Source organism: Cinclus cinclus, chromosome 4 (assembly GCF_963662255.1).
Source record: "Cinclus cinclus chromosome 4, bCinCin1.1, whole genome shotgun sequence".
Taxonomy (NCBI): Eukaryota; Metazoa; Chordata; class Aves; order Passeriformes; family Cinclidae; genus Cinclus; species Cinclus cinclus.
Genome location: NC_085049.1, coordinates 52856903 through 52917696, shown reverse-complemented (window position 1 = coordinate 52917696; position 60794 = coordinate 52856903). Strand labels below are relative to the sequence as shown.

The 60794-nt window shown below is 37.2% G+C and overlaps 2 protein-coding genes across 2 annotated transcripts; both read left to right on the top strand.

Moving 5' to 3' along the window:
• Nucleotides 1-11994: 11994 nt before the first annotated feature.
• On the top strand, nucleotides 11995-55220 carry POC1B (POC1 centriolar protein B). Its single transcript, XM_062492516.1, has 12 exons — nucleotides 11995-12097; nucleotides 12314-12409; nucleotides 20156-20327; nucleotides 21056-21235; nucleotides 22500-22607; nucleotides 23483-23598; nucleotides 23977-24110; nucleotides 24674-24742; nucleotides 28748-28900; nucleotides 33462-33548; nucleotides 53748-53927; nucleotides 55113-55220. The coding sequence occupies exons 1-12, from the start codon at nucleotides 11995-11997 to the stop codon at nucleotides 55218-55220; spliced, it is 1506 nt and encodes a 501-aa protein (XP_062348500.1).
• GALNT4 (polypeptide N-acetylgalactosaminyltransferase 4) lies at nucleotides 12901-14698 on the top strand. The gene has a single exon (XM_062492071.1). It carries the CDS (start codon nucleotides 12901-12903, stop codon nucleotides 14650-14652), a length of 1752 nt encoding a protein of 583 aa, XP_062348055.1. The 3' UTR covers nucleotides 14653-14698.
• Nucleotides 55221-60794: the final 5574 nt, after the last annotated feature.

Here is a 60794-nt window from a genome sequence, read left to right as displayed (position 1 = left end):
ATTCTTTGAAATGATATTTTGGTAGAAACCAGGATTTTGTTTTGGACAACACTGCTTTAGCGGTGGGAAGATTTCTCTTTAATCACTTGCCATATATTGGCCATTAATGTTCTGATCAGTGCAGCAGTTTAGTTCATTGCAGACTATAAATCAAAAAACATTCTAATAAACAAGTGTTTTTAGATAAAAAGAAAAGTCTTGAAAGGTACATTTTGACATATTTTAATTTCCCCAAAAGATAAGTCATTCTTAACTTCTTTCCTTTTGCCAAATCAACTAGGCTCTGCTCTAATAAATCTAGCAATACATAGACATGAATTACAACTTGTTATCTCCTTCCTGTCTTCCCCCTTCCAGTCTACCAAGGATGATTGTAAGGAATCAATGAAGGACAAATGGTGTAAGATGAGCAGTTGTGCATTTGCCTCCTTTATCATGTCTCTGTCTTGCCTTTTGATCTTCTCTTCTGCTTTCTTCTTCAAGATCTCACCCACTCCCAGTAAATTTTGAGAGTACTTTTTATATATTAACATCTTTTGGTGCTGTAGCCCAGAGGAACTCATAGGAGAGCTCTTTCAACAAGATCTGTGGGAAGAACTGGCTTTGCAAAAATAAGGAATAAAAAAAAGACAGACAGTTTTTTTTTCCCAATTAGAAAAACAACAAAACAACAGTATGAGTTTCATTGCAAAGGTTTTAAGCCCAAAAGAATTTTCAGGCCAAATATCACCAGAATGGCTTGGCTGGTTATTTAGCCCATAAAGATTCCATAAAACACATCATGTCTTAGTTGAACATAGCTAAATTGATGCCATTATAAGAAATTAGTTTTTGATTTTCCCAGCCAGTTGAAAGTGATACCATGTGAAACTGCCTGAACCAAGAAAACACACAGAGGGGTTATAGAGAGTCCTCATCCTTGGAGACACTCAGAACTCAGCCCTGAGCAACCTGCTGTAGCTGATGCTGCTTTTAGCAGGGGTTTGGAGTAGATAACCTGCAGAGGCCCTTGCCAACCTCAGTAATTCTCTGATCCTGAAATTCTTGAGCAGTAGTTGTAATTCCAAGGGGTTTCTTCATTATCCTCATGGATATTTCTACATAGATGGAATTCAATAACCACATCAGTTACTAGAATGATCAAATCTGAGGCAAAGCAAGAAAGCAGCTATTTTCTTTCTCTTCTCTTAAACTGTCCTGACCAAAAGGCTTGCTGATATGTACCTGCTGTAATGCTTACTGTGATAGCAGAGCTTGGATCACTTCTGCTCTAGTAAACCTTTTTGAAAGATGACTGGCTGTCTGCAGTTCACAGGAAAGCCCACAGGTTCTAACATGGTCTCTAGAAAGCTGCAGACTTGTGGAAATCAGCTTATCCTCAAGGAGAGGATTTCTCGTTCTATTATTTGCCTATTTCAGGTGTAGAAAGAAAAAAATTGTAGCTGATTCTAAGGAAAATTAAACTCTAGCTTATTTGAAGATTTGTGTGGTTTCATTGCTCTGCTCTCTACTTAGGACCTACCTGAAAGAACATGATCCTTTTTCTCAAAGTTACTATTTCTTTTTTTGTCTAAAAAAACACTTTCTCTTGCAGCATATAAAGTTATTGAAATTTATATTATTCTAATGGATCAAGACAAAGAGCACTGAAAAGTATGGTTTTAGTCATAGAAGACTATAATTTACATGGAATTGAGAAGCTTACTTTTCTTCTCTCCTTAGTTCATGGAGTGGTGGTGTTAGAGGCTTTTATCTAATTGAGCAAAGTATTGGTGAAATTAAATGTAATGCCATATCAGTTCTGATGCTGCATACAAATACTCCCGTCTTCTGCCTTGAGTTGCAGAAATATCTTGCTACAATTAAAGAACTTAGTGTTATATTAGAGTTGGATTCTCTTTTTATTGGTTCTCACATAATTGCCTACAAAACTTTAATGCTAATGTAGGAAGACATTACAAAACTGCCATTCTGATCTTAAAAATATTGTAATAGGAAAAAGTTTCAAAGAGTCCACGCATAACCTGCATAGTAAAACTAGCTGCCTGGCTGATCAAATGTTATAGTAATGAAATAATTCAACCCAAAATTTGACTTTCTAACTATTGAAAAAAATAGCTGAGTTTCTGCAAACAAGAAATACAGTCTTTTTTGTTAGAAATAACACATTCCTTTTGAAACTAAAATACATTAAAACAAGTATGTTTAGAGGATGTGGGGAAGCGCCTACAACAATAACTTACAATATGCTGTGTAATGGCTCTACCATAAAGGTGAAGAAATCTTAAGAATTTTCACCTGTAGAGTCAATATACTGAAGCATGTTTCATTTCAAATTTCTTCATGATTCAATAAAAGACAACAGGAAGTTAAAAGTATTGAGTGGACATTTTTAAAGAGGTTGGGATGTCCAGCCAATTCTGCAGGCATGTTAGTACTTGAGTACGGTTATTATAGCTTTAAATCTCACTGACTTCAGTGTCTTTCAAAAGTGCCATAAACAGTCCCAGTCTGAATATCAACTAAATGATCAAGTATCATCTTGATACCAATCAACATAATCAGCATTTTAGATATATGAATGAAGAACTGATACAGGCTTTTCAATTGCTGGATGAGGAGTGTGAGCTGATAAAATACCACTTGAATAAATGATTTTTCATTGGTTTTCTTCATTACTGTCCCCAAAGGCAATCAGCACAAACAACCCTCAGTGTTTGTTTTTCAAGGTCATACTTCATGTCTGACAATCATAGTCAAAAAGACTGAAATACTGGGACACACTCATGCATGCCTTCATATACCCAATTTGAAACATCATACTTGGAATCAACCCGAGTCCAACAGTTATGCCATAGATAGCTATTTCCAAACTGACTACATTTGGGATATTGCCAAATAAAACAGAAGTACTCCCGTGGCTTTCTTGCCTTATTTTAGTCTTGTAAGTCTGGGTGACTGTGCTGTAACTCAGAAAACATGCCTTAGTGGAAACTTCATGGAAAAATCTACTTTAGGTACTAAGCACCCTAATAAAATTTTTCAGCTCAAGCGGTTTCCTTTTGTGTTATGAAATGAAAGGGCTTAGACATTTCTAAGAAGGAAATTTGTAAATTTTCTGTTCATGCTTGTTGGTCTACCATCTCCATGCTTTTGAACAAGGAGGATCTCCTGGTGTTGGGGATCTCTTTTGCTATCCCAACAGGGAGCATAGACAAGTTCAGCTTGTAAGTATCTAGACAGTCATCCTCGTCAGCTTTCCAACAACACTTAGCTTTTATAAGCAAACTGCTCTGCCTCATTGCAGGCATGTCATTGGGTTGCAACTGAGCCTTTTACAGAGTTGGGTTGTAGTGTGTGATGCTGGCCCAGGTTACCACTCCTCTTTTCCTGCAGTGTTCCCTCCCTTGTTCCATTTCAACAGCTTCTGTGACAGTGTAGTCAACCACACCGGAATGATTTCTGGGTAAACTGCTGCTGTAGGCTGGTGGTGTGGGATGTTCTCTGCACGGCAAAATCTCCAGCAAAAACGTGCCCCTGTGCCTCCTGCTCCCCAGTCTAGAGCTCGAGGAATAACAACCAAGGCACTATAAATGAAAGAAGCACAAATTGAAAGGGGAGAGTGGAAGGAAACATATGAGCAAGGAAGGTTTTTTAAAACTTCTAGAGAAGAAAAGCAGGGTAACAGGATAAGAATAAGAAAAGCAAAATATACAAGTTGAAAAGCTCATGTTTTAAAGCAGATTTATCCAGCTTGAAGTACTAATGTCAGAAGCACTACAAACTATGCCCACTAGTTATGCTAGAGTGTTTCAGTCACCTTTCCTTCTTGTTTTTGTTGGGAGAAGAACAAGTGATGATCTGTGCTTTGAATCTGAATACCAATATTTGACAACTGCTATGGATCACTCTAGGATTTCACATAAATTATGATAGGTGTGAGGGAGCATAACAAAACTAGAACACCAACTGTTCTTGGTAAATTGACATAAGAAACTTAATCTAGTGTATTTTATTTGGATAATATAATTAAGTGGTGTGTCACAGTAAAATGTGTTTATCTGCAAGTGTTCACCATATATTTTTGGTGAAGACAAAGTTTCATTATTATATTGAATACTAGGGCAGGAAAACTTCCTTGCAGGAGTGATCTTGAAGGCAGCTCTTGTAGCAATCTTGTAAGACCCTTTTCTGGCAACAGCTGGGAAATTCAAAAAGCAGTATCTGGTTTATAGTTGCAAAAACAAGCTGCTTATACTAATGACAGGCTATGTTCCTCAAAATATAAACCTTTTTAAAGATTCACTCTCTTAAACTAGAGTGAAAGTAGGCAGCAAACAATTTCTAAGTAAGAATTAGGGGGGAAAAAAACATACAAAGAGCACACAGACTAAGTTATAACTCTAAACTCCAACAGGCTTCCTTCTGATCATTTTAGCCTGAATTTACATTTGAAAGATTGTATGGTGTGAACACACATGTTAGGTTGCAGCCTTACAGCATATTGATGGAAAACTACCTGGATTTGTTCTGAATGGGCAGAAGCCACCAGACCACTCTCCCTTGGCAGTTCCTGCTACTGCACCTGCAAAAATTGTGACATCCAGGTATTCCTTGTAACTTTGAAAGGGAATAGCAGCAATTGCTGCATATCTTGTCTGCCACAGGCCCTGCAGCTAGGACTAGTCTCCATAGTACCTGTACTGCTAATTGTCACTGTAAAACACCCTGGGGAATTGCAACTGGATTGTGATGGATATTCTGTATATAGTGTGTCCACATGCTGCTCCCTTGCAATTAGTAATGTGTAAGATGATAAAAACAGGTAATGCTCTGTGATACAACAGAATGCTAGTGGAAGCCTGAGGGGCTTTTTGAAAACTTGCTTGAATGAGAAAACTGGGGGCATTCTCAGTTTCATTTTGTGATACTAAGCAGATGCCTCCTTCTGCTTCATTATACTCCACGGTACATGGCTTGTTCAGCCATTCAGCAGTTATCCTTCTCTGAACTAGAACCTGTAATTATGCTCAGATCAGCATAAAATTTCATAATATTAGAGCCACTGCAAGAAGGGGTTGGCACAAGCTGACACACATGCGGCTATGTATGTGCACAGTCTTTCTGCAAGAGAGGAGAGGGAGTTTTAAAAAATAATGTGTGGAATGGGTAAGGTATTTGCAGTTTGAACTTTCTACCCCCAAAATAACCCACTGTATGTGCATGCCTCACCAGTGGAATAGGGCCTGTTGATTAGATTTTTACCATTTTATAAACATGATTTGATAAGATGTAACACCACCACTCATTTTGGAATCAGACAAGTGTCTATTTCATCTATGGCGGCAGCTTTTGTACTTCATACTGGCACACAAGCAGAGCAACCAGTGTATTTAATAATAAAGCAAGAGAGTCTGAAAATACTATCATATCACTCCCTTCATTTTTCTCTGTGCATCAGCCACACAAGTAATATTCAAGAGAAATCTTTGCGGTAGCAGCAGGAAGCATCTGTGGCAGTCCATGTTGTGGGTTTGTCAACTGTCATGCTGGAAAGTTCTTCCTCCCCAGGCAGTCAGTGCTGCAATAGAAAAAGAAAAAAAAAAGAAAAAAGAAATAAAAATGCAAATGCAGGGCTTTCCTTGTCCAGACACAAGCCCCTGCCCTACTTTGGTAAAGTAGTGATGAATGCAGATGTAATTTGCAATGTTGTCTCTCATATCTTCTCGGCAACTATCCTGAAATGAAGCAGCTGCCACTGCTGCCTGACTCCTGTCCCACTTGACAGGTAGCTAACCTAAGAGAATCAGTGTCTCCTAGCTCTTTCAAACATACTAATAAAAGTCTGGTTCAGCCCGGGTAAAATAAACTGGTGGCTCAGTCCTTAGATAGATGCCACAAAGCAGCAGCAGAAGAGAGAGCTGTGAGACTCCTAAACTAGTGCCCAAGTCATTTCTGGACCAGTCATGAAATACAGAGTCAAGGATCCTTTTAGAGGGTGCATGGGCGGTGTGGTGCTGGGAGACTTGCACTATGACATTGCCAAACAAATGCATAGAGCACAGCCCTGTGCTAAGCACCCAGAGTCTCTGGGGGGTCAGACCTCACCCTTCAGAAAGCAATTAGCAGAAGAAATTAACATCAAGGATGTTGTAAGTGCAGTTGTTCAAGCACCATTAGGTTCCTTATTTTTCAATAATTGTGGCATATTACTTTTCCTCACTTGTTTTTGTAATTACAATTGTAATACTTACGTTGTACCTGACAGTTGTAGACATTGGTTTCAAGCACTTATTTTAGCTTTACTGCTATTGGAAGACTGCTGTTGAAAAAAAGAAATTCTAAAGAAAATAATTTTATGGAGGATTATAGAAAAATACGAAACAAGATTAATGTCTAGCTCACAATACTTATTTCAGTGTTCCAAGAAATTATCAGTGTTCTTCCAGGGAATACTTACCCCTGAAAATTATGTATAAATAAAATTCAGGGTTATAAGAGGTTTTTTGTTTGTTTTTTTTTTAAAGATCACTTGCTTAAATTACCTATAAAGATGCATAACATGGTTCCACTTGGCCAGTTACATTTTTTCCTGAAAATTTAGGTGAGCTCTGATATCAAGCATTCATTTTTCTAGTTTGATTTCGTATTCTAGATTCCTTGTTCCAGTTTGTTCTATCCACTAGATCATTCTCCTTGAGGTGAAACGTCACCTTGTAATACATACCTAAAGAGATGCTTTACCAAAATAGGCATCTCCATACAATTCACCAGTTTTCATTGATTCACCTTTGCAGCTAGCATCCACATTATAGCAGATGAATGATCCTGTTATAAGATGTACTAAGTGAAGCTGCTCTAAACCATTCTATATAGCATCTTCTGAAGCATTAATAAATGTGTACTAACCTTTGCTATGGTGTACTAAATTCTTCCAAAATTGTTCTAGCTCTCGCAAACTCAGACACAGGAATAGTTCTTGATTTTTAAGTGCACATTACTAAACAATTTGTTAAAGTAACTTGATTCCAATACAATGAATTTTGCATCACAACAGAATTTCAGGTATTGTATAGCAAAGAGACACCATATTATATATCTATTTAGGGGAAAAAAACCTGCTTTACTTATTTTTAGAAAAGCTGGATGCAAGTGCATTGAAATTAAAATATATTTACCAACATACCCATGTTGCTGGCAATACAGGAAACCTTACTTGTATTGATCATCCACTAAAACATTAGGAAAAAAAAGGAAGATGGTCTTTAAATTTGGAATTGCATATAGGTATTCATCCACACAGTGATGCTACTGATATAAAACACCATAATAGGATTATCCCAAAAAATTTCATTGTAAAATCTCTTCAATTATCCAAAAAATAATCAGTCACTGCAAACTTTCTGAGATTCAAATAATGTATATACATTATAGAGGGCAAGAGTTATAGTCTGACATTTAAGGTAGTACTAAGTGACTTACATGCAGCTCAAAGCATGCTGCATATTACTCTGCCAGTGTTTTTATTGTGCTGTTTGGGTACTAAGGGAGGAACATTAGGGATTGAATCCTCATAGTCATTATAAAGATATGTATCATTTTATGCAAAAGCATCTAATTAAAAGGAAGAAATGAAAAAGGACCTTTGTATAACACACACACTTTAATACAAATTCTAATGACTCTAGGTTCTTTGGCAGAGTAATTGTCAGTCTCAGTTTCTAATCCAGATGGTTATTTGTTTTAAAGTGCTGGTCTTGAATTATGCATTTTCTTTCACACGTGTCTCCCTTCAGGCATCAGTAATAAGAGATAAGTTTTCTTATTTATCCTTCGAATACAATCCCTACAATGAAAAAGGAAATATCTCAAACATCTGTTAGCATTAATAGACCTCATCATTTCTGTGGTCCTCCTCTGGACCTGCTCCAACAGGTCCATGTCCTCCTTATGTTGGGTGTCCTAGAGTTGGACACAGCACTCCAGGACAAGTCTCACGTGAGCAGAGCAGAGGGGGAGTCACCCTGCTCGATTCAGTGGTCATCTGACTTTTGATGCAGCACAGGGTACATTTGACTTTCTGGGATGGGAGTGCTGGGTGATGTCCAGCTTCTCATCCACGGGTAATCCCAGTACCTTCTCCATTGCTTTCAATCCATTTGTCCCTCGGTCTATATTGATACTGGGCATTGGCTCAAGCCAGATGCAGGACAATTTTAAACTTCATGGTGTTTGTACATGCCAACTCCTCAAGCCTGTCAAGGTCCTCTGGATGGCATCCCTTCCCCTATATTGATTGAACCACTAAGCTTGGTGTCACCCACAAACTTCCTGAAGGTGCACTCAATCCCACTGTCTATGCCATTAGTAAAGATACTAAATACTATAGGCCCCAAAACAGACCCCTGGGGGGATACCACTCAGCACTGGTAGCTCTTTGGTTGCAGTCATATAATTCCTTGCGATCTAATAGTCCATCCATCAAATCTACATCAGTTTGGAAGCAAAAGCATTGGAAAGGACAGGCTTTACAGAAGTTAAGTGACATCACCTACCTTTCCTTTGCCCCCTGATGCATTCACTCCATCATAGGTAGCCACAGATTAGTCGGGCATGATTTGCTCTTGGGAAAGCCATGTCAGCTGTCTCTAATCACCTTCATGCAATCACTTTTCATATGCTTTGACATAACTCCCAGCAGGAAACTGCTTCATGATCTTGCTGGGCACAAAGGTGAGGCTGACTTGCCAGCAGTTCCCAGGGTCTGGGTGTGATAATCCCTTCCCTCCAGTGCCCGAGACAGTTACAGGTAATCAGTGCTATTCCAGCTGCTGAAAGGCAGCCACAGGCTGATTATCATGACTTTTCAAATATGATGGAGACATGGCTCAGCCATTACACCTGCCAATTCCCTCAGAACCCCAGGATGTTTCTTAAACTAATACATACATACGTATTCCAAATCATCCTTGTATTTCAAATTATTACGTATCTACTTGATATTCTTCTCTTTTCCATTCTCTTGCTGCTGTTGGCAAACAGACTTCAACAGAATTTCGATAAGAAAATTTCAACAGAAGCAAAAAACCAACACTACTCCACAAGTTAATTTATAGGTTTAATATTTATTTTATTTCCATAACCATTTTGATGGGAGAGAAAAAGATGTAGGATCAGAGGTTGGAAAGATCATAAGGTATTAATGGTTCCACAACAGCAAGACAGCCTGCAATTAAATCTTTGTGCCCTTGGACTACATTCTCTTCCTGCATGTAGGTGGATGAATACCCAACACCACATTGGCAAAGCAGATCTCACACTCCCCTCTAGTGACAGAGTGTGACCTCCTGAGCCTCTCAGCAGCCTAAACAGCTCAACTGCTAACACAGCTGCTCCCAATAGAATCCCACATAGTTACAGCTGAAGCTCTTACTTTTATTTTAAAGTAGGATTAACACTAAGTTAAAATACCTCATTTTAGACATGAAAGAATTTTTGGTGGACTACAATATTGCTAGTATATTTGACCCTTGTGCTCATATATTGTTTTATATCAATTATTATTAAACAATCTGTGATTGGTGTAATTAATGTGTGCATTGCAGCATACATGCACTGAAGTTACCATGTTTGTCCATGAATTCTACATATCCTTTTACTAATTCTTTTCCTGCAGTGATCATGCAGTCAGCACAAGCCTGGAATTACCATCTTAAAGTGTTCTTTTCTAGGTACAATTTTTGTTTGGACATATACTACCCTAACACAGTGCCTGAGAAGAAAAAAAAGTCTCCATAGCTGCTGAAACAGCAGCCTGCTGACACATGATGCTTGGAACATATTTTCTGAGGCACCATTTATCATTGTCATCACAGTGTGCAGCAACATACTACAGTAAATTGCTCTTCCATATCACAACCTTAAAAAGACAATGCCAACTCATAACTGTATGACTAGGAGTTACAATAATCTTAAAATAATTCCAAAAATAAAATCTATATATACTAACAAGGGAACATAATAATCATATAAACTATTACCTGCCAGCTTTATAACTACATCACTATAGCTAATTACATGACTGCAGTACAGGAATACTTTGCTTACTAAGAGCATTTGGGAGTCCTCAAAGCACTCTCAGGTGAAGAGATACAGCAAGAAACAGACTAACTTTGTAAGCCACACAATTTGAGAAACACTCATCTATCAATTTGTAGAAAGAGGGATGCCACCCTCCTTCTCTCCAAAATCACAGCCCTTCCTTTGCTTTATGCCTATCACCTGGAAATTTATAGTCCAGGAATTTTGTGGGCAGGCAGAGATTCCAATTTATCGCTAGCATACCAAAATTAGTAAAATATACTGAGCTGCTGGAAGCACAGCAACTCTAAAGAAGGGAAAAGGATTCAGTAGACTGAGAATTGTCATTCAGCTCAGTTTGTAAAAAACGTAACATGTTTTTGACCACTGGGTTTTAAGCAGCTTCCAGAACAAATCCAAACCCAAAACCACAAGGTACAAGAACTAACGAAAATACACAGCACAGAATTAAAGCAGCAGAGATGGTACTTTCTCTCATTCAGGAGATGAGAAGATGCAGAATAAATTAATATTACACAAAGTCTGGTACTAACCCAGAGGGATAGAATCTAAATGTAGTCTCCCTGATGAGACATCATTCACAGCTGAAGAAAAACCTGACAGAAAGAAGACAGTTGGAGAAAAAAGCTGAGAAAGGCTGGAAGACTTTAATAATGATGAATAGGTCAATTGAAGTTTAACTAGATAACTTCTGTTCCTGCAGCAGGGTAGAGTGCAGAATATTTAAGTCTTACCAACACCAACTCTTTTTTTTTTAATGCTACATTTTACTTTTTTGATCTAAATCACAGGGACTAAAACAAAAGGATGGGAGGCTGAGCTGTGTAGAATGAAAAAAAACAAACCAAACCACTAAAACAAAGCTCCATCAAAAGGCCAAACCAAAACCAAATAATGGCAAAAACCTGTAGCTTTTGCTAGGTCCAAGTTAATGTGTTTTGTTCCACCACTTATATTTTTAAACGTGTTTTGTATTGTGAAGTCAAAAATGGCATATTATCAACTTACATAAGCTCAATGTGAGGAGTGCTAGTACATTTTAATGAAAATTGCCTTACATACTTGTGATAATCCTACTTTTTTCACCACTTCCAAAGTTATTACTTTAAGTGTGCATTTCATGGTTAAACACAATTTATTGTCCTATAAGTTACAATTCTTATACGTTGGCCTAATTAGTGACCTGATTCTGTAGATGTAAAAGTTTAATGTCAGAACAACCAGTAAAAGGTGGACTGGATTTTAAAAAAGAAAGAAAAGGTAATTGCAGTATGAGTTACTTCTTCAGGAGCACTCGCCTATCGAATGACAGCTTTGACATCACAGCCCTTTGTGCTAATTGCTGTCAACCCTGTTTTTACTAGCACAGCTATGGGAGCAGGACTTTTCCAGCGAGCCTGGTTCCCTCACCTAGCTTTCCACAAACATTCGCAGCGCTACCAACACTAACGTTGCAGCGTTGGGGTTTTCTTAATTTTTAAGTTAGGTGACAGCATTAAAGAGTGCCAACTTAGGAAAGTCGAAAGTCTGACCAAAAAAAAAAAACAGCTGAAGAAAAAGAAGACAAGAGGCCAAACTACCTAAGGCAGCTTAATATAAAATCAGTCTGAGGATTTTTTTAGCTGCCCTGTATGAATTTTTAAGTCACAAAAACGAGCTAACACGAGCTAGCCGGGAACCCCACCGACGGCTCGGCCGAACCCCCACTAAGTGCTGAGCCCCCCGCAGCCCCTGAGCCGCCCTGTCCCGACCACCGGACGGACCCGGAGGGTTTAATTCCCCCCTCCGGAGGGTTTAATTCCCCCCGAGCCGGGGCAGGCGGGGGCGCTGCGGCTTTAAGAGCGAAGGGCGCGGTGCGGCCCCGCCCCGCCCCGCGCGGCCGCGCATGGGCAGATGGGGAGCGGCGCTCTTGGCGCGGCGGATGAATCCGGGGCTCGGCCGGCCGCGCCTGGAGCGCGGGGCTGTCGCGGGCCGCTCCGCCCATGGCCTCCCCGCTGGTAAGGGCTCGGCCCCGGCAACCGTGGACGGCGGGCAGGCGAGCCGCGGCCGGCTGGTATCGCCCTGCGCCGAGGGCTGCCTGGCCCCGGCCGTCGCTCCCGCTGGTGGAAGCGCTCCGGTCCGGCGGCTCCCACCGCGCGCGGGGCGTTAGCGGCCCCTAAGGGGCGGGGGAGGGCAGGGCGAGCGCGGCCGCCCGCGTCCTGACGGTGCGCACCCTCTCCCCAGGAGGACCCCATCCTGATCCGGCCTTTCCACGGCCACACGGCGGCGGTGACGGGCGTCGCCTTCAACGCGAACGCGGCGGGGCTGGGTGAGTGCGGAGCCGGGCGCCGTTTGCTTTCCGGGCGGGGCAGCCCGCGGCTCCCTCCTCCCTCTTTCCCTCCCCCGGAGCCGCCGGGCGGTTCCGGGCGCAGGTCCGGGCGCGGAGGCGGGGCGGGCTCTCGCTCCTTCGGGCGGGCTGAGGAGTCTCTGCCCCTTCCTTAAGCGACAACTTTTTGAGCAAACCACAAGGCGGGAGGAGGGGTTTGTCCCGCGGAGAGAGAGAAGGAGGAGGAGGAAGTAAGTGAGGGGAGCGCCGAGGCCGGAGGGGCAGGGGGCCGCTCCGTGCCTCTGCTGCCGCCCCGCTCCCCCGCGGTCCCCCTGGAATCTGCCGGGCCCACCGCGGAGGGCTGGCCGCAAGCTCTGCCGGCGGCCAGAGCCCGAAGCTGCGAGTGCCTGCAGCCCCCTCTGCCCTGGCGGCGCGGGGAGACCCGACAGGAGTTCACGGAGCCCGCTCTGCTAAGTTGCTTTTAACTACCTAAGATGAGGATCCGTCTGGCGAGAAGATGGACGTGGGTCCGCAAAAGCTGCGTGTTCCTCGGCTTCTTAATGATCGCTTACTTTGTGGTCGAGCTGTCGGTTTCTTCCTTCGGTGCCTCCCTCGCCGGCAAGAGCATCACTAAAGGGAAATGGGAGAGGCGCTTTTCTGACAGAGCAGAAGCAGCTCTCGATTTGGCTCGTCCAGTTTATGACAAACCCCCACCCGATCCTTATGCTCCAGGAGAATGGGGTAAACCCTCTCGCCCACAGTTGAGTCCTGAGGAGAAGAAACAGGAAGAAGAGTTGATTGAGAAGTATGCAATAAATATTTATTTAAGTGATAAAATTTCTCTCCACCGGCACATTGAAGATAATCGACTGAGTGGTTGTAAAACTAAATCTTACAACTACAGAAGACTGCCCACGACATCTGTTATAATTGCTTTCTACAATGAAGCCTGGTCAACGCTGCTGCGGACGATACATAGTGTTCTTGAAACGTCACCTTCAGTGCTTCTGAAAGAAATTATACTGGTCGATGACTTGAGTGATAAAGTGTATTTGAAGGCTGAACTTGAAAAATACATAAGTAGCCTGAAAAGAGTTCGCTTGATAAGAACCAACAAACGAGAAGGATTGGTTCGTGCACGCTTGATTGGTGCCACCTTTGCTACCGGTGATGTTCTCACATTCCTGGATTGTCACTGTGAGTGTGTTTCTGGCTGGCTGGAACCACTGCTTGAGAGGATTGCTGAGAATGAGACTGTTATTGTTTGTCCTGTCATTGACACCATTGACTGGAAAACATTTGAGTACTACATGCAAACGGCAGAGCCCATGATTGGGGGGTTTGACTGGCGGCTGACGTTCCAATGGCACTCAGTGCCTAAACACGAACGTCTCAGGCGCAAATCTGAAACTGACCCAATCAGATCCCCAACTATGGCTGGTGGCTTGTTTGCTGTCAGCAAAAAGTATTTTGAGTACCTGGGAACCTATGATACAGGAATGGATGTTTGGGGAGGGGAGAACTTGGAATTATCCTTTAGGGTTTGGCAGTGTGGAGGCATGTTGGAAATTCATCCGTGCTCCCACGTGGGCCATGTGTTTCCAAAGCGTGCGCCCTATGCTAGACCAAATTTCCTTCAGAACACGGCACGTGCTGCTGAGGTGTGGATGGATGAGTTCAAAGATCACTTTTACAACAGAAATCCTTCAGCAAGGAAAGAAAACTATGGAGACATTTCTGAAAGAAAGATTCTTAGAGAGCGTTTGAAATGCAAGAGTTTTCACTGGTATTTAAAAAACATATTTGCCGAGTTGCATGTACCAGAAGATCGTCCTGGCTGGCACGGTGCTATCCGCAGCACAGGAATACCTTCAGAGTGCCTTGACTATGTCTTACAGGAACATAATCCTACTGGCTCTCACCTTTCTCTCTTTGGCTGTCATGGTCAGGGGGGTAACCAATTTTTTGAATATACATCAAATCAGGAGATTAGATTTAACTCTGTAACTGAGCTATGCGCTGAAGTCCCTGAGCGGGAGGACTTCATAGGTATGAGGAGCTGCCCAAAAGATGGATCTCCTATCCCAGAAATTATTATCTGGCACTTCAAAGAAGATGGGACTATTTATCACCCTCATTCGGGAAAGTGCCTTACTGCTTATCGTACAACTGAGGGGCATGCTGATGTGCAAATGAGAACTTGTAATGCTGGAGACAAAAATCAGATTTGGAAATTTGAGAAATAATCACTGCTGGTAGTATGAATTGAATGGACTCTGGAAACTCTCCAGGCATTTTACACATGTGAGCAAATAGCAATGTTTGAATACCTTGGAATGTTTTCAGATGTGTCTGTAGTTTTGTAGAAACTGTCTACTGTGATGAACTATATGGAAAGCAAAAGTAAATAGTGGGGCTCGGTTTCTAAAACATGGATTAGAGCATCTAATGCCTTTTATTTTTGTAAAATTTTGATCCGTTATTACTTTGCTCTTGATCCATTATTACTTGGCTCAGTCTTGGTAATGATAAAACAAAGGCTTCTGAGTGGACTGAGGAGGGATTTTTTTAATCTTAAAATTATGCAATAATCATGCAAGGTAATGCTACATGTAAACAAAAAATTTTTACTTACAGAAGTAAAAGTTAAGGTTCTTGCAGTGGCATTCGCTGACCTATGTTGCAGGTACATTATAAAATATGTATCTAACAACCCCAGTAATGCTACAGTAGCAAGTTATTGAATGTGGAAAGTTGAATCTAAGCCTTGTAGTAGTCTGCATTTTTCTGGGAATGTACATGCTGTTAAGGGTACTATATGATATAGACGAACAGGAAGCTTATTTACTAGAAGGGTTTTGGCACTGCTTTGCAGTCTCGTACCTATTACAAAAATCTTACCCCATGTGGCTTAGTCAGGAGCTCTCATGCATTTAGAGGAGAGTGTGGTAGCAGAACCAAAGACATGCTGGTGATATCACAAATGGAAGAAATAGGGATGCCTATAAGTAAGAATTTTGTTTAAAGGCAATGGGGAAGGAAAGAAACCACAAAATTGCCTTAGCTGCTGCTGTTTATTAGCTATATATTTAATGGCTCTGTGTCAGCTTTTTCCATGTTGAGCCCTACATCCTAGGGACACAAAAGTTATGTGATCTAGACCATGTTTGAATTTTTTGTTGTTTTTTTATTTTGTTTTGTTTTGGTTTTTTGTTGTTTTTTTTTTTTGTTTTTTCATTTGGTCAGCAGGATAGAAGAAGGTAACATAGAGGAACATTTGGACTGTTTTATTTTATTTTTTGTATTTTGGCTACAGCTGGCATAGGTCAGCCCTAGGAAGAGAAATAATACAGCATAAGATGCCTCTTTCTAGTCAAAACAATACCACTGGAGACCTTGTGTAAGACTGGGAAGCTGAAGCTTCTGACATGAGGGAAGTTGAAAAGACAAAGAACAGCTTGCAGGAAGATTTGTTGGTAAGGTGGTTCACAGAATTACTTGTTTAGATTTTTTTTTTTTCTGTTAAGCTGAGTTTTTGAAGAATACTGATTCTTGAATCATGTCACTAATCTGTTTTGATTGTGATTATAGATGGTAGATGTGATAGATGTACTGTGTACTTGAAAAAATCTTGTATTAGTGTCTGTATTTTAGTTTCATAAAATTGAAATTGAACACTTTTTAATGTGTTGGGCATTCCAGCTGTTTTGATTACTTTTACTGAAGTGATAAATATTTTTCAGTAGCCATAGTGTAGTAAGTCTTTTCATGGGGTGGGTAGGTAGAAACTTAAGCAGGTGAGCACTAGGAATCTGGATACTTGAGGAATGTAGTAGATGTGTATTTGCTACAGGTCTTAGTAGGTAGAAGGGTTAAAAAGGGACAAGTGAGACATAATGTAGTTTAAGTTTGGCCAAAAATAAAGTAGGAGTAAGTTAGAACATATTCTTAAATCTTAGTCATTTGAAAGCTTTGAGAGGTTTGGGTGGAAGCAGGTTAAGATAGAAGGAGAACAGAAGAAAATTTGGAGTTTGGAATGAAGCATTTAATCATGCTAAAATGCTTGCCACTGTGTGGCATGGATTCTTTTAAGACTTTAATTTATTTTTAGGCAGTTACTTGCAATTTGATTTTTTTTCCCCCCTTTTTTATCTTCCTTTTTTTTCCCCCTAAGTTGTTTTTTATTCTTGTTGTTGGGTACTTTGTTTGTTTGTTTAAAAAAAAGGGAACTTTTTACTGCATAAGGGAAACATTCCTGAAAATTTGCATTCTACTTTGCAGCAGAAATTCTTTTGTAGACCTGCAAGTTATGAACCATTTGTCAACTTTTCAAAGGCAACCAAAAGTCATTATGTACCGGGGCAATAAATTATATCAAGTATGTGCTTTTGTGAAAAGTTTGCTGTAGGCTGTTAAAGTCAATAGGAATGACAGGAAAAAGGCCTAGGTTTTCCTATGTGGCAGATCATAAATAATATGTGCAATGCATGTTCCTTCAGATGAAAGTAATTAAATGGTGTGAATATAGACTATGCAAATTTTATACAGTTAATTTTTTAGCACCTGGCAAAAACTGCTTTTTATATAAAGAAATACCTTCAAATTAAACCTGACATTCTAAGTGTTCCTTATCTCTTTAAGCAATAACTGTAAGTGAATCTGCCTCTGAGTTTGAAAAATTATTCTCTCTATGTATCTGAAGCCTTCCTTCTTCCTTTCAATGTTTGGAGTTATTTAGAAACAAACTGGGGAGAACAGAAAAAAAACACAAATTAAATGACCTGGCCCTAAAAAAAAAAAAAAAATATATATATCATCTCAGCAGGAATAAAAAACATGCAAGTAAAAGGAGGAGGGACTAGTGAAAGAGAGAGAAAGAAAGAAGGAAAAAACAAACAACACCTTATTATTGTAATGCTCCTATCGAATTATTTTTTCAGTATGTACAGATTTCTGGAAAATCTGAGTCTCCGAATGGTTTTCTATTTTGTTAGACCTTGAAGATTTGGTGAACGATTGTATATATTTTAAACTACTGATTCTAAGTCACTTAAAAGAAATTGAATGTAAACTTAACACTGAATAAATGTGGAGGGCTTTGGGATTTCATTTGAAAAAATAAAATCCAGAAAATTAAATGTTAGCTAGTGTGCTGACTCTTCTCAGTTCTTTTCCTCTTGTGTACATGCATACAGAGTGCAACAAAAACTGCCAATAACTTGAACTTATGAGAGGTATTAAAAATTCTTATGTTACCTACTGTACTTAGAATTCCAGATTGGCTTTTTTGGCAGAGATTCAATTAATAATTATTTTTCTCCAAGTAGGAAATCTTGCAATTCATTGCAAAATGTGTTTGTATTGTGATGTTGTACTGTGTCATTGAGAGCTGCAGTGGTTTACTCCCCTGTAAAGTGTGGGAGTTTATTGGCAGTGGTAGGGTTTGAATATTCACACACCCATTGTATGCACTCTGTTCCATCTGCTCTGTAATTCTTGCACTGAGTGATTAATTATATTGGAGATACTTAAGTATTTTGAGAGATGTACATCAGGCTGTTAAAGCCTGTCTGAGTTTCTCTTTTGATCCATGCACAGCTTTTAGTCAACACTTTGTTATTGTGGGAAATGAAAATAATATCTGTATACCACTTTGCTGTAGATCTCTCAGCTTGGCCTTTGCATAAGGCCAAGTCTTTATTTTTTCGTGTTCAGTTCTGTAATGACTCATCAGCAGAAAAGCAAATTATCCAGTGATGTATTTGCTATACATGGGTGTGTACAGAAGCATTGAAATTTAGAAAAAAAAAGGCACTCGGGTTATAAACTGGAGTAAGTTGTATATTGGAGTCAGCTCAGCGTGAATTTTTAGCTTTCTTCATTTTAATTATATTTTTCAGTTGATCATAGCAAGGACAAATTGTCTTTCAGCTCTAAACACCTTTTTTTTTTCCACCTTTTTGGTTATGTCACATATTCTCTGAGGAGCAACAGGCCTATTTGTGCTATGGCACATCCTAAAAAAATTCTTCTGGGCCTTCTGTGCGTTTTTTTGTTTCCAATCCAATATTTAAGTATTGCATAGGCAGCAGGGAGTCCAGAGGGAAAACAAGGAAGATGGTCATGCATGTCCTGCAGAAAGGAAAACTTCACTGCTTGTTTCTCATTGACCTTGGAACAGCCCATCTATGAGATAGCAAGCTGCAAGAAACCAGGCTCTGAATGAATGGTGCTGATATCTTTCTAAGAATATTTGTCTCTGCTTTTAGAACTGAAAGCTGACACTACACAGCCTTCATGCAGCTCATAAGATACCACAGGTATTTGGTAGTTCATCAATGATTTATGTTAGAAGCCATCAGTCTTGTCTGTTTGACATTTCCAGCCTGATGCCTTCAAATTCTGTTTTGGCTTATGTTTCACTTTTTCCTTTTAGTTTTACTCCACTGTAGATCACACTTTTCAGAATCAAAGAGAAAAAGTAATTCTTTTAAGTACAAGTAGAAAGACGCTGTTGTAAAACAGGGTTATGAAAAGTTGAAGTGGGGGGAAAAATATCTTGTATTTCTTTGTGAAATGGAGGCTGTTGAGATGGGCATAGAGATAGTCTGGTCTTACATCTTTTAGCAGAAGCTAGTCTTTTGGGAATAAAAAGTATCTTTGAATCAAATTCATAAATGGAATTTAATAGTTAATATTTAATATTCTAATATGCTAATACTTTGTTTGAGGCTTGCTTGACGTGATAATGAGGAAACTCAGTTTCTTTGTGCTATGTTGGTGCTTGAAAGAAACTGGGAAGAGAAAAAGCCATCTTCATGTACTCTTCCAACTTCCAGGAGATCCCTGTTCTTCCACTCCCTTCTTTTATCTACTAGGGTTAGGAATTTGACAACTCAAGGATGGGAGTGTGAATACCTTGTTTTTATTTATGTCTATATACAGCATTTAGCAGAGATGAAGATGATAGGAATAGGAAATTCATGTGTACCAATTTAATTCAACTGCTTATTGTCTTTGGTTCTTATAGGTTCCTGAAAAGGATCAAGCTCTGGTAAAAGTTAGGTTTGCCTTTCTGGCTGTAGATAGTGTAGTTCACCTGTACAATGACTGCAAAAAACCCACCCTCAAACATGTTTTCTGTTTTCAGACTGACCACTTTGTTCTTTCTTGAACTAAACAAATGTTAGTATTATAAAATTGGTACTTAAATAGGATTGTAGAATTGCCATATATTGATATCTTCACTCAAGTGTAGATATCCGAAGTGTTAGCAGTCGTGTCTTGAGTTAAAGTTGGCATGGTATTTTTTTGGGTTAAACACTTGATGCGTGAAACAAATTCCATCTCAGAGATCAAAATGAGATTACTGAAGAATTTGTCTGTTGTTCTTAAGATTAGGTGAAACCAAATCTGGATTCGTACTTAGTGATATGCATGGTAGCTGGCTTTGAACATGTTGCTCTGTATCTTCAAAGTACTTGTAAGACAGTTGCAGCTTAGTATGTGGGAAAGCTACCTGTTAAGGATTATCTTTTACTTCTCCCAGTCGTGTGGCATCCTTCTGAAAGCCTGGTGTTGGCATTACTCCCTACCAGGCTTCTGCTCAGGCTGAGTATCCATTAAAACATAACTCCTCCCTCCCTGTAATACCTGTTAAGTTCTCTGGTGAATCCAAATCCCTAGTTGTTAGCTCTGACTTTTATAAGAACAGTGAGCAGACTCCTAATATCTTCTACTTCTTGCCAGTTACCTGCTCTGTGGATAGGCTTCTTATATTGTGGAAGCTGACGACGCAGTGCAGAGCCTACAGGTTTGAAGGCCATGCAGAAGCAGTGACAAGTGTAGATTTCTCACCAGATGGGCAGGTGCTGGCTTCAGCTTCTCATGACCACACTGTCAGGCTGTGGATTCCTTGCATGTGAGTATAACTGAGCAATGCTGGATATGTGTTTCATTATTGTGCAGTGTGAATATTGGAGGCTTTACTCAAGTTTCTTTTTTCTTCGCACATGCCTGGGCTTTGACTGAAACTGAGATTGGGGACCACAAGCAACACAGTTCTTTACTGTATTACTTTGTTCTTTTCTGAGTATTCTGTAGTTTCAAACGAAAAATATAACAACTCAGACGTCACAATTTCATGTGTGTAGAACTATGCTTCCTAATATTTCTCTGGCTTACAGATTATATTTTAATTAGGATTGCATGGCTGCACTTCATTTTGGGGTGACAAGTAATAAAGACAACAAAAAAAATAACTTATCTGACTGTTCTTGAGTAGTAGTGATTATGAGTTATTCATTTTCTCTTAGACTGATGTTACGAACTTTCAAGTGCTTTATAAATTACTATGTAAAATAATTCTCTTTCACATGCTAATGAGACTAAAGGCCAATATTTAATTGCACTGTTCTGTAAAATTGGTCATTGGTAAATGGAACTTAATGAATGTCATTCTAATAATACTTAAGCAAGTAAAAATGTAATAGTGACATTAAGATTTTGCCTCTGTATGCTGCTTTTTCACTTGGGTCAGATTCTAAATATGCTAGCATTGAGTTTATGGGGATTTAAACTCTTTACTATAATTGTGATTTGTTACTTGGTATTCGGGGTTTTGTTTCATCTTCTTTGCCCTCGCCATAGTCATGGAGAGTCATCAGTACTGAAAGGTCATACAGCATCTGTTCGGACTGTGAGCTTCTCCCACGATGGCTACTCTGTAGTTTCAGCATCCAATGATAAATTAATAAAAATATGGAGCGTTTGCTATCAGCGCCTTTTGTTTACCCTATTCCAACACACTGGTTGGGTTCGCTGTGCCAAGTAAGTGTTTTTATTCTCTTGGTAAAGTAGAATTCTTAACAAAGGGGATTTTATATCCCAGGGTGGAAATAAGAGAAGAAAAGTTTGTGAATAACAAATAATGATCTCTCACCAATAATTAATTTTTAATAAGTGAATCTTATGCAGACAAGTTGTATAGCTCTCCTAGCTGAAGTACGAAAGCTTGCTCTATGCTAATACATGTACGTACTAAATCAGTTGCTGGGTTCATTCTATTACTTTAAAGAACAAATGGGGTCTTCTGTATTTATTTTCAGTCAGTATCCCATCTTTTCCCAGTTTTGTTTTGTTTGTTGTTATATTAACTTAAATCTGGAAACAAGTGCTGGGAAGTATCATGCATTGTAGGGGTTTTCTCAACTATTCTTGGAATAGTAGTGGCATTAAAGAATGGTCATGAATCCAGATGAATTAGGCTTACATAATTGGAAAAGGTACAATAAATGGTCTTTGGACTGTTAGGATTCATACTCTTTAAGGACAAGAAAATATTGTTTGCTGATTTTTTTTTTTTTAAATTTTTCCTGTCCTCTACATTAATGGAAAATCTATGGCTAAGAGAGGCCTGATATAAGCCTCTTGAGAAAGGAATTTAACATTGGTGAAGTGCAGACCAAACACAGTTTCAAAGTATCTGACTGTTGAAAAGAAAAGGGAAAGCTCTAGGAAATCACTTGTGAAAGTTCTTGAACAGTTTTTTAATGCCATTGAGCAGTTGCTCAGTAAGTGAAATACGAGTGCCCGAGGAAGTCATAGACAAGTTAGTTTTCCTGTCTGAAAACCTGGTCTGCTAGTCTAGGAATAATTGTGAATGCTTTGCCCACTATTTGTAAGTTTACAAAGAACTCAGAGAACAGAAATATAGGTTAACATTGAACACAAGATTCTACTCTGGGTGCTCTGTCTTTTTACCTGTAATTGTCTATAATAATCTCTTTGTCATCTGAAGTTGCTGAAGTTCCATCTTAGGTTGCTGATACCTCGCCCCAACCCCCTCTCTTCATCTTGTTTATGGCTCTGTGTTTAATCGTAGTTGATTGTGAAATGGGGCAGAGTGGAACAGGGGGAGAAGCTTCTCTTTTTGAGTTTTATTAGTCCATGATAAATGCTAGAAGTTCAAATGCTATGCAATCTTGTTTCAAGATTCAAGGCTTTCTTGTTTCTGATGTTTTGCTGCTTATGTCTCTAATGCTAATCTAGGCAGAATCAGTTGTTAAGTAATGTATATACTTTTGTGTTTCAGGTTTTCACCTGATGGAAGATTAATAGCATCTTGTGCTGAGGACAAATCTATTATCATTTGGGATACAAGAAATAAAATTTGTGTTAATAGCTTCTCAGATCATGAAGGGTAAGTTTTACTAGGGGAAAAAAAAGGAGAAATGTAATAGTGTAATTTTAATGGAATTAATTTAATGTTCTGTGTTATTAACATCTCTATATATTAAATCTGAAAACATAATTCTACCACTCATGTCAAGTAAAATAATTCATATGATGTTTCCTAAAGAGGTTAACTGGCTGCACTTATCCAGCTGTTTTCCAGCAATCAAGAGATAATCCAAACAGAAGTGAGATTATTCTTGGATTTTGGGATGTTTTCATGTTTCCCCTCAATTTTGATAATGCTATTAGATGTTGGATGCTTCAACAAGAAGAAAGCTTGAAGGCTTTTCCACTTGTTGATGAAAATAATATTTTTGTACATTCAGTGCTTTATTTAAGTTTAAAAAATGATTGTTTTCACTTATATGCAGTTTTCTTAAACATCTTGGATCCAGAGTTTTAGTTATCAAGTCAGTGGAATATTTATCTTGTATATGTGCTTTGCTGATTTCATGGCTGCTTTCATCCTTTTTCCAGTCCAAAATGTTGTTATAGCTAGATACTTGGTTCTCAGACAAAAATATTCTACTTGTTGCTTACAAACTATTTGCAGCACTATCTTCTAGGAACTTTGTTCTCCAGCACAAACTCTAAAGATTGAACTTGAATTAATTATGCAGTATTTTCAACAAAAGTGGGATTATGATTTATCACACACATCTTGTTTTCTTATACTTGTGTCAGTTACTTGAAATGTCTAATTTGAGTTTCCATACACGGAGGTTTCACACAAGTTTGTGGCAGCTCAGTGTTACTGTTGTGGGCTTTATATATATACACACACCCCTAAATATTTCTGTGGAAACACAATATAAATATGTTTTTATGAATTATATTTAGATTTGCAACTTTTGTGGATTTCAACCCAAGTGGAACATGTATAGCTTCTGCAGGTTCCAATAACACAGTGAAACTATGGGATATTCGAACGAACAAGCTACTGCAGCATTTCAAAGGTAAAAACAATGTAGTTTGTTTTGTTTTCTTTACAGTGGGACCCTTTGCAATTGAATGTGATTTATTAAGAGTATGTTATTTCATTCCTTACTGGGGAAAGTGGACGAACAAGTCATATTGACATGTTGTAAGTATCTTTGTAGTCTAGCAACCCTAAGAATCCAATCTGAATCCTTTTTATTTCTTTGCTTCTCTTAATATTTAGAACTGAACTCAGCAAGTACTGTGGAGAGTCCTTTGTGCCTCAGCACTGTGGTTCCCTTAATTTCCCTTAAATGAAGTAGCTTTTTGGGAAGTAGAAAAGAGCAAAGAAATAAAGTGTATATATCCTCTTAGTAGATATCTACAGCCTTTGAATATTGTCTTCTGTAAATCAGTTCACAGAGCAGGGGTTAATTGTATATCATTCCATCCTTCTGGTAACTACCTCATCACTGCTTCTACTGACGGTACCCTTAAGATTCTGGACCTCTTAGGAGAAAGACTTATTTACACTCTTCATGGACACAAGGTATACACAGTAATCCTCTTTGAACTGAGATCTTATAAGGTTGTTCAGTATCCTTACAAAGTGAAAGTAATATTTATGCCATTGTGTCTTTTATCTTGCAACTTGCAGATAAAATTTAGTGGACAGTAAGGTGTTGTATTCATGCACCTTGTCACAAGTGGTTGAGGAAATGGATCAGTTTTTACCTGTAACGGTGCTTAATATCTTGCACACTTGATGTTAAGTAAAAGCTCATGTTCTGAATTCATTAATAATTCAGTTGATATTCAAAATCATGTTATTTGGCACTTCAGTGGTTTTGTCTATTGAAGTCTAAAATCTAAGGATATTGCCACTCTTTTCCTAGTACAGATTGTTGTAACTGTAATATAGCATCTTATGAAAACGTGCAATATTAACTTTTCAATCAAGTTTTGTAGAAACTTGACTACAGTGAAATTGTTCCTTGTTTTATTAAAATTGAAAAATCTGTCATATTAGGTAATGACATAAGTTGTTTTTCTCTAAAATACCATTATTACAGTAGTAGCCTAATTTTACTGTATGCTATTTTTGTTTTCCAGGGGCCTGTACTTTGTGTGGCTTTTTCAAAAGGTGGTGAAAAATTTGCCTCGGGTGGCATGGATGCTCAGGTTTGTGGTATTGTCTCCTTAAATGAAATGTCTTAATGTTTGTTACAGTGGATGTGAGTTATAGTATGTCACAGTAACTTGCTAATTACTCAGTTGCTCACATGCATTCTGTCTATTAGTATGTTATATAGACTTTCCATTGGATAGTATGATGATAAGACTAGCCACCTCTCTTTTATATGTTAAAATAAAGGAAAGATTTTTAAAGAATAATAAGAATATTTAAAGTGTTGCAATTCAGTGTCAACAAAGTAGTTGTGTTGCAATTAATATTAAGCTTTAGCTACTTTGTTAGGTTTTTCACTGCTTTTAAAGTCCTTTCTCTGTAATTGTAGGTATTAAGTTGTGTTACTGGGAAACAATTGGCTAGCTCTGGGGGAATAAACACCTCTGATTACCTTTACTAATTTACTTTGGTTAAACAGTAAAATACTTAAAAAGGGAAGAAGAGTAATTTTTGAGCATTTAAGAAAAAGTTAAGCAATAAGTCTTATAATTAATCTCTATCTGCTATAATAAATCTCACAATTAAGAGCAAATATTATCAAGTTTCTAAAAGCTCACTGTAGATATAAAAAAACTATGCTGTTGAAATTAAGATCTTTTGAGTTTACCTTAGTTCATGGCTATATTCTGTTTAGTGGAGTTTGAAATAAATTTCAGCTAGTAACAGAGATGGTCTTGGGAAATAAAAAAGATTGCTTTCTATTACAAAGTGTTAAGTAAAAAGTACTGCCAAGACTGGAAGTTATTGAAAGGGTGGAAGTGTTATCAAATATCCCATATTAATTTTGCAAGCAGGGAAAAGCCCCACAAAAACCAGTCAAGAACAGGGGAAAAATATGTATTTCTTAACCCCATAGTATGAACTTTTATTTTCCATACTAAAGTTTTAAATAAGATTTTAAGTCCCAAAATGCAGCTTAAGTCCTACATGATTCTGAATTGTTGATCTTAACTTCCATTAGCATTTTATTTTGAGTTTTATGACTATTGGTATGTTATGCTTAACTTGAGAGGAACGAAAGTGCATGTATTCACTAGGTCACATGGCAGAAGATTAATCTGAAGTTCTGATGAAGGCAATGACCTACAGTATTAAGCCTAACACAGCCTTCCCAATGAATGCCAACACACCCTGGGAATGCCTGTTTACTACAAAGTTCCTTTGAATTTGGGCTCCCTGAATGACATGTGTTCAGAGCATTCGTGTCGTTGCCTTTTTCCTGCCCTGACTTTCTGTTGTGGAGCTGGGGCATGAGAGCATGGAGAAAGTAGGTAAAAATCTATGCCTCATGTTCCTTAGCAGTTTGATATAATGGGTTCATGCTGTATATATGAAAGGGAAGATCCAGTTTCATCAGGAAGCACTTTGTTAGTTAAATGTTGAATTTAAAAAGTTGTCATAGGAGGTCTAATAGCAGTTTAAATTACCTTAACAGTGGGCCTTCCTGTGTTTTTTGAAATTTTTCCCTTTGTTTGATCAAAGTTTTGGTGGGAGAAGAATACTTACTTAGCTGCAACTTTTACTTTTCTAAGTTTTAAAATGTGCTAACCACTGTTGGGTAACTACCAAGGTGTATATCTTTATCTCTAGTAAACATAAGAATTTCATTCCTCAGTGTCTGTTTTCTTTTGGTGTATATACACACGTACTTCTCAAACATCCTGTTTTGCTGACCTCTCCACAGCCTTCTTACAGGTGTGCCAGGAGAATGGTTGTGGAACTTCTCAACTCACTGTGATTGTTGGTTTACTGAAATTGTAGGGTGTGTTTGTTGGAAAAGTTCTGCTGGCAGATCAGCAATGTCATGCTTATGAGCAGAGGCTGGCCATAAAAGTGCCATCTTCTGCCCCTCATGCAATACCTAAAATACACTGTCTGTTCAACCCCTCATGCAGTAACCAAAATATACTGTCAGTTCACAGCATGAGTTGGAGGCAGCTGATACATTCAAAGTTTATGGAAGACTGCTTCCTTCACACATATATTATTTACGTTTTCAAACAACAGATCCTTCCATAACTTTCCATCAAAGAAGGAAAACCAGTATCTCTGCTTCTGATACAAGTTTCTGGTTGCTGCAGAACCAGCTGACAGCCTTGTTCAGAAGCAGGTTAAATATTTGAAACAAACACTGCATACATTTGTTTCTTTCTATTTGCTTCTTTCCTCAAACAAGAAGGCTCTCCAGATGTAGTGTTCTGAAGTTTGTGTTCCTCACATTTTTGCCTATATGTGCACATGGCAATGTATTTTATTAACCTGTTGCTATGGAAAACATAAGACCTTTTATGTGAAAGAGCAAAGTTGCACTTATTTGTCTGGAAAGTAGTAGCCTATGCTGTTAATTCAGTTACTATATAGAGGAGACAAATCATATCTGATGAAGGACTTGGTGTGAAGGAGAATACTTCTTTATAAAATATCCATCTTTCTGGGGTTTGCATATTTGCTTTTGCATTGTAGTTGAGCTACTCAAGGAACATGTGAATGTTTCCATGCTGGTTTTACTCTTACTGATGTTTTTTATCTGTAGTGATGAAGCTGCAGGGACATGGCCTTTCACTTTAGAACAAAATGAAACATATTTAGAGCTTGAGCTCAAAAGCTCGCCTCTGATAAAAGGTGAGCTGCCTCCTGCATGCACTCTTATTTACACTCAGTGCTGAAACACTTAAAATTACTAAGCCTGCAGAAAATTAGCCTGAAAAAAAAGAGGAGAAACTACTAAGAAAATGTAAGCGACTTTATTCTGGACTGAATGATGGAAATAGTAGAACCTACACAAATGAGGAAGGAAAGAAAGCAGGAAGCTCCTGTGAAATTACTGATCTATCATCTAACAGTCCTGCAAGTGGCAGGTTCTTAGGAGGGTTTAGTTTGACTGAGGTCTATTCATCCCTCTTTCACTGGTACTAATGTCTGAGTTAGTCTGTGTTCACCTTTATTGGTGAACTGTCTCCCCGTGCATATTCAGGATTTTTGACTCAAGGGAGTCATGAGAGATGCTGAACCTGAAATGAACTCATAGTAATGCAGCTATTCAGGAATTTATTAAAAATATGATAGAGTGTGCTTAAAATTTCAGTGAAGAAGTCTATGATTTTTGTTGCTTAATAATTATTAATATCTGAAAAATACTTCTGATGCCTGTCAAAAATATTACTGGCTGGACAGGGAAGTAATTTTAAGTTATAGTCCCCTCTTTGTTTTCTTTAGTTTAGCTAGCAGCTGTAGATATCAGCATTGGACTTTTGGTAACTTCTCAGTGCCTCAAAATCCTCTTCCCCTACCTCCTTTTCCTTTCCTCTATTAGTATGTAAAGTAAGAAGTTCACAGGTCATGTACGCTTAATTAAATTACTTAAATATGCAATTATATTGTGACATGAGAGAACAACATTGTGTGTTATAATTTCATTTCCTGGAATATTCATAAGACTGGATAGAATACCTTTGGACTACCTCTATATCCTGTGACCCTCTGCATTTGGTCATTGTATGACTTGTGTTTCTACCTAGAACATAATTAGACAAAGTTCAGAAAAGAGATTCTTTTTGCTAAAACACTGGGACCAGATGTTTTCAAATTCTGTGTAACTCTCTCATTTCTCTTATTCTTTCAAACTTTCTTGTTAGACCTGCAAGCCTTTATAGGGGGCAGAAATTTAACAGTATATGATCCCTTGATCTGGTAGAAGAGTAACTTGGAACAGTTCAGTTGGGACATGAGTTTGCTTTCTTTTGTGATTATAGACTTATTTCAGAGGTGATGTTTTTAATAGATTAAACCACATCTTTTAGATTTGATGTATAGATGGTCTGGGGAAGTTCCTGTGTTGCAGTAGAGATCAGACTAAGACATTAGTGCAGTATTGTTAAGATGCAGTGATCTAGTAATAACAGACTTTATTATTCTAGTATGCTGTAGCATGCTAGAGTAGTTACACTTTGAGCACTGAATAGCCTTCATGTAGTTACTAATATGTAGATTTCTTATAGGTATTTCTATGGAAAACCAACTTTGATACTTGGGATTATGAAGAAGTTCTCAAACACAATTTTAGGAGAACACATATTGATGATCCTCCTCATCTTCTTGATATTTACCCAAGGTCACCTCATTTCCATGGTGAAAATCTTAATTCAGTTGAGGTGAGTGCAATAAATTGTCTAATAAAGGAAACAAGAAGCTTCTGTAAACACTGTCTGACATTTATGGTTAAGTATGTTTTATGTATATCAGAGAGCTATTTTTTATTGTTATGTGTAATACTTTTTAAGCAACCATAATTTATGAATCCACATTAGGGTTCCTAGGCGAGCTGAAGTTGGCAGGTTTAACCTGAGATTACTTTCATGCTTCTTCTGTGTCTGTACTCTACATCTGATTCAAGCAAAACATATGTGATAATCTGGTTTCTGAAATAAAACTGCAAATGTTGCAGAAGGCATCTGAATCACCAATGAGGTGTAGAATGCTTACCAAAATACATCATTATAAGAAGGACAAAGTGGTGATAGTATTGAAAGTCAAATACTTGATTGTCAGTATCAAGAGGAACAAGCTGTTCCTCTTTCCAGGACCTTTAGGTATTGTGAGAAGGTCTTGATATTGATATCTATATCTATCTACAAGACTTTCTAGGCTAGCAGTTGTGTTTTACGTCACAATGTAGTCTGATTTCCTCATATTTCATTCTGAACTACTTTACTGTCAAACTATCTACTGGCATCTATTGAAAGTACTGGAAATTAGGGAACCAAAGTGCAATGTCAAATGTTCTGTCGGTATCAGGAAAAATCCTGTGTTTGTCAGGTAGTCTGAAAGTTATGCTCAATAGGTAAACAATGCTGTGCTTTCAATGAGGCCATTGTTTACACTTTGTAATAGTCTCTGATAGAGCTGGCTGGCTTCTGTGTGGTGATTGCCTGTATTTTCTTCTCTTTTTTATAGTCTCCAGGTTCCTTTAGTGTTAAAGAACTGTATCTGGAATAAATCTAGGAACTTTCTGATTGCTGTAATATGCTATCAGAAGACTACAGAAAATCACCATTGCCTGGTTGCCTTCATGGAAAATGTAGATACTGCTGCCATGGCATTTGTTTCCTGCTCAGAGTATTAAAACAGTGACATTTGGGGATATTGATTTTTTTTTTTGGGGGGGTGGATGGGTGTGTCTGCAATATGAACACATGCTAATGAGTAGTATAAAGATTGAAAACATTTGCTGGAGGAAGGGAACTCTAATAAAATCCATGATCTCTTCTGTGCCTGGTTCTGTTGTCAAGTTGGATGTGAAGCTTTCTAATGCTTAGCATTTTGGTCAGAACAGGATGACTGCCTGTATGACAAGCTTCATAACAAACTTCTGTGATGGACTTTCATATTAGTTGTAAGGTAAATGAATGCAGTTCACTGGTACCAGCCTTCAGTACAGTTGGTCAGTGCCAGAACAAACTTGGTCACAGCATTTGCCAGCAGATTCAAGCCAGTCTTGCTGGAGCAACATCTTGCTTCAAGTTTGTTTGAATTGCACCCAGTTATAACATGTACTAAACAAATGCAGTAGGTTATAGCTGCAGGGGTCCATTGTTTTCTTTTCAGGTCAATGTTTCCAGACCTCTCTGCTGCTTACATGCCTGGCAAAGATGTAAATATACTTCAAACCAATTTTTCAGATTTTATTTTTCTTGTTCCTGGTCCTGGGTAATTGAGAAGCTCTGAAAAAGCATTAAAGAGTTCAGGCTAAAGTTAAACTAAGGCTAAGAATCCTCATTATCAATACTGAAAGGGCTCATCAAGGAAATTCAGTAGTTGAATGTCAAGAAATTATTAGTTGGCTTTGACAAATTTAACTTAGCTTTATGTCTGCATTTATTAATTGCTGCAGCATTTGTGGCAGCTTATAGGCTCCTGGGCTGCTCCATAGTAATGAAAGAGCTCTGTGCCTTTGTCATAGTGAAGTTTTGGACTCTGTGTTATATTTGTCTGGGCTGATTTCAGGATTTTAACAAGATTTGCTGTATTTTCTATTTACATAATACTGTCACTAGAGTATCTTTCTCTCAAGTAAACATCAAATATGCTATATTCTTGGAGACAAAATAGTGTTGGACAGTTTGAACAAAACTCATTACTGTAATGTAATTTTTTTTTTATTTTTTTTTGTTTTTTTTGTTCCTCCTGTCTGCCTCAACAAAAATTATGGGATTTTTGTTGTGATGATGAAGAATAGACTTCACCAACTGGACAAAAACATAATTTATCTAGACAGAACTGATATCAGGTTACTACCAGCAATAACATGCTTTAGTTAGTGTGCACTCATTCTTATGTAGCACTATGCTTGAAATTTTTCATTGTTCCATCTTCTTAAACTATTTCCTCTTGTAACTGAGAAAAAGCATAATATGTAGACCTGCTGTGCTGTACTCTGGAGAAGGAAAAAAGGAAAAAAAGTATTTTTGTCCTTCTTCGCATGCCAAGCTCTTTTGAAGCGAGAGGCAATAGAGAGAGTTCTAACATTAGGCTGTTCCACTGCAATTCCACCCTCATCTTTCAATGGCTCATCATGATTCTAATATTTCAGGGAAGGGAGGAATGTAATCACAGGCATGTCAGAGGGAGCTTATGGAGATCATCTATTCTTCCTGTCACTGGTACATCAGTTCAGCTTTATCTGGTTAGGGGGCCTTGAGGAGAGTTGGAGATTCCCCCGCTCTCTCTGTATGATCTATTCCACTACAGCACAGCAGTTGTAATAACAAATTTTTCCTATTATCCTATCTATGCTTGAAATAATATGCAGAACTGCTTCCTTTCTTGTTATTTTATTCTCTTCCTATTCCTGTGTGAACAGGGTAAGATAATTGATCTTAACTAAACAGAAGTAACACTGTTCTAAGAGACTTGGTAATATATGTGAGAGTTGCAGGCAGCACAGGCCGTTGGGAGATGGGATTTTTAAAAGTATCAATGACTGGTTAAGGTTTGCTACAAGCCACTACAATGTCATCTAAATGCTTGAGATACGTTGTAATACATTCCCTTTAGTTACACTCAGCTGGTTACGTTTAGTCACCTCTACAACAGGAATGAGGGATTGCCTTAGGATAAAATTAAAGGAATTAAAGGTGTTGGAACACAAAAAGTTCAACAGATGTACAGACAGAAAGAGGAAAGTAATTATCCTATTTTAAAAAATTCCTAATGTTTCGCACATTTCCTTCCCTTGTTTTTTCTGTTTTTTTTGGTTGTTGTTTGTTTGTTTTTGTTTTGTTTTGTTTTTTTAGCTAATACTCCTCTATCTCTGCTTGTCTCAGTGTGGCAAAGTCCTTGCAATTCCAGAATTCCAGAACTTGATTCTGGGGAAATAAGGAAATGGTATACACAAAAACAGAGCTGGCTTAAAACTTACTCAGCTAGGATCAGAGGCACAGTTGCAATGTTTTCACACATCACCTGTTGGAAATGCTGATTTGAATAAAGCAGCTGGCAAAACGGCATTAGGAATTGCAGGTGCCATTTGCTATTCTTCAATCTGTAATATTTCAGATACCTTCCTGATTATTTTTCCCCTCTCCCTATCTATTTTTTGAGGCATAATTAACTTTTACAAGAAAATCATTAGTTGTGTCATCTCCTCAGCCCAGGAGTAGCCTGTATTTTAATGCAGTTTCAAATTTCATGTTTTGACTTGTGAAACTTTATAACTGTTCTCCAGCTGCGCTGGTCAATGTGATTCTTGAATATTCAAGTAAGTAAAGATTTAATGCTTATAATAATTTCAGTTTTTCAGACAATTTGGAAATGTAAGTAAGTTATTTATTCTCTAAAGGCACCTTTTTTCTGTTGCCCATAGAGGTAATCTTAGGTGATTACCAGCTCAAATACAGGTGTCAAGCAGTATGGCTAAATTTAACTGAGATAAATCCCAGTTGTTGTCTGTGTTTGACATAAGGACCTTGTGGAGTTATTTGAAAACAGTATGTTTAATCAGTTATGCAGTTTTAGTGAAATACACTAAAAGATGTATTCCACTTGGTGAGAATTGTATTTCTGAATTTGCTGTGTTTGTATGTAAATTGACCTTTCATGGGCTAAAGACTTCTTTAAAATAAATGAAAGATTAGAAAGTAGTTTCTTTCAAAACCGCTTTGAGGTTTGAACATATCAAGGTGCATAAAGTTTCTCTTGTGCACATACAGCATCTGTTGATTTAATTTAATCTAAAAATTTTCAGTGTAATTTCAGTTGTAAATATTTTCTTACATGAAGGAAATTCAAATATACACTAGGTGGCAGTAGAAAAAAGATTATATGGCTTGCTTGGTTTGAGGGCCCCAGTCTAGGGCAAAGAACAGTATTTAATCAAATTGAAAGCTAACTTTGTCTTGCTATGTTTGGAGAGACTTGTTCACAAGCAGCTAAATCACATTCCTAAGAAATACTTTGAGTAATTTAAAACTTTCCCTTTCAATTTTATTAACTCTATTTTTTCTAATTCATTAACGATTGTGTAGAGACCTTCCCTTCAAATATATTTTATTGTACTATGGAACAAAATGTGGTAATTGTATTATCATATTATAAAATTATATTGAAAATACTTATCAGTTTACCAGGCTGCTAAGTTTGTTCTCACTTTTTATTCCAGTCTTATTTCCTTTCCTCTGTTGGTGCTGAAATAATGATATAATTAATTTTCAACAGGTTGACCCTACCTTTGATGTGCCTGACAAACAAACACCTGACCCAGTTGTCATCAATATTAGACCAGCTTCATATACCAGTACTCCTGTAAGTTGCTTTAAAAAAAAAAATGAAAAGAAATCAAAAATCTTTGGGTACTGCTAGCATGTTATGGAAATATGCTTTTACTGTCCATATGAATAAAATAGATTTTTAGCAATTGTTGAGTGCTTAGAGTTCAATATCCTAAATTCTCATCTTAAACTTTGTCACAGTTCCCAAGTCTAACCAGAAGATGGTGTAATAGCAAAGCTTTCATTTTATACCTGTAACTTTACCACTATACTAAGCACAAATTCCATTTACAAGCCTATGCTAAGTACATCTAAATATTACTGTTAAAATCTGTGGTTTATTCTCAAACACTTCTTGTAACTCTGTCTTTATCTGCGAATAATGGTCACCCTAAAGAGTCATTGTCTCACTGATAAAATTCTAAAGGTGATGTTTTATTATTTCTCCTTTTAAGGCATTTAGTAGTTCCCTAGGAGGAAAAAAAAAAGTAATACATTTTAAGAAAAAGTGATAGGATTAGAGTCTTCTAGTGTTGGCTTTACATATGACTTTGGTATGGCGTGGGGGAGGAGAGGAAGTCAATGTTTTCGTGGTAGTTTTGTGGGAGGAAAAATATGCTCTTCTGGTATGAAATCTAAAAGATGTGCTGTTCTAGAATTAGGTTAAAATGAGAAATCTTCTTTTAGCTCTGAATCTGTTCCTGTGAAGGCACAAATTGTTTCTTGAGCAATTTTAATTACCATAAAGAGTTTCTGTGGTTGAAGGGTTAATACTTCTGAAAAGGCAGCAGGTGTGGTTTCTGCTGTTCTATTTTGTCATCAGTGCTTTATGAAAGCTATGTTGTATATCAAATTCTTTAAGATAATTTTTGAAGATCATGATGCACAGGTTGATGAGAAACCTTTACTTCAACTTTACTTGTGTTTGAGAGGTGATAATGTTATATATTTTAAGGTTTATCAGCTGTGTCATATTTTCACAATGGAAATATTTGTAGACTTACAGGCATCTGTTTAGGAGGCTTCATAGACAGTGGATTGTGGTAGATATAATTTATTGACTACCTATTACTTTTAAGTACTCCATGTTCATTACTTTGCTCATCACAGAGATCAAATGTATGGTTGCACTGTAATTCTTTATTACTTACCTGCAAATCACTTAGTCTCCATTAATTCTTTTGGTATGAAAGCAGCTTGTAAAACTTTATGCCCAGAACTTGGAGGAGGAGTACATTGACCCAAAAACTACAGCATTTTTTTGATAACTGTGTCCGGCTTTACAGTCTTCATTATAAAAATGTTGCTTCAGAATTTATGCTTTTTGACTGTGTCTGTAATCACTACTTTTTCCCCCCCCAGCATCTCAATCTACCAAGTTATCATTGATTCTCGCCACTGTTGCATTTCAGCATTCCCCATCTGCATCTTTTTCCATCTAGAAGCATTTCTATGACCTTGTTACTTGGACTCCAGCCTTAAGGGCAACCGTCCTGTTCAACACAGGTTAGCCTTAACCGTGCCACTGTTCACACTAGTTCTGGAATCATTTGCATGGTTTCTTTGCCACTAATCTCATTCTTCTCCCATAGAGAATAACGCTTTCTTCAACTTTGCCAACCAGTCTGGTTCTCCCTTCTTTCTAATGTCATCTCATCCTTTAGTATCATCTTCCTGTCCAGTGTCTGTCTGTTGCATTACCAGCTTCTGTCATTTGCAGAACTATCACCTGTTTCTTAATCAGTTCAGCCACCTAGACTTTGTCTTGTTTCTAGAGGGTTCTGGATCTCAGAGACTTGGACCTTTTTATCTGAAGCTCTCTCTGTTTCCCTTATATATGGAGACTGTTTAATAGAGGCTTGATGTGTTCTTCATAAGAAACAAGGAGAAAAGGGAAGATGCTGCCTTTATTTTGATCATACCTTCACTGACAGATTTCTTCTTGATACAGTTTGTCCTTAATTGAATGATACTGCTTTTGTGCATTATTTGCATTTTTTTCTTAATCCTTTTCCAGCTTGAGATTGCCATCCTCTAGTCGTAGTCTAATTCATCACCCTACCTCGTACACATCTCTGATTCCAGCCCCAATGGGTTGCTCTTTTTCTACTGATTGTCGAAGACATTATCACTGTGCATTTTTTTATTCCCTGTGAACATTTCTAAATCTGTTTATGGCTTTTTGGCACTACTTCTACTGAAAGAATGCTGTTCACATAATAAAATTTTTTTATCAGATTGTTGGGTTAATTTACACATGTCCTACTTACTCTTACTACTACTACCTACTTACTCTTTTAAGGTCTGCCTTAAGGACTTTTTCTGCTTTTCTGATATGTGCAGAGAGAAAAGTGCAGTCTGCATTCAGGTGTCTTTACATGCTCTTGTTCAATGCATTTGTCACACATGTAACACAGCAGGATCTTAAAGGTTATTTTACAAAACATATTGGCAAATCCCTAGATACTGGCGGTAGCTAATCAATATATTTACTTTAATTTTACTAGTGAATGAGAGAGATACTTGAGACAGTGATCTGACATAATGTGAGTCTTTAAATACAGCCTTTCTCTGGGGTGTGTAACAGCACTGAAGCTTTTGTAGGATCTCTGGTGAGTGTTTTAAAGCTCCCTGAAATGCCTTCAGGAAGATGGGAAATCTTGGCAAAACCTTGTAATGTTTTGTTGAATAATTACCAAAATTCATGACAGTAAGTGGTCAAAGACTTTTGTAGGTCTCAGTCTAGTCCAGGAGAAAGGACAATAGGAGAAAATGCTCTTCTTATTGAGAACCTTTTCTTCAGTTGGAATTGTGTGTTGTCCTACTCCTTTATAGGAAATAGATTATTACTGCTCCAAGACATGATTTGTGTCAGAGCAAAAAGGCTTTTCCTTTTCCTTCCTTTTGTGAAGATTTGTTGATGAAAGTGATACAGTATAGGTTGAGAGGGATGTCTGGAGTAATTCTAACCTTCTGCTTAAAGCAAGGCCAGCTTAGATTTCTTAAAAGCCTTGTCGCATTCATTTGTAAGGATAGAGATTCCACCACCTTTCTGGTCAGCTTGCTCTAGTGTTTGGTCCATGAAAATATTTTTTTTCATGATATGCAGCTAGAATATCCTATGCTCCAACATGCTTGTTACCTTCAATTCACAGTGGTCCTGTGTATGTCTGTCTTCTTTCTGTTTACCCATTAGATATCTGAGATGGCAGCAAGATTTCCCTGTATCTTTTCTTCCAGCAAACAAACCTGGTTCTCTGCCTTTTTTTGTTATCACATGTTCCAGCCCCTTTATCTTGTTCACTCTCCACTCCACTTGCTCCAGGGTGTCAGTGTCTATCTAGGACCAAGAAGCCCAAAAGAGGACACACTCCTCTAGATAATTGGGGTGCAGCAAAGTATCACCGTCATCTGTTCTTGACAACAATCTGCCTAGAGAAGATTTTTTTTAAAATAAAAATTAAAAATATAACACTCTTGATTCTTGATTGTGAATTTAAAATATGTTTAGATATTTTCTTAGCAGTTCATTTATTTTGAGCTGTAGCTGTCTAAGAAAATACTAGTATTATCTCTTCCTCCTACTCCTCCTCCTCTTTTCAAGCAATTTTAATTTCTTGCTTCATGAAAACCAACAATCCATCAGAGCTTCCACATTTAAAATGACTGCTTTTGTGTTTTGCTTTTTTAAAATTTAGTTGTATTTTCTTCCTTCAGAGGTTAAGCTAAGCTATGCAGATATGAATGTTCTTATAGGGATTTTGCTAAAAACACTTGAATTATTAAACTGCCTGAATTGTAAATGTCTTTTCAGCTTCTATTCTCACTTAGTACTAAGACCAGTTGTTTTGAATATGGTGAAAAATCTTTTTTCATCTAAGGTTCATACTGATGTAACTTCTTTTGTAAGCTCAGTAAAGGGAGTGTGATCCTTGTGTCAGTGGGAAAATTTCTCTGAAATTTTCAGTATGGAGTTGGTTTCTTTTGGACTTCAATTATAAAACCATTAAGAATTCCTATATATTATTATGGCTAGGAAATGGCTTTGGGTTTGATGATTCATTTGTTCAGTTCTCCTGTGTGCTACTGAAAGCACTGTAAAAATTAGCTGTGTATGCCTAACAAACTGATATTTGAATCCTCATATGTTGCAGTTACTAGGAATTAGTTGTGCTCTAGCCTTTTGCACTCTGAAAACGTTTACTAAATTGGGTCAAATTTGTGGGCTGGGAATGGTATTTCTTTCTCCTTTCTCTTTCATTGAAGACTCTGAAAGCATTAATGCCTCTCTCTCTCACCCTTTCTCCATGTGTCAAGCACCTTAACATTGCCTTTGTTTTCTGAGCTATTGAAAAGGAAAAATTGGAAGTTTTGTTTCTCTTTGGGATTACTTCTTTCTGTTTCGTCCTCCAATTTTAGTGTTAGTCATGGAGGAGGTTGGATCTTTTTAATTCTGTAAGGCAATACACTGGTAAACTCTGGTCCCTGATAAGCTGTTGGAAACAAGGGAAAGTTGATGGTGTCTCTGTAGTTTTTACTGACAGAACCAGGAAATCACTGTAGAGGCTCTCAAATGTTACATCCCCTGACCTTGCTCTTGTAAACAGGATTTGGAGGAAGCAAAGCAATGTAGTGTAATCTGGAAGTCAGAATGTCTGTGCCAGCTGGGCGATGTTTGCTGTTCTTTCTCTTCCAGTGCCATTTAACACTAAAAACAAGACTTTCTTATTGTTCGTTTACAGTACAACTTGTACAAAGTTAAGACTGGGTTAATTACTGAGTGAGGAAAGATAAGGATTGTTTCTGTTTGGAGCAAAAAGACCATACTATGTTTTAAAATAGAAAGTTTATCTGTACTGCAATTGTAGTAGGTGTCTTGAGGCAAAAAGTAGAAGTAGCTATACTCTCGATTTGTTCTGTACACATTGCTTTTGCAGTTTGTGCTTCAGGGTTTAGGTATTTTTGATAGACTTTTTTCTGCCTTTGTTTTGAATAAAAAATAAAAGCCCCCAAAAAACTAACCAAGCTCCACAATCAAAAAACACCCCAGGTATTTGGGAAGACAGCAGTTATGAATGAAAAATTTGTATCTATTCTTCCATTTCTGTATACACGAAGGGTTAGTCAACTATTCTTCCTCATGGAAATTTGCTTTGAAAACGTCTTGGAGTAGTGTCTCTTCCATGGCATAACATAACTCCAGAATCCAGTAGGAGAGGATGACAATAGAAATTACATATTAAAAACTAATTTTGAAAATACTTCATATTTTCCTTACCATGCAAATTCAAATTTATTCTGATTTACATCCTTTCCCAGCTTCAGCCTTACGTGCAAATAAACACCAACTGTTGTCAGTGAGGTTAAGGGGAGGATAAAAGGAAGAAATGAGGTAATGGCAATTTTATACATAGATCATCTCCTCTGGGGCCTAAGTCCAATTCAGAAGGGAACAACTGGTAGAAACTCATATGTCACTTCACTGTGCAGAGTAGTTACCTTTGCTGGTTTTTTTAGAGCATTTGAAAGCACAACAAACGGCTTTCTGTAGTACATGGTTATCAACTTTCCTAAGTGTCCTCAGACAAAAACTCTGATCATTACATGATGTGCATATATTTTTCCTCTACCAAAGAAAAGTTCCAGCAGTATTCCCTTTGAAAGAAAGACTGTAATCACTGCCTCACTTGTGTTCCTTGTCCAAAACTTGGTTGCCAATTAGACTGAGCTCTGCAGTGGGGAGTGATCCCACTGGTGAAAGGGCTTTGATAAGAATTGACAGTTCCCAGCCTCTTCCATCATCTTACTTTCTTTGCTCCCAGACAGGGAAAATAAGAAAGGCCACTCCCTGAATAGCTATGAACTTTTTTTCATTTACTGCCATTCTTCTGATTACTAGTAAATGCTTATTTGAACTGTCAGCTCCCTGAACTCCCAGTGACAAACAAAATTAAATTAGGAAATAGTGTGAAGAGATCTAATATCTCCAAAGCTTTGAGGTAAAGCCATCTGCACCTTTTTTATGGATGAGCATTCCAAACAACTCTCAAACAGGCTCTGAATGGCTCATGCTAAGTCTTATATAAATGCAGAATAAATGCTGTAGATGGAGAAGTCTCAAGTGTTCAGTGCAGCAGAGTGAAAATAAAAATTGTCCTTTTGTGTCTTTGCAATGTAACCCCCCTTTTAGGCAATTTTTAGTGTCATCTTGGCTTATAGTACACTCTAAACAGACCTTTCTACTCTTTGCACGCTAGGCAGGTACAATGTGTGGGGCTGGTGCAAGAAGATGGGCTGCCTTCTCCCCAGAACTTGGCAGCTAAACAAGTTCAGAGGCTCTCAGAAAAGGAATGTCTCCCATTTCTCCCCCCTGCCCCCCCCCCAAAGGCTACCCCTAATCCATCTGGAATAACCATGAAGCAGTAGAGACAGCATTTTCTGTTGTCCAGTAAGAGCATTCTAAAGAAGTTGTGGTGTATATGAACAAAATGAGTCATCATAAGTGACAAAAAGATGAAGTGTTTTGCATTTTGAACAGTGAATTTCTAAACTTGCATTTTGAGCTGCTGTAGATGTCTAAGCATGATAGAAGGATTTGTGTACGTTATCATAAAAGCAGTATGCTTTGACACCACTAGCATCAAATAAAACTTAAGGATCAAATGCTTGAAGGTGAACCTAGTGCATGTGATAAAAGAGGAATATGATCCAAGTGATCCTTGTGTTTTGCAATGGTGGTATTCTAACACAGCGTGTAACTGCTGGCTTACAAGGAGGGAACAGGAAGTATGTTGTGCCCCTACATAATTAAGTAATAATACATGTCCTAATGTTACTTAATGGATTATATTCTCTGAGTGAAGTGGAGCTGGAGAGAAAATCAGGTTTTTATCAGAGACTGAGTTCTGAATTTGGGCACTAGAGAGTGCAAGAATATAATATTTCCTGTACTATTTTTAGCCTGCTATCCTGAGGAAATGTACTTTGAGATTGTACTGTTTATTTGTCTGTCACTGTTCTGTCTCCTTAATAATTTTATAATCAAATAATTGGTGGATTGGTTTTTTAATGAAATTTGGAAATAAGCAGTAATAATAACTAAGGAAACATCAGTGCTGTCACTTCAGAGTAAGTCAGTGGATATGAACTGATACTGGAATAGGCATGGTGTAGCTGCTGGTGACCCACCCTGTAACAGTGTCTTAACACATATGGGAAGAGCTTGAGTTCCTATAGAACAGGAAGCTTAGGAGAGGGACCTAATAGAAAAAATTGTATGTGTGCACACATATACAAATATTTTGTAAGATAGCAGGCCTTTTAAAACTGGCAAAATTTTACTTTGTGTAAGGTCTTACTCAGGGCAGCTGTGTTTCAGGAATGCTTTTCAAGTTGATCCATGTCTGTATGTTGTTCCTTTAGCACATTAGCACATTTCTGGGAACTGGAGGGATGGACGTTCCCCGTATTATTTCTCTCAGTTTCCTGAGATACTGTACATGTACGCTCTGACCTTGTCCGCTCAAGGAACGTTTTCCTCTGCTTTGAGTGGAAATCTGAGCTGTATGCACAGTTCTCACAGCTGATTCTGCGGCACGCAGAAAATGCCCGACAGCTATCAGCCCACACATCCAATAACAACTGGTTCCTTCCTCTTCCTGGGGAAGAGTAACATCCTCTGAGAAGAAGTGTCCCCTGAGGAATGCAGGAACAGCAGCAAGCCTTTCACACAGGAAATTACTACTATAGCACTTGTAGAAAAGTGCTTCTGTCACTTGGATTGTCAGTCTGTAATGAGCTTCCTGCTGACCTAGTTGATGATTTACTACTGATCTAAATGCCATTTGTGAGTCATTCAGCTTAATGAAACTTAATGAAATTATCATTCAGTGGCTCTGCTACCCTCTAAGCACCTGCTTTAACTTTTTCATGCAGTACAAATAAAGTTTTCAGCTTCTTAGTATTCACAGGACTTCAATAATTCTGAGACTCTTTGGGACTAAGAAGCAAGGGAATGCTTAGTTTAGCTCATAATGCACGTTCTTAGAGAAAGCTGCAAGATTTTTTATTTATCTTAAGTTGCATAATAAAGCTGAGCTACAAATCAAGTATGTCAGAAAAAACAAGATTGTAAAGCTAAAATACTGCCCTTGAATTACCCTTTGTTCTTAAATATAACTGGAGTATAAGTTTAGCACAGCATGCTTGCATCTGTCTGGTGGAAACTTGAGTATAAAATGAAATTTATTTATATATAAAAGCCATATGTTAGTCAAAATTTTTAAAGAAAGTCTGTTATAAAAGGAAACACTTGAATACTGCTTCAATGTTATTTTTTTTCCTAAATCACGGTGCTTAAACAAGTGTTAACAAATTTTATTTATCACTTAGAGTGATTTCTAAACCCAGAGGATGCTTTCTGACTAAAAGCTTGTTTGAGTGTTTTCCAAATGTATTAGTTCTTCCAATACAGCACATCTCTCCTTGAAGCCATGCTGCATTACTATCGAGTTTGCAGTAAGAGATGTAGTTACTTGCTTAATGTGAGATAATGGAAATACTGAGTCACATCCAAGAATTGCATTGGTTGCTTAAAACAAGACTGAAAAATGACTTTTCAAATAAAATTCAGCAACTAAAGAAAAAAAATTTCCTCAGCAGTTAGGTGGTTGATGCAGAAAAACATCTTGGCTTGTATCTTCCACCAAAACAGAGTGAGGGTTAGAAATTAGGTAGAACGATGCTAAAGGATGATTTCACAGTCATTTCAACTTAATGACTGTTTTTATCTGGTTAATTCCATCCACATCAATTCTCTGATCTCTTCAGCTGTCCAAACACTAATACAAGCACAAAGGAAATAATGAGAAAAAATTATTTAGAGATGGAGTAGATCAGAGCTGGCTGTAACCTACCGGAATTGACTGATGCCTGGGGAGCTGTGCATCTATTGTGATTGTGCTATAATACATACAGGTGTGTTACATGCATGCAACAGCTGAATGTCTTTAAGTTGCAATGAAAAAAAATAGGAGGAAAGGAGGTGCTAGTAATGGTTTCCCTTTGTTCAGGCAGTTCATATGTTGGATTCAGGTTTTGGTTGTTTTTTTTTTTTTTTTTTTCAGCCTAAGATCTTTTGTCTGCATGGCTGTAGTGTAATGTAAACAGCAGGTAACAGAGACTGAATGGAGGCAGCTCTATCCTTTTTGCTTGAATTTGAAGCACTGTAAAGTAAAAGTTGAGGGTATATGATATCAGAGGAAAGCAAGTGAGAAACAGTCTATGGTTAGTGATTCTGGAAGAGGAATACTGGATTCTGTTGCATTTTGCAATAGAAAAATATTTGGGGAAAAAAAGGAGTAGCTCTCTGGGTGACACCATCAGTGGAGGTATGTGGCATTACTGCTCTGAAAAGTTGGTTGGTTTGGTTTGGGGTTGTTCTTTTTTTCTCTGCATCCCCTGACATATGGTGCTCCAGTTGTAGCAGTTTGGGTTGGTTGAAGGAGGGAGGTGGGGAGGGGAGAGATGCTGTCCTCTGGCATGTTCTAGCTGCATGGATATTTCCTGTACACCAAGGTGTGAGTTCCACTCTGCATGTTAGATCCTGAAGTGAAGGCATTGCAATGTAACTCTGAGTTAAATATTGCAGTATTTTTTTTGTAAAGGAAGACTCTTTACTTGCAACAAATATGTAAAATAATTGCTTTATGCTTAAACTGTTCTTAGATTAACCAGTATCAAGCATTCCTCACTGAAAAGGCTACTCTTCCAAGGTGTTTCCTCCTTCATTCCTCCTTAACGTTTCTTGGGAAAGGAATTCAGTGTCCATACTTCCAATTTTTACTAGTGTAATGAAATAGTACAATGCTTAGTTTAGCAGTTTCAGTTGGTTGCATGCAAGATACTGTAATTCTTCACTTAGTAACCTTATCATAAAGGTTTATAATTTGTCCGGTTATATGTCACTGTAGATCTTTTCAACACCGCTGCGTTCTGCAGTGTATTACCCTGTAGTCTGTGATGTCTGCCATGTGTGCATAAAGTTGCATTTTGACAGCTGAATGAAGTCAGAATGCCAAGTGACCCTGACTGTTTTAATAGTTTACGGGATGCCTTTTTTGTCACCTGTAAACTTAATTTTCCAGATCACTGGTATGTTTTTTTGTGGGTCTAAAACAAGAACAGATTTCAATGGAGTCACTAAAACCAGCATAATTCTGCAGTGTCTTTCTGATTTAACTGTTTCAGGAGAAACACTAGCTAGATAATTGAGTTCATGATGCATCACAACCTAAAATGCATTAATAAAATTGTGGCATGCATATTATGGATATTAAAAGGAAGATTTTATCAGTCACAGCTTGACTAAATATTTCATTAGAGAGGTCTTGAGTTTGAAAGACCATTTCTTTTTTGTCCCCTCAAACTGTCTTGACATTACGCATTAAATATTTGCTCTATATGTCCTAAGTCAGTGTTTTAGTTGTTTTTTTTCTTTTTTTTTTTGCTTTTTCCTGACACAGTTCACATGCTGACTGTGACCACGCAATTATACTGTTTATCCTTTGTGATTATTGATGGAATTTTGCTTCCCCACTCACCTGGTATTTTCTTCATTATTGCAGGATATAGTAAAAATCAGTATCATTATCTGACTTGTGAAGTTATTTCAAAACCAATAGTCTTTTTTGCTGTGGTTGGAGGAGGAAGTATTTTGCCAGAAATACAATTACAACATTTATTATCTACTAAAATGGAAGATGAAAATACCTCATTAAACACATTAAAAAACCCATGTATTATGCTTTAACATCTTTCTCTTTGGCAAAGTATTCAAGCAGTTGTGCCCTGTTGGGTTTAACTTTGGACTCTACTATGCTGGGTTGCTAACCTAATTTCAAATGCTTTTAACTCCTTGATATTTTCCTGTAAGTAATTTGTTTTGGAGGAGATTTGACACTTCTATGGAGTAAACAAACTCAGTGGTATTGTCGATAGCCACCTGGTCAAGTGCTATAACCACCTGTGGTTACTGCTGCTCTGAAAGGAAATCAAAGCTGCCAGATCTCAGCTAAGAAGAGACTTATCTGTGAAATCTGTGTGGACACCCTGCTCCCATAGTGTCCCCTAACAGGAGGCAATTTAGGTTTGTCTGTGTGACAAAGTTTTGTCATGACACCGAAGTTATATTATGACACATATGTTGATATGAGGTAGCAAAATAAGAGAATTCGTACCGTAGAACTGATACTTATCCTGGCAAAAACCATTGATGCAGATTCAGCTGTTCTGGCAGAAAGGAGTTTTTTTAGCTTTGCATATAACTTTGAAAGATATGCTTATAGTAGAGATATATACATGTATATATAGACATATATACTATATGCTTAATAGATAGCTTATAAGTATGTAGTTATGTAGGGGCTGGCAAACAGCTCCTAGGTGCTCCTGCAGTAGGGGCCCTGCTACAGTGGCCGTGCATGGAGGGAGGCTCTGCAGCACAGGCAGCTCTGCCTTGTGTGAGCCTCCTCCTCTTGAGGAGCACCAGACCCCTGGTCTGGGCAGGCTGGAGCCCAGGGACTGCAGCTCTTCTCAGCTTTCTGCAGGGCTGAGAACACAAATCAGAGCCTTCAGTTCTTGTGGCAGAGTCTGTCTCTTCGGGATTTTGTCTTCAGTAATTTTTTGTTCATTCTTATTGAGAGGTGGGGTTTAAGACAGAAGTGCATTCTTTTAGTTCTTCTCATTTGAATACAGTGTAAGTTGTTCAAGATTAGTTTTGCCCCAACAGGTTAAGTATGAAAGCCTTATCTAGGAGAAATCAGTTGCTTATTGTGAAGTATATTATTTTATTTTTTTCTCAGGAGTAAACATGCCTTCAAGAAAAAGAAATTCCTCTGAGTTCATTGATCAATCTCTTTTCATTGTAAACTCATGTTGAATATGGATATGCCACATGTCTTTGAATGAGATAAAGTGCTGTCCTTTATATATAATTTAAGACTCTGTACAATAAACTCACTGTTACCAGGTATTGTTCCTTTGTTACAATTTATAGCAATTGTAAACTTTTTAAGCTAGGTATTGATTTGAAGGCTTTCATTCCATTCTTAGGTAGGGGGAAAAGGACAGAAAGGAGTCATGAGCAGGCAAGCCAGAAGAATGGCTGTCATTTCTCTGATTAAATATGTTCCTGGTGAGGATGCTGTACTCTAACCCTGCCTCCTTCCTCCCATGTACTTGATGCCCTCTGTGAGGACTATTTGAAGTACAGGGAGTTTGCCCACATGCTGCCAAAGTCCTAGGGCTTTTATACTTTTGTTTTTATTCATCAACATTTGTAATATCAAAAACAGCAGAATATTCTATTCATAGTGCTAGAAAGGAGGCCTTGTCCACATTGGGTTATTAATATTCTGTCATTACTTCATTCTAGTAAGTGTTTCATTATGTGTCCAGTTTGTTACAAGTATTCCTCCTGCCTTCCTTTAGCTTATGTCTGCCCTGGAGTGGATAAGAAATTCAGGCAGAGTCAGTAATACAATTTTTATTAGAACTCTATCTAGATTAAAAGTAATTATGGAAACTTTTTTTTTTTATTTCAGCCATAAGCTGTCCTTTTGGGTATGCATTCAAGCAGTCCAAATGGATTTGCCTAAGTTAAACTTGGCTACTTTATTTTGTAATTGTAAATAGTAGGAAATGCTTCCATAGTGTCATGTTATTTCTCAGCTTTTCAAAGTTTCTTGCTGAAGATGTATTAGAGGTAATTGATTACTTTTCTTTTCCTTTGTTCTACAGGGTACGTTTTTATATTTTAGTGCTTGTGGTGCAAGTGTTTTTATAACTTATGAAAGTGTTTGAATATAGTCTTTCTGAACTGTTATTTTAGAATTGACTTCCTGACAGGGGATTCTCACCTTTGGAAATTGTCTGCCTGGTTTGTTTTGTATGTTCATGATATGCTTTGGGGTTTTTTATTTGGTTGTTTTGTTGGGGGCATTTTTTGTTTGTTTTCTAGGGTTTTTTTGTTGTTTTTTTTTTGTTTGCTTGTCTGGTTTTTAACAAACAATTCCTAACTTTTCACAAGTATTGCTTGTTTTTTGAGGGGAAATCCTTAGCTTTTTTCTAAAAATTTGAACTGTTCAAGACTCCATGCAGGGTACTGTTAATGTTAGAAATAAACATCAATGAGCAAATTAGAGAAAATTGCCTAGTTTTAAGTTATTACTGGTAATCAGAGAGTTTGGAAAGAAGTATTTCAGGAAGATTATTTATTTATAACTCAATACACTCAAATATTTGTGGACATCTAAGAAGCTTTTATTAGGGAAATACAATTCTTTTCATGTTTCTTGCAGAAAACAAGGCTTATTCTGTGTTCTTTTTCAGTGCTTTCTTGACATGGATGGAAAACAGAAAATAGTTCTGTTCTGTACTAGATTCTGTATATGTGGAATCATAAAATACTGAGTGCATTGGATGTACTCTGTTTTGCAGTTTTTTTCTCAAACCAGAAGCACTCTGGGAAAAAGATGACATAACCACATAGTCAGTTTCTCATTATGTATGTGAAAGGATGCTTGTAAAATGCAATATAATTTCTTTGCATAGAGCTTTCAGGATATCTTGAGATGTGCCTATGGATAGGGGAGTTTATTATTTCATTCCATCACAGGAATACTAAATTCAATATCATCAATATATCAATATTCGATATATCATCCTGATATGTAAGATGACATGAAAGGCTTCGATTGAAGTGTACAAGTCTGTGTTGTAAATTCTGAAAGCAGTCTGCTGAAGCTAGAAATGCTTAGTAGAACTATGTTCTGGATGCGCCACATAGTTTATCTGTATTTTAGTGCTTGGATGCAAAACTTCATTAAAGTTTGTAAGTAAACGATTCCAGAGCTACCTACTCAGATAACATGGGGCAGAAAGCCATAACTGGCACATGGCAAGTGGTTGCTGAGCTGATTCATGTGCATGCAAGAGCAGAGGAAATGAAGAGTGCTGTCATCAGCTGAAACTCCGGGGAAGTTTTCTTCAGTAGGAACTGATAAAACAGATGGTAATTTAACATACTCTGTTTTAGACTAATAGATCAGAGAGCTATTTTATGTGGATCACTCAGTGACTGAAGAAGATAATTTCAAAGCAGTAGAAGCAATCTGTGAGTAATTAATGTCCTACTGAAAAACCCAACCCCCCCAATAAAAACCACAGAAAAAACAACTCTTGAATTTAGCATTTCCACAGTGAGCCATTTTTATGAGGGTAGGTTCACAAGAGGAGGCAAAAACCAGTGATAATGGTAGTACTGTTACTCCTGAGAGCATCTCATTATTTCAAATAACTAAAAGAAACAGGAATTCTTCATCTGGTAAGGTGGGATACTACTCTGTTATGCCTTTGCTCTTTGGTCTGTTTGAGCTTAATGCCCTACTTATGACTAATTATTTGTAGTTGTTTTAATCACAGTATCAGAAATATTTTACTATTAGTAGGCAAATGTACCATGTGTTCAAAATTTAAAGGTTTATTTTTAAAAAGCAGACCATGCCAATTTTTGTGATTCATTAGGAAGCTTACCAATATGACTTTTTTTATAAGCCCATCTGAATTATGAGATCTCTAAGATAGGCTTTTAGAAACTGTATTCTGTAGTTTCCAACTTTGGAGCTTGTATGAGATGGAAGCCTGTTGATAGCCAACTGTGTGACAGAGACTTGTAATTTTTCTTCTTTTATTTTTTTCTCCCCTTGAGGGATTTTTTTTATTTCTATAGATAAAACTGCTCAGGCATCCTTATATATGGATGTATTTTACTCAGATTCTATTTTTAACAGTCGTGAAGCAAAGGGAGACTGGGATGCGGTGTTTGGGTCTATGTGCTATGTGAACGTTTCATGGGAACATTTGGGAACAGGCAGAGGTGATAAGGTCATGTGTAAAGATTTTTCAAAAGTTGATGAAGTACCACCCACAGAGTTTTGGCTATTTTGCTTGACAGAAAGCAAAGATGAGCAATTATGGTTTACTGTTTGTGACATCATTTTATAAGCTAAATTTAATTTTCTGCTGAACATCCGCTGGTAATGTCAAGGTAATAACTTCCTATTGATTAATTAAATCTGTTCCTTCTTCTCCTTATTTGTAACTTGCATGAAGTTGCCCAAATGTGGGTTTATGTTATTACTAATAGGCTGTTAATGGAAACACTGTACACATTTTAATTTTCTTCTTTGCTTTGCTCAAAAGTAACAATTTAAAATTGATTGCCTTATTAAAGTTTATTCTCTCAAAATAAGCTCTGATGACTGAGAATAGTTTGGATTTTTTTGAATTATGAGACATTTCTACTACATTGCTGGTGACATGTAGAATTGTTTATGAATTGATAGCATTTCAAGTACTTTAGAGGGGGGCTAATCTGAAGGAAAGACAACATTTAATTCTTGAAACATTTCATGTGAAATAGACTGTGAGTAGACAGACTTTCTTTAAAAAGAACTTCATTTAAAATAAAATGTTGTGCTGAATGAAAGTATTGGACATGAACTAGCTAATATCCGAAAATAAAGCAAACCTATTGAGAGTAGTGTCACTTCTTTACAACAAGATTTTGGCATTTGAGTGCTATGTTAGATTTCAGCAGTTCTGGACCCTTTGCTGAGTTGGAGGAGATTGTAATGTTAGATATTAGGAAAGGTTAAAATATAAAACTGATAACCTTAAAGTCATAGCAACATGCTTGATGTCTGACAGTGTTGGAAAAAATCTCTACAAATTTCCAGAATATGATAAAAAGAACCATTTTGGACACAAGTTAGACAAGTTCAAAATTTGAAATGATCTTGTTTCATTTCTCTTACAAATTTTGAAAGTTCAATTATTTGCTTATCTGTGTCTGAGTTTTGATGAACATCAAGGGTTTTGCCTTCAGCGAATGCTTTCATATTGTATTGTGCTTCTAAGTCTCTGAATATGTAACAGAAAAATCTCAATTTGTTGCTTAACCTGGTAAATTACAAGAAGACTATTCCACTACTCTGACTTGCAATGCTGGTGGCAGTTTACTGAGATACAAAACATTCCTTCACGGCCTATCCATCTGATTTATTGAACTTTGGATTAATTTTAATGTGGGAAAAAAGTGGTGAGACTTTTAGTACCTTAGCATTTGTTCTCTACTGAGTTGACAGCTTTCCTCCTTGCTTTAAAATAATCTGTTTAGGCTGGGTTTAAGAGCAAAATTTGTAATCACTTTGTGGGAGCTTAAACTGAAATTTCTACTTAATTTTCACTGTGAAGTGCAGTAATATTGTTTGAAACGAAACAGAAACACCAGCCTCAGAGTAGAACTGTTCTCAGAACTTAGCATTGTCTAATAACCTCAGATTGTTTTCCTCTCCTGCTCTACTCATCTAAAAAAAATTAAATAATTGTAAATCACAGACAGCAATTTTTGAGTGTCATTGAATGTTAAATCTCTTTTTTGCTAATTTTGTGTATTGAAAGATTAATAGATTATCCTTGGGACACTGAACTTGCAAAGCAGAATGACTTTAAGCAAAGTCAGAGATTATCAGAGTTTACAATCATTCTGTTCTGTCTATGCCACTTATTTGCTTTCATCATTCAAAGGCAAGAAAATGAACGTACTGCCCAGATCATTAGTACAAACAATACTAAGTTTATTTACAGTGACCTTATGGCTATTGGTGTCTGGGAAGTGTCCAGCCCAGGTCTTACACCTTATTTCCTTCAGAGTTAAGGAGTGTGAGCTTGCAGAGCTGTGTTAACCTGAGGTGAGAAGTTGTGGCAAATTTTTTCCAGGAGCGTTCAGAAACTGAATTACTTCTGAGAGCCCTATAATTCCTTAGGTTTGATGAAAATCAGAAATATGTGCTGTGACTTTCAGAGAAGACATACAGGTGTCTACAAGATACAATTGCATAAGATTTATAAATTGTCCCTGCATCAGCTGAGTGTTTTTCACTGATGCTTTTAATTTCCTGTATCAATTGCCTGTGTTTCTTAAGGCATGTGATAACTGGGCAGGTTTATTGCTGCCACACAGAATATATAATGCTTGGGCACTGCCTGGTTTTTCTGCCATGTGTTCCATCTACCAGGCCTCCAATTTTCCTAAAATTTGAGTTCTTTGTCTCTCTGTCAAATTTAACTAATCCTGATTGAGGTTTGAAATCTTCTGAGCAAAGAGTCAAGATTTACAGACAAAAGCAAGGTTTCTTTTAAGCTCTCTATCTTCCAGTTTTTCTAGAAATATCACTGAGAAGTCTATTTAACAGACTGTCCCATTGTAGTTAAATGCAAGAGTGCTCTTCATAGTGTGATTGGTTGTAAGTCAGGAATACTTTAATGCACGGCAATATTTTGTCTTTAACATTTGAATGCCAAATTGAGCTTAATCTTTCCCATGTTAATCAGCATTTGAGACTATTCATCTTGTGATTTAGTAAACATGCCAAAGCCTTCCATTAATACTGTTTCCCAAGAACCTCAGATATATCTTAGTAATTTGGAGAAAACACAGTGAATATGAGTTCTTCTAGGACTGCATTAATAGTATGTCATACCACAAAATCTTTGTAAGGGGAAACTATGGACAGTCTTAAGATACAACAGTCCTATATATACCTACATGTTCATGTAAAAGTACATGGGGTACATTGAGAGCCAAAGTATTCCAAGATATTTGAAATACTTTCTTTTGAAGACTTCTGAAACTTTAAAGCAAGGAGCTGAAGCAAAGTCAAATTAAATGAGAAATTAATTTTCTGACTGTGTTGTCCAAAAACCCATATTTGTATTCTATTTCATTTTACGCAAACAAGTTACTCTTTTACAATATACAACTTTTTGGAATAATTTGTAGCTGACATAACAGATTTTTTTTCGTGTTGAGAAGAAAATTAAATTTATGGTATTGGAGAGATGTAATTAAACCCTCTAGTTGGGAGTGGGAAAGTGCTGGGATTAGTATCCTTTCTCTTTTGGATTTTTTATTCATTTTATTCCCTTATATTTAAAATATAAAGCCTCTAATGGGAACAGAACTTATCTGCTCCTGGCTAAGCATTCTAACCACTGAACTAAAGGTTTCTCAGTGGCATAACTTGCAGAATGGCTGGAGAGAGTACCCTTTCTTCCACAGTTTTGTGCATTTAAAAGGCAACAGGCTGAGCGACAAAGCATTGCTCTATGATTCATGAGTTTAAGTAGACTTGAACTGAGAAGGCCAGTTCTCTTAGTCTAATGCAGATGTTATAATCCTTAGGTCTTTCTGTAGAGCAGCCTTGTATGTTTAAGGTTTGAAATGTCCAGTTTGTCTTGAACAGTTTTATTTTTGCCACACCCTGGTATCAATACACATTGCTGATAGATTTCAGTACTTGTTGGATCAGCCATTTATTATTTGACATGCCTGGTTCATTTGCCTAAGTCAGTCACCAAGCACAGAAAGGAGGGCTAAAAGGAAGCTGGAAGTATTTTGCAGTGATTTTATCTGTTTCTTTGTTCATAAAGAAATCAATCAAAGTGATGTCAGTGAATACCATGAGATAATACCATGGTACTTTCTAACCTCGAGATGGGTTCCCTCTGGTTTTGTAGCATTGTCAATTAAGGTCTGAAGTACATGCCTGGGTATGTCCTGCTCTGCACTTCATGGGTTCTTGCCTGGGGGCTTGAGACCTGTCCTTGCAGAATGTAACTGCACACTGGAACTTTTAACCCGGAGAGGGTTGTAAGACTTTCTTATTTGCTCTTACCTCACCGCAGTCTCTGCTTTCAGCCATTTCCCACCACACAAGACTGTGCAGGATGGCACTGAAGACACAGGAATGTTATTGTGGATAATGCAGCTGTATAAGTTCATAGTAATAGTGATATGATTTAGTATTGCTTAAATTAAAAATAGTTACATTATCACAGTGACAGTATTTAATCCATTGGTCTCTGATCCTATGTGATTCAAAGGCAAGGTCAACTATGTGTAAATCGTTCTTGACAGAAACTCATCAACATGCCTAGGTAATCTTGTAAAAGTCTGCCAATAATTTTGCCTGGCAATTTACATTCTACAGGATTATTTTAGAGATTTAAGAGATTTTTGAAATGTTTGACAATGATTTTATTACTCTCTCTTTTGAAAAACTGTTCAGCCTTACAACATAAATATTTTTGGACACATTGTAAATATTGTGTATTTTAAATACATCAGATGAGACTAAAATTTCCCCTTTGCATAGCTAATGGATATTTTCATGGGTTGACAATAAATTCCAGAGAAATAGTTTAGTTGTAATCATAATCATATAATTGTAGATATATCAAATGTAATTAGAAATAGTAAAATCTAGCTACCACAGTTTATTTTAGTGTCAAAGTAAATTGAAATTGTTTGAAGATATAAGAAGCTTTGAAAGAAATCTCAATAAGGCATTAATTAATCAGGTAAAGTTGTTGTGAAGGACTTTCTAATTAATTAGTGGTGATTTAACCTTTCATGACTCAAAAATACGTTTAAGAACTTCAAGGCACAGACAAAAACAAATTGGTGGGGAACATCATGCTCTCTCGTGTAGCCTGAAGCAATGTTTATACATCAAAGTTATTTCTCTGTGTTGCATTGTCTGGATCTTTTCTGTTATTTCCTTCTCCTGTTTTCAGAAATAATTTTTCAAAAAGTCTCATTGCTGAGCAAACAACTAAAAACTACTTTAAAATGCTGAAATAAGAGGTTAATTCATACTGAACAAAAGTTTCTCACTATGAAGGAGTGCTTGTGGTCATCCAGTCACATACGGATTTTTCATTCATATGACTACTCTGAGCAAATTTCTTTGTCAACCAAAGCTATCTTTTTGAAGAAAACACCCATCATTAATTGTATTTATTCAAGCCCTAGTGGTACAGCATGTAGCTCTTCAATCTGTACTGGAAACATGTATCTAAAGACTGCTAAGATTTCTCTTATTGCCTCATCCATCACAGCTGGAATTCTCTTAGGTAAAAACAAATTGAAGTATTATGATTTGGACCTGGTACAAAGAGCAAATCTGAGGGTCCTTGTGTGTATGCATACATGTGTAGATTTTTTAAAATTAAAGCCTGACTTTTGGCTATCCTTTCTATCTTATGGTATGGTTCCACTTAAATGAAGACAAAGGCAATTGAATCTCCAAATGATATTTCTGTATTCAAGGGTACTGGCAGAAGTGAAGAACTGAGGAGTCCCTCTGCTTCTTCCTCGGCAAGAACTTCAAAAAGGAAGGCAGAGAATGGGGCTGGATCAGCTGTGCATAATGTGGGACAGCACAGAAGCATCTCCTCTGTGGGCAGGGTTTTGGACCACATTGTGGGGCAGCTGCATATGTTAACTCTAGTAAGTATACAATAACAGGTGACACTTGCAGTGCAAAATTATAGTGCTATCAAAGGGCTGCAATACCCTGGAGTCATATTCATAAATCAGAACATTATGGGGTTATTTTGAATGGCTCTATAGCCAAGTGACTGTTTTGGTGTTTTCCTTTCAGAAAATATTGATTGCATGTATTGTGTTTGCTAAAGTGAAAGCTTCCTGGTGCATAATCCTGAAAATTGTTGCTGTGTTTTTAACTCTGGGTGAAGAGAGTTGCTGTTTTCCAGTAGTGAGATCCAGGCTCGTTTTGTCAGAAGCCAGTTGTTTAGCAGACATTCCAGCTGGAGCAATCATGCACTTGCAGGGGATAAACAAAGTAAATTGCAATGTACCATTAAATCCCTTTACAAACTTTGTGTGTGAGGTGTTGGCTTAGGTAGGAGTCCAAGCAGTGCAGTAAGTCCTAATGCCAATGAAACTGCACAGAGTCTCAGTCAGTGACTCTGAGTCACTTGTTTGCAAATGGTCAATATGTGCTTTTAATCCAGACTTCTGTTTTAAGATACTTTGTAGTCTGTAATATATTGTAAAATCACTTCAAAATGGAGTAGCTGAGGGTTTGGTTTTTTTCCTATGTTATTTTACAATCTGCATGTTAACTGGGAAGAAATAGGTTTTGGGAAGTATGGAGTCAAGTCATGAGTTGAAAGTGGTTTGTGTAGTAAGTTGGATGGAAAAGAAACTGGCAGCCTGGGTCCAAAAACATACTTCTTCTGATGAAGATAATCTCTTACAGAATGACTGTCTTTTAATAGTAAAAAAAATTTTTTTCTCAATTCCTTTTCTTGTGGATGTCTTGAAAGTTTCTTTTAGGTTTTTGAAAGACATCATTTGTGGTCACAGTGATGGCTGTTTTTCTATTGAAATATCGATGCAACTTACACATAATGTTTCAGAATACATTATGCATGTATGCATTTTCTCAGTGATAATGTTTTGTGAAAATAAAAACCTATAGACAATCTCCATGGAGATGAAGCCATAACTTATAAATACAGTTGTAAATAGAGGAATAGCTAAAGAGAAGCTGTCTTAACAGTATTTTTTCCTGTTGAGTTAAAATTACTTTTCTTATGTTGCTATGTTGTACACTTCTATAATACTGTGAGTCCTAAACCAATTGAAATTATTCTCTTTTTCATGCAGACTATTTCAATTCTGGAACAACGTCTTACTTGTACTGAAGATAGATTGAAAGAATGCATAAAAGATCAGCAAAAACTGTTAAAGGAAAACAGAACTAATAACACATGAAAATGAACTATATTGATGAATATGTTTCATAAAATCACAACGAATGCTTCTTCACTGGATTTTGCTATAAGCAGAAACATCAAATCAAAGTAATAAAAGTGTAACAAATTAAAAAAACATGTTTCAGACATTGGTAGCAAGCAGATACTCTGGTTATCCAATGAAGTGTAGCCCAATCAAAACTAGTATTTTCTAAATAATTTCCGTTGAACATTACAGGACTCTTATTTCAACCTAACAAGATCTTTGACAATCAGTAAGCCACTAACTGTATTTTTAGATGAATAGCAGTTATTGTGCGGGTTACCACTGTGCAGATTTTTAAATTCAGACAAGGATTGTGAAGATAATGTACATTGGCTAAGACAACATTACCTAAACAACTAAATAAAATGAGACATAATACCAAAATTACATAATACATAATGCCAGAGGTGTTCCTTGTCCCTTGCACATGCTCAAGTGTTTTACCAAAAAGTAGTGAGTTATTCTATAACTTCTAAACATTTTAGTAATGATTGCAAGAAGATGTAGTGTGAAAACTTTTAGTAACAAATACAAAAATTAAGTCACTTAAACTTTGAAGCTATAATTGGATCTATGTGTATTCAGCTACAAAATATGCATTTGAACACTTCTGCTTATCTCATCCCCATCAAAATTCACTTTTCATATTTACGAAAATATAAATCTGCTTTATACTTCTGAAGAATATATTTGAACCAAACATAAAACAGTGCAAAATCTAGGTCATAAATACAAAAGATTCTTATCCTAAGAGAATGTCCACACATGCTCAAGTGTTGCGTGCTGTGAGTGTACTCAATCAGGTAATGCATTGTGAATGCAGACACAAGTCAGGAAGAACTTTGCAGTGTATGATGATTTGGGTTTTATATTTATTCTTAAAAAATGCAATTATTAGATGATTTTTAGGTCTTAATTTTTAATGGAAAATATTTTTTTATGTCTCTGTTTTTGTTTTTTTTTTAAATGGCAATCGCAGAACACCTGTTGTAAATCCACAGTCAAAACTAGGTAATCATCTTTTTCTGTAACTTTACATGTATGTTGAAAAATAGGACACTTGAAATGGGGGAGCATTTAAATCCAATTCTGCAACTGACTGTATATAGATAAAGCCCATTTCCCAGGGTGAACCTCACTAACATCAGCAGAGTTCAACTCTAGTACACGAGCTCACTGTGCAAATATGACTGCAGTTCAAGCCACAGAAACCTGCAGTCAATTTTTCTTGTATAACAACCACCTTCAGATAGCCAGACATTACCTCACTTCCCTGGTTAACTCTGATTTTTACCAATAGGTACTCCATATTTGCAGCTCAGTCTTGAGCACTACTGGTTATGGAAAAGAAGCAGTCTCTTATAAAAGTTTTGGATGCAACTGTTTCTAGGCAGCATCCTAACCACAGGTTTTTTGTCAAAGGATGGTCTTATGTATTCCACCCTGACCTTTGATTATGTGTTTATACTACTATATTTAACACCAAGTTATCTAAATGCTTTCTTTTAGATCTAATGTACTTCAGTTTATGAATTTGCAAATACTCTTGTGGTCTTTGCCTTTTCTTGTCTCTATTAGAAGACACAAAACCATGTCACTATTAAAATTTTTGCTTATTTCTTGTTTCTCTCTTGATGGTCTATATATATATATATGTCTTAAATCTGCAGATGTTTAAGTTTTTTCAGGATTATTTATCAATAAGAGTTGGATATTTCTTTTACTTCCATATATTTTAGTAAAATCTCTGCTGAAATTTTCCCTTCTGCCTTGGCTTCTATCACTAATCCCTCTTCCTTTTCAGTAGCTGTTGTCTGGAACATTTACTACTTTATCCAGTTTATTCCTCTTTTTGTGAATCTGGTGAACCAACATAACATTCCCAAATTGAGACATGTTATTGTCATTCTGTTGGTTGGTCTGTTGATACTGAAACTCAGCATGATAACACTTGGAAGGATGTCTGGTCATAGTTGAAAACAGGATGGATGTATTTTCCTCAGGCTGTGATGGCTCTCCTAAAACAGAGCCACAACCATCTACCATGATGTTTCTTTTCAAAAAGCATTGATGTGGGCAAGTTCTTATTCTCTTGATCCATATAATTTCTAATGAAGTTATGGAATGGGTATGCTTCCTTTAAAAGCACCTGCCAAGTCTGTTAAACTTTCAGAAGCATTTACCCTAGGGTTTATACCCTGTCAAATAACTGGTGACTTGACTAATTTGAATTATAAAACTTGAGGAAAATGACTGCTGTTTAGTCTTAGTTACGCTTTTGCACTGTGTGAAGAAACAATTGCGTGAATATTTAAACTATGAAAATTATATCTGTACTGGAGACTGCGTTAAAGTACTGATAGCCTATGCTTGTTCTAAACAAGGTCAACAATGTATCTGATGCAGTACAGTTTCTCTCAGGCTAAATTATCCCTCTGATACTAAATATGAATAGGTCCCCCTCTTGGAGAAAGATTGCTTCGAGCTTTCAGGCCTGATGCTGCAAAAATGGCTCAATTACTTATTAAAATAATGACATGTAGTAGTTCCCCAAGGTTTGTGTGTCAAGAGAGAGAAGGTGGTGGCAGGAATAGTTGTTGCTTGGAGACTGTCTCTGGAGAAACCCAGCTTCAAATTCCTCAAGTGTCAAAGTGCTGTGCAGTAGCTCAGCAGCTCACTGCAATGTACTTCAGTAGACATTTCAAACTAAAAATGCTCTTCCAAATTGACAGAAATGCTTCCAATTGTTACTTCAGCATTCACATTATGCTATTGTTGACATATTTTTTTATAAATTTAGGGTTTCGGAAAACCAATTCCTGGAGGTGAGCATATCTGAACAATTCCCTTGTCTTTGGGGGATTGTTATTTCTTGCTTTTACACATGTAATACAATAATTAGTTTTTTTGTTATCATCTTCATGGTAAGTAATTTTAACTGTGATTTTAAATTTTGATTATTTTAATCTCCTAGCTGAAAAAAGGATGGTAGAATAGGTTCTCATTGCCATTTTAGGATTTCCTGAACAGATCCATATGGCATGAGGAATTTGAAAAATACAACTTACCATTTTTATTTATATCAATTTAAATAAATAAATATGCTGTACTGTTTTTAGGGTAAACAATCTTATTTTTTTTTCTTCCCAGAAGTTTTTTTACAGTGTTGCTGATTTATTTTCATTGCCATATCACCGCACAAAATCATTCTTGGTATTTCTACTGAGCGACAGTGGCCAGGATGTGGCTATTTCCAGGGACATAGCTTTATGTAACTTATTTACCTTGTAAGACATAAAAATCAGAAATTCTGTACTCATTGCCCCAAACAATTAATGAATATGTATGTTCACATTGGATCCAGGAACAGTATGTTTTTGTCAGAGTACCCCCTCAGGGACTTTTGCACGCTTCGGATGCATAATACAATTGAAGCTGTTTCTTTGTGAGAAAATAGGTTAATGACTTGCCAAAAGGCAGATGTTAATTGGAAAAAGTGCATGCAAGTCCTTTTCTTTACAATGTATATGGGTTGCATTTGTCATGACTTGCATCCAAGAACAGGTGCAATTTCAATTGACTCAGCTAACAGGATCTGCTGACTGCACTCCTCACCAATTTCTCCAGAAATTTTAAATCCAACAGAAAACGAGAGTTTCTAAACTAGTCAGTGAGTGATAAGCTGCTTTAATTATCTGTCATAGACCATATTTATAACTTAATATTGTACCTACAATTAAACATCTTAATAATATGAAAATAAAATCTTTGATTGTTTATTGGTATTGCCAAATTCTACTGGTGAGCACTGAGGCACCTTGCATGAGACAAAATGTGACATACTTTCCAAATTAATTCTTTTTCAGACAGTCAGCGGTTCTAGACAAGGTACCACCAGTGTAATTGTAAATAAAACTTAAAGCAGAAAAATTCTTTTTTGCTAACACATTTCCTGCCATGAGGCTTCACAATCAGGTCGAGGTCTTGTCTTGCCTTGCTTCATTTTCCCACACTTCAGAAGCAAAAATTAATGAAACAGATGGGAAAAAAGCTATCTGGGTGTGTCAGGGTCAAATGAGCGGCTGTTGGATAGTTTAATAGTTCTGCTCAGAGGTGTCTGGGAATTTCTAGGCTATTCATACAAGTCTACTGCAACAAGAACTTTGGTTTGGATCCACATGCCTTGGCTAATCTCATCCTTCAAAAGTCTGAGGAGGGCTGGATGTGAAATTCCTCTGGGTGTACCAACAGTCTAAACCAGTGAAGGAAAACCTAGTTGAAGATGGAGCATTGGCATTAGTGAGGGTTCTGAGACTGCTGGTGACTGGGGTTATATGGTTTTCCCATGCCTGTAGCAAGGACCTACTCGGTGTACTTGCAGAAGGAATTGACTGAGAAGAAATACTGAGAGTCTCAATGCCATATAAATATAGAGTTGTGCAGCTCCCAGTAGCAGTTAGGTTTGTAAGTCCATCTATGGCCTATGTTTTTACAGACCTGGTAAAAAAGAGGGACCTTGTTTCTCTTCAGAGCAGCTGAAGAGGAATCTATTGTCAAAAGAGAAAAAGGGAGGACAATCATTGACTGTCTTTATCCATTTGTGCTTTGTAATGTAATGAAATAGCTCTGTCTTGGGTTTTTGTCTCCTTCTAATCTCCAGAGGAAATCCCTGCTCCTTTGAGAGAGGTAAAACCATAGGACACAGAAGGTAGCAAGAGCTGAGAGTCTCTGTGTTAAAGGGTGTCACTGAACCTTCTTCTGGGCATAGTAGTGAAAACCAAAGGCCTGCAGTGCTTATTCCAACACTTGTATTGAATGTCAATTCTCCTTTAAGATTCAGGAAAATATTTATAATATTCATAAGCAAAGCATATTTGTGTAAATCTGCTGTTTACTGGACTTCATGAACAAGTGTCAGAGACAGAAGTCTGGGAAAGTCAAAGCAGAAAAATTCTCCAATTTCTATTAAAGATTCAGGTGAGCCATATGATAAAAGTCTTGCTGCTTTGTGCTACCTGCAACTTGCACATCTCAAAAGTTTATGATTAAATGGGCTTGGGTGATAAAAAGAACAGCAATGCTTTTTCATGAGTTCATTGGTTGAGCGTTTTTTAATATTCTCATTTCATGATGCAAGAGCTTGGATGTTTGCTAAAGCCTAAAAGGAGTAATTTGAAAGAGGAAGATGAGATGGTTGGTGATGGTTTCTGACAATGTCCAGTTTCTGCTCTGTCTACTTGGGGGTATTCTATTAAACTTCAGTGATGCCACACCTAAAATTTGATGTGAGCAAGAGCAGGGTTTAGCCCTTAGTCTAGGACTTGAAAATTCTTGTACTTCACAAAAACAGCTTTCACTTCTAAGAAAATTGTATAAATGTGTTAAAACACTATTAACTTTTCAGTTAAGCAGTGAGTCTAATCATGCAAAACATAGATTATATTTGATTGTATGTAACCATACTGAGTGATTTCAGTCTGCTCTGATGTTTCTCTGCAGCTTCATCGCTGAAACACTGAGCTTTTGTGCAGCTTCTGCAACCTATTC

Excerpts from the sequence above, each read along its gene's own strand:
- POC1B (XM_062492516.1), top strand. The coding sequence starts at position 11,995 with ATGGGGAGCGGCGCTCTTGGCGCGGCGGATGAATCCGGGGCTCGGCCG. Across the intron at positions 21,236-22,499 it reads GGTTGGGTTCGCTGTGCCAA|GTTTTCACCTGATGGAAGAT; the intron begins GTAAGTGTTTTT and ends TTTGTGTTTCAG. Across the intron at positions 53,928-55,112 it reads AGCTGCATATGTTAACTCTA|ACTATTTCAATTCTGGAACA; the intron begins GTAAGTATACAA and ends TTTTTCATGCAG.
- GALNT4 (XM_062492071.1), top strand. The coding sequence starts at position 12,901 with ATGAGGATCCGTCTGGCGAGAAGATGGACGTGGGTCCGCAAAAGCTGC.